General features: G+C 43.6%; 1 protein-coding gene across 3 annotated transcripts; it reads left to right on the top strand.

Moving 5' to 3' along the window:
* Nucleotides 1–15,061: 15,061 nt before the first annotated feature.
* On the top strand, nt 15,062–50,454 carry LONRF2 (LON peptidase N-terminal domain and ring finger 2). Of its 3 annotated transcripts, XM_042040519.1 has the most exons (13): nt 15,062–16,030; nt 30,760–30,878; nt 34,143–34,265; nt 35,202–35,363; nt 35,807–36,032; nt 38,003–38,099; nt 38,462–38,576; nt 39,807–39,928; nt 40,751–40,909; nt 43,860–44,022; nt 45,985–46,134; nt 46,580–46,784; nt 46,815–50,454. In XM_042040519.1, exons 1-12 carry the CDS (start codon nt 15,283–15,285, stop codon nt 46,736–46,738), a joined length of 2,343 nt encoding a protein of 780 aa, XP_041896453.1. In that variant the 5' UTR covers nt 15,062–15,282; the 3' UTR covers nt 46,739–46,784; nt 46,815–50,454. The 3 variants fall into 3 exon arrangements, 2 of the variants coding, with proteins under 2 accessions (XP_041896453.1, XP_041896443.1); XM_042040509.1 differs by having other exon boundaries at nt 46,580–50,454; XR_006018132.1 differs by lacking the exon at nt 43,860–44,022 and having other exon boundaries at nt 46,580–50,454.
* The last annotated feature ends 21,037 nt before the right edge of the window (nt 50,455–71,491 follow it).

A 71,491-nucleotide genomic window follows, 5' to 3' on the forward strand; every position in this document is an offset into this window, starting at 1 on the left:
GCACAGAGATGTCATTGCTCAGAAGGACCTCTGCAAGGCATCACTGCTGCAGGCTCTGCTGATCCCATTCAAACAGGTATCTCCTCTGGAAAATGAATCATGAATCTTCAGTCCACCTCCTCTTTCATGTCCCTGAAGAGGAGAATAAAGAGCACTTTTTTGCAGCAGGGAGCTGCCGTTGTCAGACATGAAGCTATTGCTGAGGGAATATCATACCAAATAAGCTTTATTGATGACTGAGCCCTACAAACAAAACTTTTGCTATGAGGCAAAGTACTGAAGGTATTTGTAACATGTTTAGAAAAGGTGAAAAGTTCCTGTAGGAGACAGAGCAGAACTAAAATATTTATGGTTTTATTATCAGCAGATACCTTTAAAAGAGAATTGTAACCTCTGGGTTCAATCATGCAGAGTGAACTTAGCATGTAGGCTGCCAGTGCTTAGAGCTAACACAGGGTACATGGAATACTGTCAAGAGCTTGTTTTGATGCATTATTTTAATTTTTCCCTGGCACACAAATCATATGGGGTGTGTTTGCAGTCCGGAGCAACCTAATGCTCCAGACTGCGAGCAGTACTTTGATTTGCCATATGAAACTTTAACATGTATTTGAGGCCTTTCCTTGTAAAGTATTATTCTGAAACACACTAAGGCTGCTAGGCATTTCACTTGAGCTAAAGGTACAGAAAGATCTAGTGGAGTCTCTGCTCCACCTGAGAGGGCAGAGTGTCAGGGAACCTGGACTTCCATGCAGTTACCTGAGTTTTGCTTTGTTTAGCATCTGTTACTTGAGGTGAGTTCTGCAAGGGCAGATCACCCCATCTTCAACTTGGAGGAGCTTACAAGCAGTTTAGGGTATTTGGCTGAGGTATTAACTTTACAGGCTGTAGTGCTGATACTGCCAGGTGCAATTAGGTTTCTGAAATGCTTTCTTTATAAACCTCTGATTACTTCTAATTTTGCTGACTGTATCTAAGAGCTAAAATGGTTATGTGATTTCTGAGAATACCCTTAAGTAAAGTTACTTAGGTTGTGTTGTGCCCTTGATGGAAAAAGAAATCTTGTTCTGCTACACTGGTCTCTAGCAAGGGATGAAGGATTTAAAACTCAGTGAGAAGGTAAAGTCACTTTGGTGTTTGAAATGTTCCCTTTGCTGTCCATGGGATAGAACCACTGGGAAAATGACAAACTTTTGAAGGATACAGGCCACACAACCTGGGTAAAGTCCTAGAGCTTGGTGGCTAAATTCTTTATAAAGGGTATGTCCTGTCCTGCACATGTTGAAGAGGGCTCTTCCATCAATCACTGCTCCTCACTGCAGTGAGCATACTGATGCCTCAGTCTAGCATACTGCTAGGCCCACTGGGGATTGGAGGGGCAAGGATAATTCAGGGGAATTCAGCATATAGGCTCGAATAAGGAGACTGAACACTTAGGGAAGCTTTTGGGAGGAAAGGATAATAGTAGTGAAATCCAACAAGGTGGGAGGTGGAGTAGAAGCAAGGGGCTGGCTGTGCAAGAAGACTTGCAATATAAGAACTTGTGAAGTATGCTGAGGCTGATGGGTCTTACTTTGCTTTTTCCTTTTTTTTTGGCTGATGTCTAGAAATTTACATTCAGGAATTGCTAAGTTTGCAACAGTTGGTACAAAAGGCTGGGAAATGCCAATACTAGGGACTTCCCCCATACCCTTCTTGCCCACACTTGTTAGTGTAGAAGTTATTCTCATGACATTGCCATATGCTATTTTTTCCACAGGATTCATGTCTCATTTGTTGTACTGGAGAAATGGGGCTCCTGGCTTGAGCAGATCTTGAAGATGAGTAAAATGCCTGTGGTTCTGCTTTCTTACCTCTTGCAGAAAATAGAAGGTGGGTACTGTGAGAGGGGAGAACTGCAGAAAGAAAAAAAATATAATCTTACAACCTGCAAGCAGTTGCCACAAAAGTTTTGCATAATGCCAATTATGTCACCAAACCATGGGTCTCACAAGTCCTGTCACTGGTTACAGGTTCCTCATTCTTTAGCTGCAAACCTTCAGCTATGACTTGATCAAGCCCTGTTTGTTCATAGCTGCAACTGAAGTCAGAAAGTCTGGAGCCTGAATAGGACATTTGGGTTTAAGTACCTCAGCTGACACTCCAAAATGGATTCGTATTTTTTCTTTAGGATTCTGCACAGTAGCTCTCCGCTTATAAACCCAGGTTGCTCCATCTCACAGGCATTTTGAGAAAGTAATTACTGGCTAGAAAAAGAAAAGACGGGGAGTTTCTCAGTCTTGCTCTGGGCAGTGTCATATAAACATGTCCTGAAGGACAAAACTAAGCAGAGAAAAGCTGCTCAGCCATGGAGGAGAACCAGGCACAACACACAGATGTGAGGTGACAGGGAGCCAGGACTATCAAGCCCATTTCCCCAGAGACCAGGGCTGCCAGTATTAATGCTGGCTATGAAATCAGAGACTGTTCAGAGCATGCCTTGGTAGAAATTATGAGTAGGGGTCAGCAGCATTTCTGTGAAATAAAGCTCTTACTGACCATTCCTTTGATGCTGTGGTTCCAATGTCTTGTTCATGGGCATGAGATCTGGGCTCCTCAGATGAATGTGAGCACCTAATGTGTTCTGCTGACTAGAAACACCTCAAGTGTGGACATAGCACCCCATTTAGTGATCCTATCTGCTGCTAGACTTTTTTTTTCCATCTGATTTACATTACTTTCTTCAACCCCTTGGCATGCAAGCAAGACCCCTTGTTGAATTCCTTGCATTCCAAATCCCCTCTCTGAGACACAAACGAAGTTAGCTTGGCTGTGTTCTTGACCTCCTTACCTTGTTTTGCACCAGCACCTTCGTACCCAGGCAATGTGATCTCCTGCTCACACGCTGTTTTCCAAGTAACATAGACTGGGTGTGACGTGCTGGGCAGAACACAAACAGCAATTTCACTTGTTAGGGAGTTCCTCTGGCTTGACAGCTCACGCTGTTGACTCACTGGAGGCTTTTAACCTGTAGCACTACTGCTATGGGACCCAGTTTTACCAGAGGACAGTCCCTCTGGCACACCTGAATGGCTCTGTGCATGTACTGTGCCTTTCAAAGATACACAGTAAGTGTTTGATGGCTGCTACGCATTGCCTTGATTGAAGCCTGACACCCACATAGCAACTGGGATGTTCAGTGTATGGTGGGAAGGGAAACCACTGTTAGCAATCCTTCTACAGTTGCAGAAGCCATAAGGTATTTGTGTGAAAGTAATGAAATGTGCATGGAGAAAATCCTTGTAAGTGGGTAATGATTAGCTTACATCATTATTGCTTATTTGGTCTGTCATGGGGGTTTTTAGTTGTTTTATGGCTTGAGAGGAGGCCAGGGTCAGACTTTAGAAACAAAGAGAGTATTTTTTGTTAATTAAGAAAAATTATGCTTGAGTTCTAAATTCAATCAGAATACCCTTAAGCTGCCCTGCTGAGAATGCTTCTACGCAGATCTTCTGGCACCAAGTCAAGCATTGTCACCACTCCTGTGCCTACTATTTGTTATTTAAGCATGTACATGGAGATTTCTGGTGAAGACAGGGCAATATTAATGCTGCTGTGCAAGCCCTGAGTGAAACTTCATCCAAACATGGGCAAACAACTCCAAGAGAGACTTTTGAACCAGAATGAGTGCAGAGAAGCTTGGAAAAAATTGTGTTAGGGATCTCTGGCCTAGACTGATTCATAGGTTGCAGAGAGAATTTGTAGTCATCTTTTCTGACTTTCTGTATTACATTTACACAGCCATTAAACTGTACTCCTCAATTGACTGTTTTGACTACAGGTGTGTGTTTAGGAAACGGGAAGAGGAAGGAATCTGACCTGAATTTACAAAGGTTCATTAATGTAGATATCAGCACAGCTCTTGGTAAAAAGTCTTAGTTTTAATTACCTTCACAGGTAATTACTGTTAATTTCTCTATTTTTCGTTTTGCCTCTGATTCGCGAGTTCTTTTACTCAGAGTTTGCATTAAAAGGCAGAAGACACAGAGTTGTTCTTCTAATTGGTGTTTATTATTTCTTATCTACAGCACAGCTGCACGGGATATGCCTCTAAGTTAACAAGGTGAAGATGGCCCCGAGTTCTAACTTCCAAGGCCATTTAAAGTCCACACTATCCAATTACGGAATGCCAACTAATCTATTTTTACTTATAATCCAATAACTAATTATTCATGATCCGCACTGTGGGCTTTTTGAACCAATACCAAAACACCGAGATTTGTGAAGAAGAAGGAGGAAGGAAGAAGAACTAATCCACACCCAAAATCCTCCATCTTGTTACTAAATCCCATAAACCTAATTCTTCTACATCTCTACATATTCCACCCAGTGATATAACTTAAATTACACAGCAGCAATCTCAGTGCTATCACATAAAAAGGGAAGCCTTTCCCAAGCCCTCAGGTCAAATGCAGTGTGCTTTTGAAGATCATTGCCTGTCAGCACTGAAAGACTGAAATTCTCTGAACCCAGGATTCCAACAATTACCTTCCATTATCATCACAGTTAAATATTTATTATTCATTTCTACTCTAAACTTTCTTCAAGCTTCATATGTTCAGACTTGGGATGCTTCAGTTCGCTACAGCCAGGAGATTCGATGTGATGTCTGTTCTGGCACAGATGTCAGTGGAGGATCCTGCACTTCACCAGAACAATCATTAGAGGTGGGAAGAACTGGGACTGACTTGTAGCAGTGGTATTCTCATAGTATTCTCATAGTATTCTCATACTATTCTCATGTATGTCACCACTCCCAAAACCCTCATGGAATAAGGCTCTGTTCCTGGCATGCACTGCAGAAGAACTGTTAGCTTTTCAACTTCTTTAACTTGTATGTCAGTCCCATGATATATGGGATCGAGAGAAATTTGCTTTAAGAATCAAATCAAGCTGACAGAGCCAGGAATTAACAAGAGAGGCATTTGGAGCTCGTTTATTTCCTCATGGTGTAAATCTAAACCCCTGGCATGGTATCCAGAAGACATTTAATTTTGTAGCTGCATAGCAGCAGTCTGTATCTTTCTGCAAATCACTGTCATCTATTCACACTTAACAGCGCTGTTGTTTGTTCTCTTTGACCTGACAAACCAGAGATTAGAGGATTAGGTTTCCAGATACTGTCTTTTCCTTAGTGACCAATTTGAATTTCAGGCTTAAGTGAGCCAGTTGACTGCCTAGTGAGATATGGCACACCTTGGAACTAATAAGCCTTGACTTAGTAATTCATCAGTGACACCTGCCTGTATTACTTTACCTGGTTAGCTGGCACTGCTTCTGTGGAATGTGAAATCTGCTGACTTTATTGAGGGATTGGGCAGGCTGCCCCACTTAGGAAACTAAAGACGTTGAAAGAGACCATCTAAATAAGGTTTACAGAGGACCTAAGCCAAACAGTCTGGAGAGAAGATACTGCTAGAAGAGATCAGAGTGGTGTGTAGTCTGCTGATTACTGGTTTAATAAAACCAGAAAACAGATGCGTGTATATATGCAGGGAGAATTAAGGTAGACTGTGCAGACTACGTACTGGGCACAGGTTGCTTGAGAATAAGATGGAAGAAGATCTATTCATGTAATAATCAGTAAATTAATGGTCAGCTTTAGCGGTCAGCTGTGGCCATCCCATAATAGTTCTTTATAAGGATGACCATTTAAAATAAACCTCCCTATAGCTCTTAAAAGTAAGTACCATATATTTCTGTGACTGAGAAACTACAAGTTTTTTATTTATGTTGTATGGATAGAAGAATGCGCTTTATGTGTAAGCTTCACACATTTGAAAGCCGTATCTGGCTCTGCATGATGCTGCTTGCTATTCAGAGTACATTTCACTGGAAACCTTAACAGCTTTCAGAGAGCTCATTCTAAATATCTTGATGGAAGACATTCTTAATGTCTCCTTACTCATTCTAATCATAGCTGCATTTATTAAAAAGTATTTTGAATGAAAATGGCTACAAACTCCTTACATGTATTTTTGTACTCTTTCCATGTACAAAAGATTTGCTTGTGTGCTAGCAAACACACTGCAATTGCAATTAATCACAGAACTATTCTTCCCTTCTTGTCTTATTTCTTTCCAAATAATTAGTTTTAACTGGGGAGATGGTGATTATTACACAGGCACTCACTTTCCAGTGTTCTTCTTTAGCTCCCAGACAGCGATTCACAAAATATCCGTTTGTTTGTGATGGAGCCAATACCTACATGGTGCTCGTGTGGTTCTTTTGATAGACAGGATTGTGTTCAGATATTTCATGAAAGGGGCTGATCTAATCCTTTGAAATTTTACTATTGGCTTCCTTCGATCTGGATCAGTCTTAAAACTAATCAGTTCTTAGCTGGATAACACCCAATGAATCTGGATGGTGAATAAAGCAGCATAAAGGATCTCTTTGTTACAACTGAGCCAACCTACATGCACATAACCTTATTTTCAGCTGCCAGCTCCCTTAAGTGATGTTGTTTTCTTCAGCAATTAATGATGAATCCTGTAGACATTGGTTAAAAAAAATCAAACAAAGCAAGCCTTTTATCTTTTCCTCCTCTACTTTTTCCATCTTTCTGGTCCTGTGGCTGAATCCAGTCCTTTTTGCTCAAAATGCTCTTCACTTTGAATCTTGCTCATTTCTTCAAGGCTAAAAGACATTTGAGAAGACATCCCAGTTTTTTGAAAGAGCCTCTTGTGTTTCATCATGTTTCATGGGTTTCATGGGTGTTTCATCCTTCCATGGCACTGCTGCTGTAGAAGTTCAAAACTTCTTGCCTTCTTCAGCCTCTCCTTCCCTAGAGACTGAAGCCTCTCACCTCCTGCCTTCTCTTACGCTTTCCTCATGCTTCCCCTTAGCTTCTTACCAGCCTGTGTGGAAAACATCACTTCTTGCAGCTGTCACACAACATAGCGCTGCCCTTACTGCGTGCCACCCCTCACCTCCAAATGCCATCATCAGTGTGCTACTCTAGGTCATTCCAGTATTTTTCTGTGTCCTACCCAATGTGTCTTGCAGTTATATCCTGTCCTGTGTGGAAGCCTTGTGACCACTGCCTCCTGATTCCCTTTCTTTCAGATCTTAAGGCAGAAGGGTGCTGTCCCTAAGAGCTTTCCTCTCTGATGTTTCGCTGAGCGATGTCAGCCCCAAACACAGCTTCAGCTATTAGCTTTGTTCTGCCCACAGCTGACTCCCCACAATCAGGATGCATGCTCCTTGGTGGGTACCTAGCCCTTGGCTAGCCCACTTGGTCACAATCATCATCCTTGTACTTTTTTTTAACCAGATCTGTAATCTTGGTTTCCTATGGTTAGACCCTAATGTTCTGGTTTTGTCTCAATATTTTTATTCCTGCCTGCCATGCGTTTTCCAAACAAGATCTCATGTCTCTTCACACTCCTGTGTTATTTTCCTGGTCTTGGCCACACTGTTCCTGTATGACTGAGTAGCCTGCTCTCCCTCTCTGGCCTCTTTTCTGGTGATGCTCATTTATTAGTCAATTGTTCAAATCTCCTTCCCTTCCTGTTTGTTACTCTCTTATTTCTCCCTCAGGTTATCTTACTGCCTCACTTCTTCCTGAGCAGGAAACCCCCTCAGACTCCTCCATAGCTTTGTTCAGCCCTGCTTGCCTAGCCTTTTGGCTTCTGAAACAGTCTGCTCTGCTATGGTGACCCAAAATCAGCTTTTAATCAAAATTCGAGAAACCACTATACTCTTCTTCCAATCCTTGCCTCTCCCCCCAAGAAAACAAACAAACACAGAAAAAGACAAACACTCACTGCTTAGGAGGTGGGAACTTGTAGGTACAAAATGCTGTTAGCGAGGATTTTCTTGTTATTTTCTAAGTCCGTGAGAGATTTTTATCTCTCACAGAAGAGGTAGCAGGGAATGTAAACAACCAAGCCACCTGCAACCTTGGAAAGTCTTGTTTATGGTATAGTAGAAAATATTTTGATAATGGATGTTTTAGGATTTTGGCCAATCACCCCCAAGGGGTGGCTGGTCCTTTGTCCAATTAGACTATGAAGAAAAAAGTCTATAAAAGAGTTTGTAAAATAATTAAATAGATCAATCTTGCTGCACAATTCCTGCCTGCTGGATCTTCTCCTCCTCCTCCTCCCTATGGCTGTGGGACACGGTGATATACCGTAGGAACCAAACCTGGCGGTAATAGGAACTTGCCTTGTCCTGTCTGCCCTTGGCTAGGAAAGAACAGACATATTATTGTTTTGCTCTCTCCAAATTTTATCATTCAACCTGCCTATGCATTTTGTAGACTGCCAGACTCCCAGTACCAGGGATGTCATTGGGAGGTTTCTAGCGCTTGAGCTGATGAGAGTAATGTGGCTCAAGGTGATGGGTCCTCTGTGAGGGATCCATGCTGAGCACTTCACCAGGAATCACTGATAGCTGCAGCAGGGACTTCCAGAGCATTCTCTGAGTGGGGACATGAAGACAGCAATTAGCAGTTTCATGGGGAAACAAGGCATGGTACTGCTCCCCACCTGTAAGAACGTGATACCTCCTCTGCCCTAACACTGTCAGCTCTTTGCAATGTTTTTTCTCACCTGACCCACATTTAATTTTGCTAGCGTAATGTCTGGGAGTTTTCATGAAAGCATGTCATAGGCTGACTCACAGTAAAGAAGCAATCAAAACAGGGCAAGAAAATTTCTTTCAGGCAAAACAGTATCTCATGCATGCACCTAACTGACGTTATTTGCCTTTTTCATAGTAGATTGCCACCCATCAAGAATTTCAAGGTTGGGAAAGAAATTCATGCTTGAGGTCCAGCTCTCCCTTCAGTGAATCCCAGGCAGCACTCCCTAAATGAAAGCCCCACACTGCTGTTAATAAGGGTAGTACCTGGGCCTCAGGACACAGAGCATGGGAAGCTGTGACCACAGGTAGGATGCTCAAACACACCACCAGGATGTCCTCCAGGATCCTAGAAAACTCATTCCAGAGCCCAGTCTCAGAGAAGACTTGCTGGCATGTGGTGTCACACCAACACTGTAAAACTATAGGGGAATTGCTTATGAAATGGATTATAAGTGCTTCATTTCAATGGATACTTTTCTCACTAGCAGTAGTAGACAAAGAACAAGAAGAAAAAATGCCATGTGAAAAGAGAGATGTAAGATTGTATGTACTCAAAAGTCAAGTGTGACATGGATGAGAGAAAACATCTGAGAACATAACGGTGTCCTAGCAGGACTGGGAGAGAAGCTTAAGAAAAGCTTCTCCCCAGCCACATTTTTCTCCCTTGAGAAAAGCTTCTCCCCAGCCACATTTCCAAGGCAGACCATCTCCTTGAAAAATGTTTGTGCAGGGCTGCAGAAATGGAAGAAGCCCCCAGATGCTAATAGATGTCTCTTCCTCCCATGGAGATGCCACCTGCAGTGCCTACCATCTGGCTGGATGACCCCCCCTTGTGGATAGCTGGCACCAGAAGGGATTTGGGATGCCATGAACTGCAACATGCTATCATGCTTTTTAAAATTAGCTCAGTGCCAGATGCCAGAAGAGTCCCTTGCCAGGGTGTGTATCATCCCACTGAACTTCAGGACGCCCTGGTGCGACATGAGGCGGGGCGACTGTGCTTTCCACCATGCACGGTACATGCACCTGGCTGTTGGCTTTCAGCCTGGGCCTGGTGCTGCTGCACTTCAGCATCTGCAGCAGCCCTGAGGAGTGCAAGGTGTGCTTTGCTAAGCCACAGCTCAAACAAGGATTGCAAACAAGTGTAACTTCACCCAATTTCACCATGGATTTTTTTTGCAGATTCCTCCCTGCCTTGGTGGCCAAACTGACCCCGGGTATCCAAATTCGGATGGAGATAGTCATCATGAGGACATCCTGCTTCAGCCCTGTGCCTGACAAAAGCCCTGGTGGTGCCAGCAACAGAGAGAAACACAGGTCTTGATATTTCTTCAGGTATGTGAACAGCACAATGGAAAATATTTATGTATTATTCTGAAAATCCAAGCTGATGCTTACTGAACAAGACCAAAAAATTGCCTGATTCTATGCTGGGAGGAAGCAAAGTAACTGGGACTGGGCTGTCTTTAGTTTGTTTTACTTAAGCATGAACAATTCCACCTCATTAGATTACAGTGTATAACGTGAACTAATACATAAATTGAAAAAGTTAATACACTTTCATTCTATAAAGACTGATTGTTATCATAGCTAGGGCAGGGGATTTTCTTAGCAGTGCTTATCTCAGAAGCTATTGGAAGGGAATCCGGTAGTACACTTTAATTGGCTACTTTTGCATCATAAGATGTGTTAATGATTTGTTGGACAATAATTAAGCTGTTTAATCTTCCCATCGGCCCATGCAGGATGTAGTTATGAATAACATCTTTTGTACACAACACATGTGTGACTCTGAAAAGATGAGATCCACCTCCTTCTTTGGGATGCTGCAAAGAAACATGAGAATCTTCAGAAACACTCCTAGCTCCTGCAATTCACAGCAGCTGGATTAATGTATTACACATCTTCTGGGGGAACAAAAGATCTTTGTTATGTTTAACATCAGTAGATTTTAGCTAGCACCTTTTTCATCACTGGCACTACCCTGCTACTTTCTTATAAAAATACTTCTGAAAAAAAGGCTTTCTTGCAAAACAAAATTTATACTATTGCTGTTTCAGTTGGGGCAAATTCATTAAGCCGGCAAAAACTTCAGTAGTAATAATTATACGGTGACCTTTTCTTTTGAAAGCTGGAAAACTTGTAATAAATGAGTCAGTGATTAGGGAAGGAGAAAAGCAGCTGAGTGCTGGCTGGAAGGACTGCATTCGACACTCAGCTGTGCCAAAGTGTAAGGCGTTTACATCATGCCTTGGGGGGTGGGGGTGGTGGTGCTAATTGTATAGCTGTTGTTTGCAGAGTGCTCTAGCCGAGGCCTAAACACAGACTGAAGTCTCAGCACTTCTGTCCAGTTGCAGCTCAACCAAAGGAAGATGTACTTCTGAAATAATCCACACTTACGAAAAACCATGTTCTGAAATTTCATCCACTAAATCCAGTGCCCCAAGTTAGTGGCCACTCTGGACTTACCTCAATTTCCCAGCTCTCAAAGGGTGAACTATTATTGCTTTTGACTCATGCTCTTGTTGAAAATATAAATGTGTCCATATTTGTGAGTATTCCACTGCTGTACCCTGAATTTTACAGAAAAACACACAAGGAAATTTATAATTCTGCTACCGCAGCAAAGTATGACTAATACAAATTAAAAGGTGCAAGGGGACTGCACAGTGACCAGGGAGAACATTACAGTTTGGATGCCCATTAATTTGGTATCTTCCTTCCTGTGACTAAACCAAGACAGGCATGCATCCTGTAGAGAAAATACTATGTCTTTAATTAAAATCATATCAGGTTAATGCATGAAGGAGATATTAAATTAGCATACACAGACTTAATTATACTGTACCCTAATTTTTGTGTCTTTGACTTTACAACTTCTGTAATGTTTTAGCATGGTACCTTTATGGGTGCCTGTGCACTGATTATATCCTAATTAACTTATTCTGAAACAAAAAAGACAGATTTCCTCCAATAAAAAAAATCATCAAAACAAACTGGAGTTTAATACTTCAAACTACCTTGGAACAGAAAAGTGTTAGAGGAATTAAAAATGCCCTCCAAATACGTAAGTGCTGTCACTTCAAAGTTACTTCATCTTCTCCTTTCCCCTTCAAGCTCCAAGTAAATTCTACCCCGGGGAAAACCCTGTGGAAGCTGGGCCTCAGGAAGAAGTTGAAAATTAGGCTATGAACTTAAAGGAAACCTCACAACGACTTTGAAGTGTGTAACCATGACTCATTGGAGTAAGCACCTGTAATTCTCCCCTTGGGAAGTGGATGGACTTCTAAACGTTGCTTGAGAGTGTGTGATGAGGCCACTCCTAAGGGGAAGCATAGTATTAACAGGAAAATAATACTGCTAACGGGGAGGGCCTCTAACAGCCTTCTGTGGAGTAGCCAATTTTGGGTGATGGGACATTTTTTAAAATGATGAAGCCAGAAGCACTTTTGCCATGGTTAGTGAGTACAAGAGGTGGTTCTTTATCTCCTGTGGTAGGCAACATTTCAATCCTGTGCAGTAGCTACAGCTTTTCTTCAAAGAAAAATTATAAATCAACTTTGTGTTTCTGTCAGCCTTCAGATCCTTTACAGAAAATCCATTCTGTTTTGTGGCTGTTGCAATCAGTTGCAATCAGTAGTTTGTCCAGCAAGAAGCCATAAACCACATGACCATGTCATGGGGCACCTGTTCCACTGGACTTTCTTGGCAGGAGTCTGCCATGTCACATTTGCTGTGGTAGGCATACTACTGATAATATCAGTAAGAAGCATGAGCTTCTTATGTATACATTTTTAATAACTTTACTTTTCTTTCTTTCCCCCGGTTCTTGCTGTTTCTTAGTCTACCACTCTTTCCTGAAAATTAATACTTGAGGGTGGCTCAAATGATAAGTCCACATTCTCATCGTCCCTCCAAGATCTGCAGCTCAGTGAACTCTTATCAATTTTGCAAAAGGCAGCTGTATTAAAGTGGCTTTGTTGCTCAGATAAGGAAACAGCAAATACAAGTGCAGCCAGATGTACAAATGAACCATGTTCTGGAGCAAGAAGACTTATGAAAGAACACAGGTCCCAGAATAGGCATCGGGGAGAAGAGTGATGCAGGTGTGCTCAGACACAGGTGGCAAGCAATTCTGCTGTTGGGAAGCAGGGAAAAGATGGCACACTGTGCCAGTTTGAACAGCAGTGAGGTAATTTTGTTCACTTGGAAATAGATGTCTTGGAAAAAAGTAGAGGCTGCGTGCCAAGAGGCTATTGATCACGTTGCTAAATAAAGTAGTAGCCCCACTTCATGGCAGGTTCTTCTAGAAGTGCCTGCTAAACATTGATGAGGAAAGGACTGGAGCCATCCCAGCACACCAGCCTGGCATGACACATGCACGGCAGCATGTGGAGGGGCTGACAGGCCATGTTCAATACCAGCCCCTGAGCCAGTGCCTCCCAAATCACCCATCAGAAGGGACAGATGGAGCTGAAGAGCCATCACACAGCAATTCAAAGACACGCAGCGAAAAGTGGTGTGACGGGAAGGACTTGCCTGCAGTCTTCTTCCACAGGAAAGCAAGGAGGGCAGCTGGAGAGTTCCCAGCCAAGGAGCCTAATTGCCAGATGAGTGGGATGGGGGCGGTCAGCAAAAATGCTGCTGCTCCTTGTTGGGGTCATAGGAACAAGAGAATAATGCTGTGGGGTGGCTCAAGCAGTGAGTCTGCATTTTCATCATCTGTCCAAGATTCTATGGCTTGCCCTTGATACCACAAAATAGAACTAGCCACAATGTTTCTGTCCCCTATGCTATGAATAATGTCCCTAAGTGACTTAGATAAAATGGCAACGGGATTCCATTCCAGCTTAATTCCAAGTGAACATGTCAAGAAAGGGAATGATGAAATACTAACAGGATGCCAAGGTCACCTTCTGGATAGAAACCTTGAGCCAAGGAGGATGGTACAATTGTTGGAGGAGTGAACATTGCTCAAAGAATCAACTGTTAGAAGCACAAACAGTGCAAAATGGGTAAGTCATGGAGGAACATACTGCAAACATCTTACAGTTCTGAAAACCAACAATACTTCTATAGCCATCATCCACCTGCTTCTTTATTGATCTAGACATCCTCGAGTCAGTCTTGCTACAGTTTCTAATCTATGATGCCAAGTAAGAGGAGGGTTTCACAGAGGTGTTGGAGGGGCTCGGATGGCTGGCGCTATCTTGGTAGTCAAGAGGTATCCTTTATCTGTCATGAATGGCTTTGGGGATCTGAGAAACAAAGGTCCTGCTCCTTGCTCTTAGCTGGTGTCCTTTGGTCATGCTTACTCCACCATGAATACTGATGCTTACTTAAGCCTGACTATGCAGTACATGACATAAACCATATACATTTAAAGAAAGTTAATACCATACTATTTAGAAAATCAATACACTTTCATAGTATAAAGATTATTTGGTACAATAGTTAATGAATGAGATTTTCCTGATGTGGGCTGAGGCTATTAGTTGGGAGCCAGAGGCCTAGCAGGAGAGAGGCAAAGCCAAAAATCCCCTCTGCTGTCCAGCTGCAGCCCAAAAAGCAGCTGGACATGGGTATCTCCCCATTGGATTGACAGGCTTTCCGCTTCTCAGAGAGGTTTGTTTACAGCTGTGTCTAAAATAAACGTTGCCTAATTTTTTTTTTCCGCTCCTGTTATTCCTGTGGAGCAAGTTGGATTCCTCTCTGACTCACGCATGATTAACTAACTTCCAGCTGCATTATCTTTATTGTTGCAGCCGATTCACAAGCCAGCGCTCAGCACGACTCGTGGATCCCAAGCTGTGCTGGCGAGGCTGCCACTTACAGAAAAGGATTTTTTTTCTAACAGTTGTGGGGTTTGGGAAATTTTATTATTTTTTATTTGTGTATGAATGTACTTACTTATTTATTTAAGAGACAGCAAGTACCTGCTTTCTCGGGGACCGGAGAAATAAAAAGAAACAACCGATAACACTCCCTGACCCACCCCGTGCGGTGCTGCTGGCGGAGACGCCGTGCCCGGTGGCCGGGCGGCGCCGAGGGGGGTCCCGGCGCACGGCGGGACGGGAGGCGATGGGACAGGAGGGTCCGGCAGTCCCGGCGAGGAAGCAGTTAAGGCCGGGCACCAGGAAACGGGAAGGAAGAGGCTGAGCGCAGCAGGAGCCGCACGGCGGAAGCCCCCCCAGCCCCGCTCCCGTTCCCGTTCCCGCTGGGAGCCGCCGCCGGACCGGGCGCACGTGCGGGAGCGGCGGCGCGGGGGCACGTGCGGGGGGGGGCACGTGCGGCACCGGCACCTGGCAGCGGCGGCCGGCCGGGCGCGGGGCGGGGGCAGGCAAGAGGAGCTCCCGCCGCGCCACCGCTGCTCCCGGGGAGGCGGGGTCGTATGCCGGCCTCGGGTGGTTTTACCCAACCGCTCGCCCCTTACATAAGCCGGGAGCCGGTCCGCCCCCCATTCCCACCGCCGTTCCCCCTTCCCCCTCCCCCCTCCCGGGAGCCGCCCCCCTGCTGCAGAGATGTGACACGCCCCCTCTCCATCCCTCCCTCCCTTCCGTCGCCGTCCCCTCCCAGGAAGAAGCCGGAGTCGGCAGCGCCGCGGGCCCAGCATGGAGTAGGGCGGCCCGGGGCCGGCGGCGCCGCGCGGGCATGGAGCTGGGCCCGGGGCCCTGCGCGCTGCCGGCCGGGGCCAGGCCGGCGGCGGCGGCGGGGGGGCCCTGCACCGAGATGCTGCAGGTGGCGGAGGAGGCCTTCCGCGGCGGCAACTTCGAGCTGGCGGCCGAGATCTACGGCTCGGAGCTGGCGGGGCTGCCGCAGCCCGAGCGGGGCCTGTGCCTCCGCCGCGCCGACGCGCTGGCCAGGGCCGGCCGCATGGCCGAGGCGCTGGACGCCTACGGCGCGGCGGCACGGCTGGCCCGGCTGCGGCCCGAGGAGCTGCGGGAGCTGGCGGAGAGCGTCGCCCTCAGCATCCGCGACAAGGAGCTGCGCCTCCCGCCCTGGGGGAGCGGCGCGGCCGGCGGCGGCGGGGCGGAGGGCGAGGGGCTGGGCGATCCGGCGTGCTGCCGCCCGCCCGAGCTCTTCGCCTGCCCGCTGTGCCGGCGGCTGCTGTGCGAGCCGGTGACCCTGCACTGCGGGCACACCCACTGCCGCCGCTGCGCCGAGCCTGGCGACTGCGGCCGCTGCCACCGCCCGCGCCGCCCCGCCGAGCCGACCCCTGCCGCCGCCGCCCCGCCGGCCGCCGGCCGCCCGCGGGTCAACGTGGTGCTGGGCAACCTGCTGCACAAGTGGTTCGGCGCCGAGAGCCGGGCGCGGCGGCTCCGCGCCGAGGGCGACGCGCTGCGGGAGCGCCAGGAGCTGCCGGCCGCCCTGGAGAAGTACAACCAGGCCCTAGAGATGGGTGAGTGGCGCCGGCGGGGAGAAAGAGGAGGAGGAGGGAGCGCGGCGCGGGCAGCGCTGCTCGCCAGCACAGGGCTGGCCCCCGCAGCCGGGCGGGGAGGGGGTTTGCGGTGAATGATGGTAGAGGGCACCTGGGGGAGGTTACGAGCGGGAATCCTGCCAGCGGGTCTCCTCTCGCCCGCCCCCCGCTCCAGTGAATGGCTATTTTTGTTCCACTGGTATTTCTGTCCTTGCTCTGAAGGTGCCTGGTGTTTAGCTGCTCGCTGCCGATGACTCATTATGCAGTATTTCTAGCAAACCCGCTTTCCTATTTATGGGGAAGCCATCATTTAGTGTAGGATACGCCGTAGTGGTCGTGTTGAGCCCCGCCGCGGCTTCGTGGAAGAAATGAGTATGTGAATCATTCAGCTACGTGCAGCTGCACCTTCAGCAAGAGAAAAGCTTTGAAAACACCTAATGAGATATCAGTAGGTGTAAAGGCTCAGAAAATTTCCTTTATCTTACAGTGTGCAAAATACTTCAGATTAATTTGCGTTTAGCCTTGGAGAGATGGTCCGCCCGTGTTTTCAGTGTAGCCTCTTTGTTGGTACGCAGTATTTCTGTGTGCAGGGTGTTCTCTGAAGAGCTTGGCTTTAAATAAAAATGCCTGCCTTCCTCCTCTGCCAAACCGATGGCAGCCTTAGTTTATCAAAACCAGCTTGTTTTCAGGCTCTGCTCCGAGTAGTAGGTGGATCCTGCTCGCTCGGTTGTAGCCTTGTAGTAGTGGATGTGTGCGTGCGTGCGCCCGGCTTGTTTGCCCTGCGAGCAGTGGGGGTGGTACAACACCGTGAATGTCGGAGAGGCGTGGAGCTGGGGAGAGCCGGGATCTCGGCAAATCCCCCGGGATCTGCCGCTCCTCCGGTCTCAGCGTGATGGATGTCCGGTTTAGTCGAGGAGGAAGCGGAGAGAAAGCCTCCGTCGTTTTAACACTGACGAAATCCTGCGGGTAAATGTCTTTGAAAGATAAGTGTAGGGAAAACCGTGCTGCTCCTCTCTGAATGAGCTCCTTCCCTGCATTGAGTAAAATTGCTTTCCTTAATCCTGATTGTTACACGCAGGCATAAATGGCTCTGATTTTTTTTTTTTTTTTTTTTTAGTTTCTTTTGCTGTGGAGAGAAACAGTTTCGCTGTTACGCTAGTCTTTAACTCACTTTCATTTTTTGCCACAGTTTCATGGTAGGCATTGGAGATAGAAGAGTTTGGGATGGGATAGTATAGCATACTATCTCCTCACAGCTGATGCTGGCTGCAGAAACTATTTCTTCTACTTTTCCAGCTAGATGTGACAAATTTTCAGTCCTAGCTGAGTGTCCCTATAAAACTATTACACGGTTTAGCTGAAGTAATCCCTATTTAAGTAGGGCAGGATGGAGCCCAAGAAGGAAGGTGAAGCAGAGGGAGGGGAGAGGCTTAATGTAGGTCACTGGTAGATACGGTGAGTTTTCAGTAGTGAAGCCTCCTAATATTTTGGGTTCAGGGTCCTACTGCTGGGGAAAATAGCATCTCGTTGATGAAATTATGTTTGAAGAGTTTTTTAGAGAACTGTTTCTCACTGTTGTCTCTGCTTCTTGCTGTGTCTGCATGGGGGTGAAAGGAGAGGGAAGACTGCAGTGTGCTGCTGGTGTTCTCACACAGCACATCTCCTTCCCCTTCCTGTCGCTGGAGTACAATCTCCAGCTATGGCTGCTGTGCATCAGGGTCTCAAGATAACTCTTTTGCAGTGTCCTTATTTCTGTCTTTAGTGATTTCCAAGCAGCCTGGGAATGTGTTCAGAAAGTCTTCACTCTGTCAGTGGCACTAAATTTTTTCTTTTCAATAAAATTGTAACTGGAAATAATAACAGGTGTCTTGCTAGCTTTTGAAAACCAAAAGCTATAGGCTTATGTGTTGTAACTTCCCTAGACATGTGGGGAAGGATCCTGTAGTGGATCTGAATTCCTGCTGATGAAGGGCAGCCCATGCCCCCAGCCCGTCATCTTTTTTGATGTTTTCTGCATGCCGGTGCTGTTTCTCACAAATTGAACTGCTGTGTAGGAGTCTCATGTTCTTAAATTCTCGCCACATGTTTATCAGGTACTGCTTTTCAGCATGCTGGAGTTGCCTTCTTGTTTTCCAGCCAAGTATCTTGGTAAATAAAGAAAAAAAAAGAAAACCCCATGGCTCTTTTCTGATTGTTCAGTACTTAAATGTTAGCAGATGGGTGACTTAAATGCACAGGGCAGCCCTAAGAGTCGCACCATGTGCCTGAGAGAATTGTCCAAATGTTTCCTGAGGTCTGTCAAGCTCGTGACTATGACCATTTCCCTGGGGAGCCTGTTCCAGTGCCCAGCCACCCTCTGGGTGAAAAATCTTTTCCTAAAATCCAACCTCCCCCCCCCCCCCCCCGACTCAGCTTCATGCTGTTTCCTCAGGTCCTATCCCTGGTCCTGAGAAAAGAGATCAGTACCTGGCCCTCTGCTTCCCCTTGTGAGGAAGCTGTAGACTGCGGTGAGGTGTCCCCTCCGTTTCCTCTGCTCCAGGCTGAACACACTTCTAATGTGTGAGAAAATAACTTTTTTTACAACCTGCAAATGCTTGTGTATTGCTATTGAGTGTAAAGGGCCTGGGTATCGTTAAAATTTCTTTTTAGCGACTGAAGGCACATGAACACATTGATTATACAATTGTGGTATAAAGTTAGGTAAAATTTCAGGTTTCTTGGCAGTACGTGCACTTCAGTGGGATATTTTTACTGGTGTTTTTTGTGGAATACTTTCCTACTCTATTTGTAACAACTAGCCTTGTGTGATGCAATATTAAAGCAAGTTTTCCTATCACTTTGCTCATTCTGATTGTGGCCTTCTCTCTTCTGATTCACACTTTAGTTCTCAAGGTGCTTCAATTCTTGAATTACGTTCCTGGTGCAATCTGAAATATCTGGTATGTATTTCAGGCCTAGGAGGAGGTCTACATGCCTTCAAGTTGTCAGCTTTTTCTAGTTGAACTAGTTAGGCTTACAAATGCATACTCTTAGCATGTATGTTCATCTTTTGTCCTTAACAATGACATCTACAACAGCACTGCTGCTCCCATGTTCACTCTCACAGTCTGCTATGGATTCAGGTGTGGTTGAGTAGGGGTTTTTGTTCTTAAGAAAATCAGCTTTGCTATTTGATCCTTCCAGTCTTCTTGAGATGTGATCTCTTCTGTTTTATACAAAGTCACTGCCTTTTTTTTTTGCTGCTATAGACATTGGAATAGATCCTACATTATTGTAAGGTATCTAATTACCACAGCTTCAAAGCAAGCACATGTCAAGCCGCTTGAAAGAAAGCATTTGTTTCCAGATGGATCACTTTTTGTGCCAAACTTTATGGTGTTCAGCCATCGTAATATCAAGTATTGTCCAAATGTTGCTCTCATGGCTATTACCCCAGCTTTCTGAATTTCATTTGTGTGGAAATCAGAGGTGGGCTTCCTCTCTGACATCCCTTATTTTTTAACTAGTCTTTTGATTGTATGAACTCCTAAGTTAATTAAACTGAAATATATGATATATGTGTGCAGGATTGCTTTGTTTGTGGGGTTGTTTTCTTTTGTTTGTTTGGGTCTTTTTGTGTGGTATGTGCTTTCTGCACCCTTTTTTCTTTCACCTGCTGCTCTCTCTGATGGAGATACTCTCTGGAGGGACTGTGCTTGGGAGGAGTACAGTCTTTTCCTTATATCCAGGCTCCTTAAGCTGTGTGCCTGAAGTTAATGTAAGCTCAATTTCAGTGACAAATTATTGTATTTTAAGGATGTGCTTTTGGGAGTGTGTTCTGGTTTTGGTTTTTTTTATTTCTCCAAAGCAGTTCTCAGTTACAGAGGCAACAGGTGTCTGTTACTTCATTGGGAAGATTGTGAATAGAGCTTTCCTCAAGTACATCTCTAAAAGAGATGAAGCTATCCTCTGAGTGAGGGTACATTCATAAGCCAACATGCGTGCAGAGTGTGAGAAGTTTGGGGTGGTCTTGGGTCATGCCTTAAGCCAGAATTTCTCTGTGCCCTTCTTTGTATCGAGACAGCCTGTTAGCATCCTGTGCCTTTCCTGTAAGTAAGTCTGAAGACATCTGCTCAGGGATACAAAGCCCAGGGGTGTAGTTCTGTGGCTCCTGTTGCTGCTGGTTTGTAGCAGTTCTGGTTCCTGGGCTGTGTCAGCAGTTGCAGGTCTTGGGTGGTCTCTCAAGCCTGCCCGCAGGGCTGTGGCTCTGCTGGGAAGGGCTGTGACCCTGTTGTGCCCACCTGACCCTAATCTTGAATGAGCTTCTTTGGGTGTGGAGGGGTGACCCTGCCCTGGCTCCTGTGGTGTGATGGAGCAGTTTCTTGTTTGCTTGCTGTGTGCTGTACAGTGGGATCCGAGCAGGGTGGCACACATCCTATTTGGACACTGGCGTTCCAGGACACCCTGTTTCTGTGTGAGACATGTTGGCTTCAGTGTGTAATTACCCGCTGCTGCAAAGTTTATCAGGCCTGAGAAGATCATTGATTCTGGAGAGCTGTAAGAGCTCAGCAAACACTCAAAGAGGTTTTGTTTACTTCTAGTGTGATGGGCTGTTTCTGAGCAGAAATATGATTGTCCTGGGGCAGGGGGGGATAGCTGATGCATGCAGCTGCTCACGTTGCCCAGGATTTTAGTACCACCCCTCCATTTCAGAATGAGCACGTTGGAGATAAAGCTCAACTCTATCACACAGTTTTGAAAACACAGTGAAAGATAGAGGACTTTGGAAGAAAAGGCTCCTTTGCATATACATCTATGTGGATCTTTGTTTCAAGTGGATAAAGGATGGTGTAGGAAAGGCCAAGGAGAGGAAGTGAGTTTGTACCAAGCCCAAAGCAGCATCAGAAGTAGCAGTGCTGCCAGGCAAGCAGGGGAGATGCTGCTGTGTAGGCACTGGGGATGCTCCATCTCCCAGGGTGAAGAGCTGCTCACTGACCTCTGGCCCACAGGGTGGTGGATGTGGTGTTGCTAGAAACAAAATGCAGGAGGTTTCCTGAGCTTTGGTGGAAAGAGGAAAATCTGCTTCTCTTGGACAGATGTTGGAGAACCCTCCCCCCTCATCCCAGTGCATGAGCACCATAAATTGGTCTGATCCAAAAGAAAGCTTATTGTGGCTGCTCAACACTACTTACTTTTGTGGTCAAGCAATTAATGGAGATTTATCTGATGCTTTCCACATTCTCTCGTTGTAAGAATTGAATTAAGGGGGTGGGGGCAGGCCAGGAGGCAGTAGAAAAGAGACACAAGGGAAGCTACAGACCTTCAATGCAAGTTGATTCAAGAACTATTGCTGTAGATTTTCCTGCCAGGTAAATGACAGGTTGTGGGGTTGCACTCCTTCTTGAAGAGCATGGCATAGGTAAAACTTCAAGCCAAGCATTCTTGGAGTTAGACTGAGTGCTTACAGCTATGAGATAAGTATGGGCAAGTATTCTGCCATGCCCCAGAAATAATTTGTGTAAGCGATTGGAAAAAACATGGACCCTGTTCTAAGTCAACAGAATCTCTATTGAGCACACAGGAGTATTTATAGGATTCTTGTTTACAAATTGTAGAATCAAAGCTATGCAGCCAGTAAGTAAGAGACTAACCAATCATACAAAGAAATGGCAGAACCCATGTTTCTTGCTACTTTATCTCGGACACTCTCACACATCCCACAGAGCCTCCACGGCCCAGTGTTCTGGGCCACTTAATTGAAACATTCTCACATAGGTATTTATGGCTGCAGATGATCTTTGGTACGCACTTTCTCATGGGAAAAAGGTTCTTGTCAAGGTTGACCAGGAGCAGCCACTTCTACAACTTGCTTGGGCATTTTCCTTCCATGCCTATGTCTGAGTTGTTTCAGATAAGGGAGAAAGGATGATCAGAATTTCTTGGTGGACTTGGTGGAACAGCCTTCAGGTGCTTTCCTACTGCAGCCCTGACTGGTGATGGATTCCTCTGTTAGTCCTGGGTCAGGGTCAGAAGAAGCAGAGTCCCGGTCTGTAAAGGGAAGCTACTGAACTCTCTTTAGAGAGCTGTGCTTAAATTTTTATGGAGGTGGCTGATGCCATCGTATGTGTTTTATTAATTCTGCTGCTTTGTAAAGTTGTGCCTTCGTTAATGGTGTGTTTGCCCCAAAGTCTCATTCGAAGAATACTGCTAGAGAGTGTCTACATGGACTTGTATGTGAATTATATGTATTAGAACACTTTAATGGGCTCTTCTTTTGTACACCATTTCTAGGAGGCTGCTATTAAAAGATAAGATCGTTTGTCTTTTCCTGATATGGTAAAAAGGATGTTGGCCAAATTTTCCTTCCTCACAGGGTCTTGAGTACACTTTCCTGTTTGAAGTAGTGAAGAAGTAAATCTTTGATGTTGTACCAGCCATTTAGCAAAAACAACAGAAAAGCCATGGTAGACAGCTGTCATGACTCCTCCTGCAACAGCAACTGGTTCAGTCATTTTAATAATTTATCAGAAGAATATTTAATTTTGTAACTCCTAAAGGAAGGTGACTTTAAAAGAAGAATGAGAGAGGTAGTGTTTCTGAAATTACCTGCTACAAAAAATAGTAGTTGCTTGCTGCTTAGAGGAGTTGTGCTAAAAAAGGAACTTTCCCATCCATCTTTAAAATCATATCTTGGAATCCTCTTAAAGCGTGTCTCCAAAACCTCTTTGTGCTGTTCTACGCAGACAGAATAATGTGTAAAAGTAGGAGTCAAGGTTACCTGGAGACTGTTGCAGTCATCCTAGCATTATTTTTAAACTTGAAATATTTTGCAGAGTTCTGCCCCTCAGTGCCTCCTTCACCCCACCTCGTTCCCCCGTTTTACTGTGAACTAGTGCTTGAAAAACAGTAGTAGATACTTCATATATGTCACCACTGGAAACATGTCAAGTTGTTTGGAGTGGAAGCTCATGTTACTCTTGGTTTGTACAGAGCTTGTGGTTGAGTGCTCAGGTCCTGTAGCTGGATCTCTGGAAGTTTTTTTCCTTCTTGCAGAGGGTCTGCTGAAGGAGGGTCTGCTTCTTGCCAAGCTGCAAGACCAGAGCCAAGGTGATCAGGAGGCTTATTCGTCACTGGTGAAGGGCAGAAGGCATCATGCTGTACAGTAGACAGTCTTGCTGTGGGTTTTTGGTTTTTTGTGTTGGTTTTTTTTTAAAGTAATTAATATTGCTCATGTAACTTACCCCATCTTAAATGGAACAGAATTGTATTTTCCCCTTCCCCTTCATGTATGTAACCCAGATGTAATTTCCTATAAATAATTGAACTACTTCAGCAATCCTCGAGAATGAACTATATGTACTTATCAAAGTTTGAAGAATTTTTGAAGTCTCTTCAAACAGCATACTCTTCTTTTTTTCTTTGATAAAGTATAACAGAATGTCTTTTGCTTTTGAGAGAAGACATTTATAGAACTGACTCGTGCTTCCTTATCTTAAAATTAGTAGGATATTGCAGTACTCTTTTCTTTTTGCAAATATAGTAAGTGATCACTCTATTTGAGGACAGAAGGGGTGAGTAGTAACTGAGAAGGAAGAGGGTCCTTTTTGCAAAAGAAATTCTGAAACAAGCTTTAACTGGAAAAAGAGCTTAAAAAGACCTGAAGGGTAACTTGTAGAAATGTAGCTTATGTACTAATCATGTCAAAGAAGGCTACTAGGTTGTCGCTGGTGACAGTAGTTTTATGATAGAATATCTGGCTGTAAATTTATCTTGTTAAACTGTGATCGTGGGAGACCTACTTGGCTGGCCCTGCCTGTCTGCGAATTACAGTGGTGTCTTTGGAGTCTCCTTGCAGTCACAGGTTCTTGTGCACCTAGCATAGGTCCCTGTTTCTTTGGGCGGGTCAGAACTTTTCCTTGAGTGCTTTGGACATCTGGCAGGGGGTTGACCCCTTGAGGTTCTTGGTTTTGATTTTGAATCTTGTTTGTTATATCATACTTCGATCTGTAGATATCTTGATTTGAGGCAGTCTCTGTACCTGCTGTGTGAGAGGATAATTCCATTCTGACTGAGGCTTGGTAGGAAACCTTTCCCAGCCTTGAACTAAGTCCTGGGTGAATTAGTAAGCATTGAAAAATGAGTCATATTTGTGTACTTACTGCTTTTATTATACTAGTGCCAAGAGGCCATAGATGGACTTGGGGTACATCACGTGAAGCAGCCCAAATGTCCAAAGGGTAGAATGGGAACTGAAAATACTGGGAGGGAGTGTTGCTTCATGCTATATTACCTGGAAAGAGTAGCAGACATCTAGCAGAGTGTTGAAAGATTGGGATTTGCATAGGAGGGAGCAATGGTCTAATATATTACACTTAGCTCTGTGCTGGGACATTCTTGAGTTTGGGACTTTGCTGCTGCAATTTATGACTTACGGGTTTGGGAAGAAGGTTATCATTGGCTTTGGAGTTGTGGGCATGCAGACTAAACCGTACGTTAATGTAATTGGTCTGGCATGCTTCTGCCTCATGAGGCCAAAGGTACAGCACAAAAGCGAGGGTGCAAAGTTAGCTGCATCATCTGTAGCAGCTCTTCTGGGTAGCATACAACTTGCCTCACAGTGTTTCTCCTGAGTAATGGTGGGTATAGTGATTAGCTGTGCTTAGCAGTGATGACAGTCCAGCTTTAAATAACATACGGAGCTTCCTAGCTGAGGACTTACTGAGCCTGAAATAAAACTGCTTAGAATCTAAAGCATTTTGTTCAGCACACTGCAAGATCTGTGTTCTTAAGCCTGGGCTTTTGGACAGCAAAAAATACAGAGGCCGGAAAGAAATGAGTTCAATCTTAAAATTACATCTTCCTAAAAATTGGTGGCACAGGCTCCAAGTGGAGGATGGTGGTGCCCTGAGCTCCTCATGCTCACCACAGCCTATTTCAAGAGTTCCTAAGGCCATACACTACTGTCTGCCAGTGTTGATCCCTTGGTCCCCCAGGGGAAATGGGTGTTACATTTGCCTGCAGAGTACTGTTCACAAGTGCCTGCCTTGTAAGTGCAGTGGAAGGGTGCTTGGTTGCACAAGTAGATTTCTGGAGGAAGAGCCATCTTTTATTGCATTCTCTGTGCGCTAAAAGCTCTTGCATGTTTTCTCTGGGGTCTTTGATCACTTCAGGAAGATGCCGGTGATGTAAATGCAAGGAGGAAAAGCCATAATATTCAGAAAGTATGTATACTTTTTAAAGTCCAGCTGTTAATCCAGTTAAGGTAGACTGATGATTTAGAAAACATGGGTTTGCTGATTGCAGGTATGTGGTCATGTTCATTGCCCTCCATAATCAGGTTTGGGAAGCTGACCCTGGTTTCCATCTTTGCTGTGAAATGAAGTTTTATTTTAATGTCTTGAATGTCTTTATTACTTCTGCTAATTATTTTATCTAAACTGCCCCTTTCTCTTTGCCACCCCCTTTTCCCCTACCAAACATTCTGTGCCTCCATTTTCTGTGTGTGGACTTGTCATGCTTACATGAAGTTTGGAGGAGAAAAGCTAATTTGCTATTCAGTTATTTACTAGAACTTGCTAATTTCTCACTGAAATGAAGATACATGCTTCATATTATTTTTCAAGCTTATTAAAAGGCTTTCGATACTGAATTGTTCAGAACTAAATGCATAATGTAGCAAAACAAGCCAAATTTCTTTTTCTTTCCAGGGCAGAAGTTTCTTTAAAATGTGAGAGAAGTTTCTGCTGAAATACTGTGCAGGCTGACTCTTAAAAGCAAGACTGAAAGGTGTTTGTGATGACACTGTTTCAGTTCTGCTCATGCCTTCAAGGAAATGTGCTTAGTATTGAGATATGTGCGAATAAGATGCGATTTTCTACAAAGAATTGTTAGGTAAGGAGAATTAGAGAGTTCTAGCAACTTTAAGCTTGTTCTTTCTGTTCTGAGTTCCTGGAAGAAATGGCAGTGTAGTTTATTACAGTAAAACTTCTATCATCATCTGCGCTCAGTTGGGCAAATTCTCATAATTGCTCTAACTGCCTTCCTGGCACAAGGAAATTTTGTGGAGCCCTGTTGTCCTACCAACCTTCCAAACTCAACAGAATAGCTTTTTTTAAAAGCTTGAATACTTGGGCATATCTGGAAAAGTTATTTTGGGTGTTATCTTCTGCATAAGTAAAAGCACAGTGTAACAAACATGCAGATGAGCACAAAGGTGGTGTGAGAGGAAAATTATTGATTTTGGAGAAATCCAAGTTGACAACCACACTCAGAATAGGCAATATTTGGTGGTCCAAAGGAGGGTCCAGGAGGCAAAGACCCAAACATATGTCTGTTCTGGGCCCTGTATGGGCCAGGGTTTGTCTGGTACAGTGAGATTATGGCTGGGGGGAAGGGAGATGCTTGGGAAGACTTCCAGGACTTGTGTCTTGGAGGAAGTCTCTGTGTCCCAGCTGCCTGGAGCTGCAGATCCTGGGAGCCTCAGTACTGCATCCCTGATGCTGACAAGGACATAAATTTTGCTGTGCAGCTGTGGATTCCCAGGAGGAGTTGGATTCACAAAATGCCATCTGCTGGTGTTGTGGAAACAGTAAAATTTTCTACACTTTTCTTTTTTAATTTGGCCTGAAATAATAAGTCATTTCATAAAAGAAATCTTTTTTTCTCCTGCTCTTTATCTCCAGAAGAGAGAATGAGTGCCTTATTTTAAAACAAACTTTTGACTACTATTGTGCAGCTTTTTCTTTTGGGATTGTTTCTTCGGGTATGTTTTTTGGGTTTTTTTTTTTTAATTGCAAATACTGTAGAGTCAAAATGTTACAGAGTTGAAAGGGACCTTTAAAGATCATCTAGTCCCAACCCACCTGCCATGGGCCAGGACACTTTCCGCTAGACCACTGGGTTGGGGGGCTCGAGGCATTGTCCAGCCTGGCCTTGAACACTGGCATCCTTGTATACTGGCATCTAGCAGTATTCACAAACTCTGTACACCCTCAAGGCCTCTCTTGCCACCTTCTGTGACTAATTATTTTCATCACAGCATTTACTGTGGCATGGAACAACTCGATATCATGGCACTTACAAGAAACACTATAGTTATTTAGGCTGCAGCTGGATATTCACTTTTTCATCCCACTTCCACGTGCACCCTGAGTTGGAGTCAGCCAGCTGATGCCTCAGTTCCACTGACAAAGAATGAGGTTTCAGTCCATCTAGCTTTGCCCTGATGAGACGTGGACCCTCCTGGGACAGTCCTGCTGATAGCAGGAGGCTGGGAATTAGGAATGCATTGGTTGGGTGTAGAGCCAGTAAGATTTCAGGCTGCACTGCTTGCTCTGTGACTGAGGTGAGCCTGAATGGAGGTGGCTGGGCACCACTCTAGCTATGGCATCTAGTCTAGATACTTCATCTCCCTGTACAAGACCTGTTACAGTGTGGCCTCATAAATGCTGTTCTCTTTAGCAAAGCTGTTTGGTTTGTTGGGGTTTTTTATCCTTTCTCTCAGTTAACTAAACATTCCTTGCCAGTTACTCATTAAGATGGGCTGGCCACACCTTATGCTTTCTGACTGAGTCTCAGTGAAGGAGAGGTATGAGCCCTGAGTACACGTAGCTTTTTCTGGCTTGCCTCCATGTTGGTTTATTTTCTTTTCATATTGTGAGACCCTTTGGACTGTGCTTCAGGAGGATCTGCAGCCTTTGCCACAGTGTTGTGCTCTGCGATGGCTTTTTTTTGCTTAAAACGTTTGCACTGAAGACAAGTTCCTGAAAAGGAGCTGGTGAAGCTGTTCTCTCTCTGGGTTTGTTGGATGTACGAACCATTCTGAAGAGTGCTGGAAAGCATCAGTGTGGTTAAAATGTTCAGTAGTGAACAGAAGCAGCAAGCTGACTTGCTTTGCCCCCTAATCTCATACTGCTTCCTTTCCCTATGGTGCCAGAAATACTTCCCCACCCCACACCCTGCTTTCTGTTGAGGTACCTAACTTCTTGCTGCTTCTACCTCCCTCTGCATACCCTGAACCTGGATACCCTAGAGCAGACAAAGATGGAAATACAAAGTATGCATTACTTACTGTTCAAATGCAGCTAAACTAAATAGTTTCATATTTGAGCATCTGCTAAAAGAAAAAAAACTTGCTTGGAGATCTTAGATTAATTGCTTTCGATTTTATTTAACTTGCCGTCTTTTAAAAAACTATTAGGTAGAAACGTGGGTCACTCCATGCAGCAGTCTGCACGTGTAGTAGTTAAAAAAACCCCTCAACAAACCATGACAAAACCACACAAGCAAAAAACAGCACAGAACCCCAGCACCTTATTAACATGTGAGCTTTTTTAGAGCTCTTTAAGTGTAGTCTCTAGCTGTCACTGTCTGAGACCAGTGGGGAAGCATCAGCCCAGATCTGTTGTTCTGCAGTTAGTATATCTGTCGTCAGTCCACACTACAGCCAAAAAAGGCAACACTCCTTGCTGCTTCTTTCCTTCTCATCCAGTGTCCTGGCACTCAAGTTTGCGTGGCTGTACAGTGAACTAGCCAAGGGGAAACCGATCCTCTTAAACCTTTCTATTTATTTGTTGCTATTTGATGAGATTGATAGCTGGACTGACATTCTCACAGAGTCAGAATTTACTTGTGAGAATATTACAGTGAAATTCTGCAGCTTTAGTAAAACTCACAGAGAAGGCTAAGAAGATACCAATAAGAGAAGATGTTCTGGACACAAGGGGAGGATGTTCTTCTTGTGGGACATTGAGAGTGTAGAAGAACTTGTGGATAATATGTAGCAACTATACTTTTACTTGTATAGCTGATTGTTTACTGCCTGAATGGTCACTGTTAGACAGCCTTGTCATTGTTTGCTAAGCAGCCAATCTTAAATTAGGCCACAGCCATTGTGAACAGGTATAAGAATAGCAGTAGAGAAAATAAAAAATCTTTCTACCTTTTTTGACTATGGATTACGACTAGTGTGGCTTTTATGTCCTCCTCAACAACAGCCACAGCTATTGAATTAACTTTCAGTCAATTGATTCTTTGCTCTGGTTCCCAGTGCAAGCACATGAGCCTGGTTTGCCGCACAAGCAGGAGCATCAGCCCAAGGGGGGGGAGGTGTGAGGGGGATGTGGTGTTGGGCCATCCCTCCTGGTAGGTGCTTGAATTTAATAAGTGGTGGCACCTGCAGCAGTTGTACTCACTCTGTGTCCATGCAGATGTGTTTGTACCTGGGCTGTGTATGGGCAATGTGTTCTTACCGAGGGCATGTTTAGGATGCTGGTGCTGAAGTGAGATCCAAACAGTGAAGCCAAATCAGGCTGAAGAGAGCAGGAGAGGTATGGAGACAGGAGCCCTGTGTGTGAACATGCATAAGGTGACACTTGGTGGAAAAGCCTTGGGAGAGCTAGTTTGGATGTGAAGTTAAAATTTGCAGAAATGTGATACTGTGTCTCAGCACACCTTAGAGCTTGTGTAAAGTTTATTACCAGTTCTGACAGTTTTAACCAGCTCACATTTGGGAAAGGATTACTGCACTTAGCTGCAAGCAGCCACCTTCCAGCCTTCCGGAGGCCTCTCCCAGTACGTGAAGGTCAACAGTGACCAAGAGTAAATCTCTCATAAATCTCATCACCTAAAATAACATAACTGTTCTAGTGAACAAAAGCAGAGCATTATTTGGGACTTAGTGTGTGTTTTGCAAGGATGCTGCCGCAGCCTGCTGCAGTGTCCTTGCTGAGCTGGGGAAGTTGTGGCAGGGAGGTGGAGAATTGACTGGACCATTAGGGGCATGAGGTGGTGCCTAATGGCTTGAGACGTGCTGGGCGGATGGCTGCCAGTGGTGTTGCCCAGGTGTTGGTAATGGGGTTGACACAGTTCAGCACCTTATTAACACTTTCCATCACAGGGAAGAGCATGCTGTCAGCAAGTTTGTCTGTGGCACAAGACTGGGAGAGGAAGAAGTGATTCATGTGCTGGGGGGCAGGGCTGCCCTTCAAACCAACAGCAAGGCTGACCAGCCTTGCCTACTTTTGCAAAGGCAGGTGCAGCTGGGACACAACAACCCTGTGCAACAGGATGGGCTGGACTAGACAGCAGATCTGCGAAGAGAGCTGGGGGTCCTGGTGGACAGGCTGAACATGGATCAGCCAGTTTTTCTGTGGTTCTGTGAAATTAAAATGTGTTCCAGAGACCTTAGGAAAGGACAGAATAATAATGTCTGGGAAGTTCATAATCTGTGTGAACTGAATGATTCATGAATTTGTGGAGGCAAGGTGTATGATCATGAGAGGTTTGCTTGCCTTTGGGAAGGCAAGCGGATATGAAGTGCAAAGGCTGCGTGCATTTTTGTTATTTAATGGCTTCCAGGAACACTTTAGCTGAAGTCCTGCATTGGTGATTTCTTCCTCCACGCTGAGGGTAGAAACACTTGCAGCTTTTTTCTTTTTGCTTTCTAAAGTGTCCTGTAAGCAAGATGAGGAGAAGAGCAGTGGCATCCTCTTTGTGAATATGAAATATGTCCTGCTAGATAAAACACAGAGATTGCTTCAGGGTGAGAAGAATATATTTTAAGCAGGAAAGAATGAAGGAATTGCCTCTTTTTCCGTTACAGGAGAGTATAAATGTAATGGGTGTGAAGTAGTGATTTTTTTGGTTATGGTGGCTGCATATGAGGTTACTATATTTAACATGTCCTGGTACTTCTTTTAATGAAGTTCCTTGCAACTGTTTTTGTTTTCCAGCTCCTTGCAAGTGTTCATTAATAGCACAGCGGGCAGAACTCTGTACGTTGATGAAAAACTACCAGCAAGCTCTTCACGACGCAGACATCCTCTGCCGAAACAAGCCCCACTGGCCTGCGGTACGGTGCTTGCCTCTTGTAAAGACCAAAATGAAAACTGCTTCTTCTCAGGGCTTCTCTCTGTGCTGGGGACGGCGCTGCTGGGGCTGTTGTTGGAAGAACATCGGGGCATTAACAGGGCCAAAAATGTCTAAGTTCTTCAAAGAACAAGTCTGGAAGGTCCTCAGAATCTCTCCAGCTGGTGGGATTTTGGTGGTGGGCTGCTGGTGATGTGGTTTTGTTCATGCTGGTGCCTTTTATCTGTTACAGTTTGTGCTGCAGCTTGGCAGCAGAATCCGTTCATAAGGCTCTGGCAGCCCAGGATGGCCCTGCAGGTCTCTCTGGGACGATGTGTCCCATGGAAATGGGTGGCTTTGACAGCCTGCTGGCCAGTGTGTTTTTTTGAGGAGCAACCCAGACTCTATTTCAGGATTATTTTCTTTCCCTCTTTAATCCTAAAATATCATATCTGTGATGTCTACCTGTGTCATGGTGTTTCATAGAGGGGTTGCAATTTTTTTCATAACCAAAGGAGGTGCTACAAGGAGCAGTGGGCAGTTTGAAGCAAGTGTCAGGAATGATGTTAGGAGAGAGAAATGGAAGAAACACATGGTGCCCATCATTACCACCGGTTGCCTGAAGCTGGACTGGGTGTCCAACAGTTCACCCCACTTAGGATTACACCTGCAGTCAGTCCTTCTCCTATCAGTAGCAAAACTGCAACACAGGTTTGAGCAGATAAAGCCTCTGCGTGCTTTCTGGGGAGAGCATAGCATGGGGAATTGTGGAAGGATTTTAGGCAGAGACTAAGGAGAGTAAGGAGGTGTTGCATAAATGCCTTGACCTTCTGCCTCAGCAAGCAGGGCTGTGCATCTAGTGCTCCATTCCCAGTTAGGGATGATGCAGGGCAAGCAGAGAGGTGCTGTCTGCAACACCGAGTCTCTGACAAGTTAGGGAATTGTCTCTGAAGGCTATCTGTCTTGTCACCCATTAAAACCTTTCATGTTGGAAGGCAGTTAATAATCTTCCCCTGCATCCAGTTTGCTTCTCTATCTCGGATAATTTCTCATGAAGTCAGGAATCCCACCTCGGGTGACGCTGGCTGGGTTTCTGTGCAGAGGGAGAAAAATGAATTACGCACGTTCAGATGTTTTCTTGAAATGTCTTCTGTTTGCCTGAATCCATGGAAATGTGATGTGTGTCAGTCGTAGGCGGACAAAGGTTTCATTAATCACATCTCTGAAGAATATTAATTGAAAATGAAATTTGTCATCATGGCGTAACCAGCAGTGTCTCAGACATACTTCACTTGTGCTTTCATGTTTGTGAGGACATCAACATAAGCTGTGCTGACCCAGAATCCATGTTCCCCAGGAGTTCTGGGCATCTGCTTTGTTTTGTGTATTGCAGCATCTCATCCAGTGGCAGAGATTAGCTCAAACATTTGCTGTGTAGTTAAAAAAAACAAACCCAACATAAAATTAGACTTAATTCTGGGAGTAGCTCCTAGGATGCAAGTGTTCACCTAACTGGTATCTTTTGGCATATTGATAACAGATGTAATAGCTTGCTGAGTTACTGGTGAAACTCCTTGATATGCTGTAGTTATTGGAGCTGTAGATAAGTTGGTTTCTTTTCAGTTGCTATGAAAACCAGGTCCTTAGACTCTGTAAGGCAGGGAGTGTTTTCCAGTTGTGTTTTTATATGGAGGGTAGACAGTGGTGCCCTCCTGCCTGCTGCACATGGTCCTGCTTGGATCTCCCTTTCAAGTTTCGGGTTTGATGCTTGGCAGGGGTATGTGAAAATAGGAAAGGGAAGGTGGCAGCAGTAGTCTCTGAAGTACAGGGTTCTCTAGTCCCTAGGCCTAAGTCCTGGTGTTGGATCTTTAGGTACTTTGTCTGTGGACAGCCCAGCTCAGTCCTCTCTTGCAGGTCGGATAAGGACATTGCTCTTACAGCTCTGAAGGACGAGTCCAAACAAGCTTGTAGGCTTCCCAGTGCAGTGAAGTAATGCTGACACTGATGGCATGTGTGTAAAAGGTTTTATGGAGGCTGTGCAAGCATCCAGGTAAGAAGGTCAGGGTCAGGCCTCATGCTATCTCTCTTCTTACCTTATTGAGGAAAAGAAAAATGTATCTCGCCTGGAAAGAATCGATGTGTACTGAGATTTCTTGTACAGGTCACCAAATGGTTATTTTGTTAATTAACCTGGCCTATGCAGTGCCTGCTACTTGCTTTTGGCATGAGCCTCCTTCTTCCAATTCCAGTGGAATGGTAAAGATCTTAACAGGTCTCAGCTTGGACAACAGTATTGAAAGAATGAGGGAGTTAGCTGCTCAGGAGGATTGTGTGATACCAGATCTTTCATCATTATTACGAAGGACGAAAAGTGGATCTGCTTATCTAGCCAGTCTCTTAGATGAATGAAGCTGTACTTTCAGTACAGGCTAGAGGTGTTCTCTTGGGTCAGAGGTGGTGCTTGTAGAGCACACTTCTGTCTAATAAGCAAGAGGGAAATGTTTAAATGCACTCTTAAGTTTCTTTTCATTGTGAAGGAGCTAATTTCCATAGTCAGATTAGAACTGTAGTTTGATATCTGCAGGAAAGTTCAGAGGCGAGGTGTTCCTCTCTTGCTACTAGTAACAAGTAAAATAGGATTTATTCCCAAGCTGGCTACCCGTACCTGTTGGCTGTGGATGTGTGAGTCCAGAACATGGGAGAGGTAGGGTGGGTTAAAATGCTTCAGGTTAAGCATTGGTAACTTGCCCTAAATTCATTATGGTTTTGGGCCAAATAAAACAGGTGAAAAATTGTCTCTGTAGATAATTTTACTATCCTAGTAAGACACCCAGGAGAAGTGACTATCCTGAACTCTCTGAGCTGCCACTTCCAGGCTGCCTTGTCCCACTGCCTTTTCTGTGCAGCTGCATTACTTTTTAAGTTTGTCCTGGTATGTGAAACTGTTCTCTGATGTATCCAAGCACAGTGGGATGTGTAGTAGACTTTGTCCCTGGGGAGACAAATACCCCTCTTCATTCCCAGCTCTTCTCTCAGGAAATGAGCAATGCCTTTGGCAAGGGATAATGCAGCAGAGGGCTCCTGGGTAATCTTTTTACACCAGAAGGGACTGAATTTCTTTCAGTCACATGTATCAAAGAGGTTGTTACCCAAAAAGCATCTTGTTCTTCACCTGCAGAATGCTGTGAACTTCCAGGTTTGTTTTCTGGTGTCTTGCTGCCACTTCAGAAATGATCTCTAGATTTGTACATTTCCTTTGTGTGAACAGGGCCATTATGTGAAAGCAAAAGCTCTTTCTGGATTGGAAAGGACTGAGGAAGCATTGAAGGAGTTTCTTTATTGTGTTGCCTTAAATCCTGAATGGAGCTCAATGAAGAAAGAAGCCCAAAAGGTATAAAATGTATTTACTGGCTACTTGGCCATTGTGCTGCTTTTAATCCCACAGCCAAGTAAAATTAATGGTATTTCAGGTGATAGTAAACACCCAAAGGATAGTTTTGATTCAGTAGATGCTCCAATAACCCTTTTTAGCATTATGCTATGTGAGGCACCTCTTGGGTTTAGTTGATGCCTCAACCAGAGGGATTATATATTTGTGAATTCCACTGTGTAGGCTTGAAGTTGCTAATTTTAGTACCCATCAGAAAGTTACTTTCATGTGGGAAGTGGCAGAGGACTGAGAAGAGGAGACTGTGTGCTGCCCTGTCCTGGAAAAATCCTGCAGTCTTCGTAGCATTTTGTCCCTTATGGGAAGTTAGACACATTAAGTGCTAACAGCCCATCATCAGGTTCTCTGTGACCATCCATATGGGCAGCTTTTTATAAAAATGAAACGAGGATTTGGCAAGATGCTTGGTGGGGACTGGTGAGAGGGGCAACAGACTCTACACAGCTTTAAGCTAGGGGTTAAATCTGCTTGAGGATGGAGGAGATGGGTGAAGAGCACAAGGAGTGTTTAAACACATCTCTGTTAACTGGTTTTGATGGAAGACCATGGTCTAAAGACTTCTGGAGGCAGGGTCTGAGTGTCAAAATGGAGATGGGTAGGTCAGGAGAACGATGCAACAGACTGCTGCCCTGGATGCTCTTGGGGAGCAGAAGCCTTTGGTAAGGGAGGAGGGCACCAGAAGAGCACCTTGGAATGTGACTGTGGTGGGGACTGCCATTCAGGTTTCCCATGGGCACTGGGGAATGCAGGATGTCCTGGATGTTGCAAGCTTCTTTGCATCTAGAAACTGTGAAGTTCGTGTATCTGTGGTCACACGAACATAAATATCTATGTTGTAATTATTACTTTTTCTTTTTTTTTTCTCTCCTAATTAACTAGATAATGTGTGAGATGTTTTTCCCAGCCTTTGAAAATGTGCATGATAGTCTAACAGCACCTTTCTCTAGTCGAACATCCCATACAAGATTGAAACCTGCGTTTCTGAGTAGCATAAACACACAGTCAGCTGTGGAAGATAACTCTGTTGCTGGGTCCTCAAAGGTAAAGCAAAAAGTGTTCAACATAAAAATACCAAAAGTAGCACATGGATCTTTCTGATCTGTGTGACATTGTCTGCACCCATGTAGGCACTTACTTTCATGGTAAGCCTGTTCTTTCCATTGCTGTTGGATCTCTTATTGGGATGTACTTCCTCAGAAGAATAAGAGAGCGAACCTTTTTGTTCAGAAAACAATGTGATGCCTTCATGTGGGGGTCAGTTGTAGTTGTGGGTTTTTTCCACTGAAGATCTGGTATGACAGGAACATAATTTCTAGACAGGCGCTGTAGGGAGAGCTTCATGCAACTGGGAAGTGACCTTTGATACAGACCTTTCTTCATTGCTAGGCTCATTGTGGGAACATTGATCTATTGCTGATAAAACTAATAGGTAAAAGCAGAACAAAATTGTCTCATGCTGTATGTAACTGTTCTTATTTTTTTAGGATACTATGTTCAGGTTAACAAAAACCCCGTCCCAAGAGTCCGATGTATTCAGAAGCACTGATTCTTCTGTTACCCATCATGTTCTGGATCTCTACTTTGAAGACAACAAGAAGTCTTTGGGAGCTATTCTCTCCAGTTTACCTGGGGTTGGCTTAAAAAGAAAGCTGTCCAGTGACATGAGGGATTTGCAGAGCTTGGATGTCCCCAATAAGATTCTTAAAAAAGGTTTGTGTTGTGGCTTAGAAAAGTGATTTCTCTTTCACATACTGAAAAACTGTAAACTTTTTTACTCCTCCCTTTTTATAGGTGTCAATAAAACATTCCGTACAGGAATTGGCATAATATTTTGTACTCTGGTGTGTCTGTTTCTGCTCTAACAACCTATTTACCTTATTCCAGAGCAGTTTAAGTTCATTGAATGAAAACTGTGTTTTTCTTTCTCAGACGGGCCATTTCCACTGTAACGTGTGTGTAATCCACTCACAGTTTAGTCTTCGAGTTGCTAGTGCCACAGTTTCCATTTTCTGGATCTCAGCTATAGTTGAACTTCATTGTCTTTCTATATGATTGAAAGATGAAGTAAGCCTGGAAACTAATCTTTAACTGGCATTAGAAACGGTCACATGCAACTTAACATGAAATTTTCCAAGCAAACAAAGAAGCCTTTTAAAGGGTAACAAGCCCCTGCCCCCAAGTTTTCTGTTACTTGATAGCTGTGCTTACAATTTGTATGCTTCTCAAGCTTCTAACAAAGACCTCCAGAGTGGCTTTACTACTCAGGGCTAAAAATGCTGAAGGCAATACTTCACTGAGTCGTGTAATTATTGGTTAACATAGACTTTGAAAATGCTGCTGTACTGGTGTGAATTTTTCCCCTTAAATTAAAAAAAAAACCCACATCTTGACGAGTTTGACTTCTGCCTCAAAATGTTACAGGTCTGCAAGTACAACTGTCTGCTCTGCAAAAGATCAATAGATGGCCAGTTTCTGATCACGTTGCTGTGGAGGAAAAAACCCTGTACTTGCCTGTGAACTGCAGACTCAGTAAATAGATTGTGAAATCTGACCCACCTGTATCTTCACAGGGAAGGCCAGAGATCGTGTTTTACCCATAAGCACTAATTTCTGGTCTGTGCTAGGTCCCAGTGCCATGTTACTATTTGCAGAATTAACACAGCCAGGTTCTTGCAATTACTAAATGCCAACATGTGAGATGTAGGTTAAAGATAGCATTGTTTTTCTTTGTAGGCCACACACCACCTATCCTGTCTGTGCTTCAGAGAAGCCAGATGCTGAGCATAAATTACTCTTTAACAAAGCATCCTAGTGTTTTAACTTAACATAAAAAGCTGAGCTTTTTAATGGTCAAGAATTTGGTTAATAAAAAACATGTGGAGGCAGCAGTCATGACTCTGTTGCAACTCATCACAAAGATGCAAATTGTAAAAGAAATTGCAGAATTTGCTTGTGTAAATGTCAACAGAAGCTGGAGCTGATAGCTTTTGAGCCTAAATAATGCTGCTGTGAATTTTGAAGTGCATACCCTTAAACTGAGTTTAATCCAGAGATAAAAACCACTCCCAAAAATCAATCTGGGCAGAATTTTAAGTGAAGTGTTTAGCCTCTGTTTGCAGATTGCTGAGCTAGTAAAAGCAGTGTTAGCTAATGCAACTCCAGTAGTCCTTTAAGCTGTCTGAAATTTGGGATTTCTACAACAGCCTAGTCTAGAAAAATGTAGGCTTTTTTATATTTGTAAGAAAAATTACCCCTGCTGAGAAATCTATAATAAACAGTGATGAAATATTTTGACTGTGTGTAAACAAATTAAATTCTGGACTTAATGTACTTGAAAACATCTGGTCTGGCTGATGTGGGGGTGGTGGTGGGAAAGCAATAGCAGAATCTTTTAAAAACTAGTCTAGAAAAACCCACAACACAATCATTTTTGGAGAAGCAAATAATGGGTATTTGGCTCTAAAGTGTATTCTCTGGCCACAGACATCATCCTCTGCTCTCCAAAAGATCTCCTGCCAAAAAATCTAAAACTTAGATGGGAAATATGTTTGTTTGAAACAAAACTTTAGAAAAGAAAATACATAAATCAGGTTTTTTGTGAAAAAATCAACAGTATAAAGAACATCGGAAAGTGCAGTAATGCTTACATATTTACTGTAATAATCTTCTTGACTACTTAGATGGAGATGTTTTACCTGAAAACACCACTGACACTTCAAGTGAAATACCAACAACTCTGGTGGATGCGTCAGACTTTGAGTGCTCCCTCTGCATGAGGTATGACTGTGTTGACCTGGCATTAACATAACAAAGCCTCTCTAGCTTCTGAAAAAAGTTTTCATGGTGTAAGAAGAGAAGCCTGCCAGAGAATGTCTAAATCATTACTCTGTTCCTTTTTGCTGAACCTTACATCTGGTGAATCTTTACAGATGTGGTTTTCTCCATTATGTATGCTGTTCTCCATTGTTTACCACTTCTAAAAATGAAAACCTTTTTTGTATCCTTAGATAACACTGTCACCTGTGCTTTATACAAAAGCAGGAAAGAAAGAAACAGCTAGGACTAGTCACTCCTCTCCACACATTGGGAATTGTTTTTGTTGGCAGCTTAGCTTTTCTGTTCCATGTTTTCATGTTAAGGTTGTTCTACGAACCTGTTACCACACCCTGTGGACACACCTTTTGCCTCAAATGCCTTGAGCGTTGCCTTGACCATAATCCACTTTGCCCGCTCTGCAAGGAAAAGCTGTCAGAAGTAAGTATGTCCTTGCCCCAGTGAAGAAAACTGCACAAAATTGTGTTCTTCTGAAAGCATCTATGTGGCGACTTTCTGCGCTCTACTTGTGAGCTGCATCCAAAGCAGTGAGGCCAGCAGGGTGAGGGAGGTGATTCTGCCCCTCTCTGGTGAGATGCCACCTGGAGTCCTGCATCCAGCTACAGGGCCCTCGGGAAAGGGGAGCAAGTCCAGAGAAGGGCTATGAAGATGGTTTGGGGCTGAAACACCTCTCCTATGAAGAAAGGCTGAGAGAGTTGTGTTGTTCAGCCTGGTGAGGAGAATGCTCTGGGGAGACCTGATCTCAGCCTTACAGTTCTTCAAGGGGTTTTATAAAAAAGATAGGGACAGACATTTTAGTAGAGGGGTAATGCTTTTAAAGTGAAAGAGTTGATTTAATCAGAAGAGATTAGATGTAAGTAAGAGTTTTTTTACCATAATGGTGATGAAACACTGGAAGAGGTTGCACAGGGAGCTGGTAGATGCTCCATCCCTGGAAACGTTAAAGGTCAGGTTGGATGGGGGGCTCTGGGCGACCTGATCCATTTGAAGATGTCCCTGCTCACTGAAGGGGTTGGACAAGATGACATTAAAAGGTGCCTTCTAACCAAAACCATTCTATGATTCTGTGAAACCAGAACAAGACAGTACCAACAGCATCAAGCTGTGCGCAGACCTCATTTACTCAAGGATATATTTGGCATTCAGTGGTAGACAAGTGGTTTGCTGGTTCTTGAAGAAATGGAGGCTTCCAGTATGCCATCAGGCTCATGCCTAGTGACCCCCAGCCATAGGTGTGTTCATACCATATTTCCAGTTTATGTGGAAGCTCTGGTGAATGAGGAATGGTTGCTCTTTGGTCAACACTTGTCAACAGCAGACATAAGGTATCCCATACTCGTGCTTGTTGCCAGTAAGCTGACAGCTGTAGATGAAAAAGATAAATATATCTTTTCAAAAGTGGGGATGGACTGCCTTTTCTTCCTGGTAGTACAACTTCTGCCCAGAAAGGGTATGGGGTTAGAGTTAAAAGACAGTGGGGTGAACCACATATGCTGAAGTGGAAGTTTTGGTGCCTGGAGGCTGAAAAGGGTGAGGTATTGGTACAGTCCTAACTAAGGAGCACTTTGGCCTCAGGGAAGAACGGGTTGGGAGGAAGAGATGTTACCTGTCTTCTTGTTATCAGACTTAAGAGTTGACTCTTCCTTGTAGTTTCTGGCAAGCAGAACTTACAAGAAGACCGTCCTTACAGAAGAGCTGATAGTCCATTACTTGCCAGAGGAATTATCTGAAAGGAAGAAAGTTTATGAGGAAGAAATGAAGGAATTGTCAAAGTAGGCTCTCTTTATACTACTGACAGCTGTTACAAAAATGTATTTTTCAATCTAAATTACTGAAGAAGAGTCATTTCCTAATGGAAATGCACCAAAGGAATGAACTTGTAAATGAACCTGCCAGATGGTTTGTATTTTTGACGTGTATGTCGCAGATAAACAAGTAACAATGTGCTTGGATGGTGGAGAGGCACAACAATATTATTAAAATAAAGATAATTGCTTTTTCCTCTGAAACAACATAATAGCTTTAGGAGTTACAGTGGGGGTTTTCTGGGAGTAGAATTCAAATTACAAATGAGTTATACTTCAGGTCAGGAGAAGTTCAAGGATCCAGTTTTGTCAGTGACTTGTGAATGTTGTGCTATAACTGTAACCTAAAAAGTAAAACAAAACATGCAGTTAATCCTGAAAAAAATTAAGTGGGTTAGTGGGCTACTTCAAAATCAATGGGTGAGTTTTGGGATTCTCTGCCATCTTGCTTTGAACATGGCTGGTCCTTAAGTACTTTGTTACTGTGAAAAGCTGTCACCAATATCTTGCCATGTGTATCCAAGATGTATCAGTATGCATGTCTTTGGGAAACTGGCTGTTTCTTGACAGTTTTCCTCTGTGGAAATAGGTTAGAGGGATTGTTTACTTAATGTATTAAATGAAAAGAGTTCTGAAACATTGTCTTGTGAAAATGGCAAACATTGAAGAGATATGCATTTACAAAGATTGAGTCTAAGGAAACAATTTGCCTTGTATTAAGGATATATGCTGACTATAGCAGCACTCAGAAAAAAAAAGTGATTTTTTTTTTTAACGATTTTCTTACAGTTTGAATAAAGATGTTCCCATCTTCGTATGTACCATGGCCTTTCCTACCATCCCTTGTCCACTCCATGTCTTTGAACCTCGTTATCGCCTAATGATAAGAAGATGCATGGAAACTGGTACCAAGCAGTTTGGCATGTGCTTAGCTGATGAATTAAAAGGGTAAGGAGATGAGCTGAGAATGTCCTGTTGTTGCAGAAGCTGCTGTGAGCTAATGGAATACTGCAGCACAGTGTACTTGTCTCCCCAAACCACTGTGGTTCCTTCCAGTCCTGTGTGAACCAATACCAAAGTTGCTTACTTCTTAGTTTTGAAGTTTAAACATTCCTTTTTACACAAAGATGTAATTTTATTACTCCCTGATGGATGATAGCAAGAATGTAACTCATCCTGCTACTACAGGCTCCAAAAATAGCATTTAATTGGCTGCGTGTTTGGAAAGCTTGCTGGCCTGTTTGTTCCAGTGAAAGCTGACTGTCTGGGTGAGGTTCCTCCTCTGTCTACTCAGTTTAAGAAAACAAAACCAAGGCAAAACATCCAGACCTCCCATAGCTTTTCTGAAAGAGTGGTATCATTTTAATGAGACAAAGTATACCCTTGGCTGAGAAGTCTGTTTTGCTGCTGAATGTTGAATTTGAATGTTTGTCTTTACTGCTGTGTTGCAATGTCTAAACTATCTGCAGTGAGTGGGTTTACATTGTCTTCCTATATCATCATACCTTTCATTCATTTTTGTGAATTCTGACACTGATGTGTTTCCAGCTCCCTATGCAGAGACTGACTAGATTAAAGGCCCCTTACAACACAAAGCTACTCTGTGATTCTATGAAAGCCTTCAAGTTTAAGTATTTCACAGATAATGGGGTTTTGACACCATGCTCATGGGAGAAACATGAGGTGGTCTTGAGAGGTCTGCCTTATGAGATGCAATAGTTGCTGACTTCAGAAGTTAGATGGGCCTGATGCAGGCTGTAGAATGGGTGACGAACATGGGAATTTTTAAGAACACATTAGACAGGCATCCTCAGGAGCAGCACTTTTGTATGTGATCATCACTGGAGCTGAGAGGGGGGAAGTCATTACTGAGGCTTGGCAGCCTTTCCTTGTCCACTTCATGTTTTTTTGGGGGGGGGATATTTTATTTTTCTCCCAGACTGGACAGTAAGGTAGCAGTAAGAATACAGGAGATGCTGCAGCTTCCTGTCAGCTGTGGCTGTGCAGCAATGCTATTTGGCACGCTGTCAGTACTGCACTCAGTGGAGTTCAGACTCCAGCAGTAGCTGATGCTCCACAGTCCCTTTCAGGCCTATCATCATTTTTCTGGAAGTGAATACTTGTGAGAGTGAGGACAGAATTACCCTAGGACTTACTTCAGTGATAACTCTCCTTATATCCCTGCAGGCTTGTGGAACAGCCAAACTTACTTGGAGTCAGGTATAGTAATACAGAGGGCCAAGGTGTTACAATCCCCAAAACACAGTAATTGGTTTGTTAGATAACATCATGAAGGGTATTTAAAAATGCAACAGTATGATTAGATTTCTATGTCCTGTGTGTTTTGAGTTACTAAAATAATTCAACTTTATGAGCATGATAACTTAAACACAGGAAGCCTTCATCTGCAGAAACCTGGCAGGCTGGTCCAGCTTCTTACACAAGTAGAGAAGTTCTTCTGTTTATTCAAAATTGCAAAATCAACTTGGGAATACAAGAAGTGGGGAAACTTGTTTTGCCTCATCTACTGAGACATTAATACATACCTCCCTTGAAAAACACAGTGACAAAGCATGTTTAGTTCATTACCTTCCTCTGTTTTATTTCTCCATTTTAACTTAAAATTGGTAAAAGAATATATGCTCTTAATGTTGTCAGCACATTTTATGCCTGTCTCCAGGTGCTTTCTTGTCTCTGATTGAGGTCACTGTCTACCCAAAAAAACTCCTCTAAGAACAACAAAAAAGAAAAAATCATCACTTCTATATTAATTTCTAAGTTCAGTATGAATGTCACTAAAATCATTAATTAAAAACAATTGTTATGTAGCTGTTTAAATAGTGTGTAGTGTAATATTGCTATAATAAACTAACAAACTTGCTTTTTTGAGTCAGTCCTATTGGTAGAGCACCAGGGCTTACCTGTGTGCAGCTCTGCTCCTCCTGCTCTGCCTGATTTTTTTCCTGTGCACTGGCTGGGAGAGAACAGTTGTTCACAGTGGTGAGCTTCCCCCCGCCCCTCCCAAACCCATGGTAAGAGCAGAGACAGGAGTCATTTCTTCATCACTCCATTGTGAGAAATGGCCAAGCCCTAGTAAGACAAGCATTTCCCTGATAAAGAATTTATCAAACCCTGCAGGGTTTTGGTATCTTGAGATGAGACTAGATACAGTGCTTTCTCCTGCTTAGCAGTAGGCTGAGGTGTAGACCTGCAAATGTATTGTGGTGACGAGTCATTGTGCAATCAGCCTCTCTAGTGAAATCACTGCATCACAAAGGTAGAGTTAAGGAAGCTTGATAAAGTAAAAGTTTATTTCATGCCTGTTTCCAGGGTGTGATTAAAACCTGTGCCTACTTTAAATACAATGGATACAAACGTGCTTTTGTGAAGAGGGTATTTTGGGTTTGGTTTGACTTTTTTTTTTTAAAGGAAACAAATGCAAGAAATGACTTGCTATATAGAAAGCCTTTTTCTTCTAAAGCCTGCAGTCTTCTGCTTACACCTTGGAGTAGGGGGATAGCCCTCACAGCCATGCATTTGTTCCTCAGTTTCTGTACTTCCTTACAGTATCTTTACCCATCTAGTTTTCTTTGCAAACCAGATGAATTCGCCACCAGCAGCTGGCAACTCTCAGCATGAAACATGTTTCATTTAGTTTCCTGTCCCTTTCCAACCCTCCCACTCCACAAACCTGCCCTGAAAATGCTGCTGCCCAGGTCCTCTGAGGGAAGGCAGAAAGGGTGGGGGTTGTGTGGCTTATGTGAATAAGCAGAAATGTATTGTCACCAAAGCAGAATCCTCTTTCAAGTAAGAAATGGTGAATTAGGCCCAGTATTTGTCCTGATGTCTATAAACGCTTGTTGATGACTTCCACTTTTATGCCCTTCTGTCATTTCAGATTTGCAGATCATGGCTGTATATTAGAGATCAGGGACGTAAAGTTTTTTCCTGATGGACGCTCAGTTGTTGATACAGTTGGTGTCCGTCGTTTTAGGGTCTTAAGCCATGGCCAGCGAGATGGATATAACACAGCAAACATCGAGTATCTTGAAGATAAAAAGGTGATCTATGGTGCAAAGTTATTCATACCCATGTATTGCTGGATTCACTTAAATAGCCTTTCCTTGTTGCATTTCAAGCTAGCTGTGCATTATTTTTAAGCCAATATCATTACAAATACACTAAAGCTCTGTTTTAAAAACCATGGAACAAACTTTGTATCTTCTTTCCCTTTCTTCCTTTCTTCCCTTATAATTATCTCTGCTTAAAGTGTTACACTCCTTTCATGGATCTCAAAGTAGCTTTCAGGATGCTGAGGTCATGGTGTATAGGTGAGGTCAGAGTAACATTTTAAAACTGGTACAGAATTTAAAGCCTTCTAAAAGCACATGCTCCTATTGGTAGAGAACTGACTGTTCTCTTGCACTGAACGGACAGTTGGCACACTTCATATGTCCTCCAAGCTCTCATTTACAGAACAGGTCCTCAAATAAATGTGGGAGTCTGCTCTTAAAATGAGTTCTTACTGACATGTAGTTAACTATGCCCTGTACAAGGATCCATTAGAGCTGGCTGAGAGCAGAGAAATGCAGAGAGGGGAGTAGCTTTTAAAAACAAGTCCTCTTAGCAAACCTGCATCAAGTGAGATGTTTGTGATGGATGTTGGCTGAAGGCTGAATTTTTGGCCATGCTCTCTGGATCATCTTCAGACCGTGTCTTGGTAGCTATTGGTAGCTATTAACATTGAGCTTAGCAGTAATCTCCTGCCAGGTGATGAAGTCAGTTTGGTCATGCAGCTCTAGCACATTCTCGCAGTTGAAGTGAAAGTCTGTGAAGCCTTGGCAGTGCTTTGCTAACCTGTGCAGGATGATGCAGTTGTTTCCCAGGGCATGAAAGGTTGAGCTTGTGGGGGTGTCTCTGCCTGTGAAAGGCTGGAATAGGCAGTCTGCTCAGAGTGAGGGCTCTGCTCTAATTCTCCAGTGAAGAGTGGTGCAACTCAGGTATACAGGCATTGTTTATAGATTGTGCTAGAGACCCACCTCTTCATAATTAGAGTGAGATTTACCTTGTCTCACATTGGAGGCTGGTGTCTGTTCAGTGCCCTACATTCATGATCTGTCTGATGGTGAAAAATCTCAGTCCAAAGATACCTGTTTTATATGCTCTTAGATGCTTAATTTAAGATGAGATTAACTGTTCTCTAGAACTGCTTCTCCTCGATTGTGAAGGGCATCCAGAGCAGCTAGATCAGATGTGTATATGAGTGAGTAGCATAGGTGAAATCACCTATGTAATGTGCACATGTTAAAGGGGAAAAAAAACAAACATCCCCAAACAAAATCCAGAATCAAAACCCCCCAAAAACCCCCACAAATCACCAGTTTGTAGTGGTTTTTGCTTATGCTTTTTTCCCCCCTAATAGCTAATAGTAGGCCTGTGCAACTAAAACACTCTGCTTCAATGAGGGTGTTTCTTCTGAGGCTGTTTCTGGTATTGGGAAAGCATCACTTTCCCTGCTTCCTGCCTGCTTGGGTGTCTACCCTCCTCCTTCTCCTTGGCTGTCCTACCATGGCCTTAACACTTCTGTAAAACAGTGCTGGTCTCTTAAGTGCTGTAGCCCCCCCATCTCTGTGCTCGGTGGCAGTAGTGTTTGTTTTGTTTTGCCAGATGATGTACCACTGTCCAGAGGTCATTCTGTGACAGGGACTTGAGGTTGTGGGTTTGAGATGATAAATATGTCCCAGGATTAGAGAGCATATTCTTCTGTTATGCCAGCATTTAGGAATGGGTACTAGTGAGGCAGTTACTGCTCCAAGAAATGTCACTTCAGAACACCTAGCCGAGGGTAAAAAGACTCCAGCATCACAGGTTTGAAATCTGAGACTTAGGCACAGTTGGTTTAGATAAGGACATTTGAACAGCTGTAGTCACTGCATTATTTTGCTTCGTTTGCTTCTGGGGAAGCATATGGACTCCGTGGTATCAAACCTGTTTTGTTCCATCTCCCTTCTTTTAACAATAAGGTTGAAGGACCAGAATATGAAGAACTTGTCCGCCTTCATGATTCAGTTTATGATCAAGCTGTTGCCTGGTTTACTTCTCTTAAAGACAATATGAAAGTGCAAATTCTCAATCATTTTGGATCTATGCCAGGAAAAGAATCAGAGCCACAGGTAATAAAACCTGCTTATTTATGCAGCCTTATTCTACACAGAATTTTAACACTAGACTGTTTTCTGATAGATTTTTGCTGTGGTTTTGTGCATTCTAGACTCTTATTTACCCAGTTTTGGTCTGTCAGCATGAAGCAGGGTAAACAATATACCTGTGTAATTTGGTAGCTGAAGAGATAAGTCTTCAGTGAAGTCTTAAGTGAATTGGAAGGCAGTCTGTCATACACCCACATCTCCCTCCCTCTTTCTCTTCAGCAAATAACAATCTGAGGAAAAAACAGAGATAATAGTGTATACAGATAAAAGACAACACCTGCAATTAAGTGTTCAGTTGTTGCTTGTTTTGTGGTGACTTTCTTAGCAAATAGAAGGTGAGAAGGAAGGTGATGTTCTTCATGGGGCTGTGCTGGTGAATACATAACTGTGTTTTTCCATCCTTTTGCAGAGCAACCCCAGTGGTCCTGCCTGGTACTGGTGGCTCTTGGCAGTGTTGCCTCTGGAAAATAGAGCTCAGCTGGCTATATTGGCTATGACCTCCCTGAAGGATCGTCTGATCGCCATCAGACGCGTATTGATATTTGTGACTCGCAAAAGACCCAGATAACGTGGACTTATGTTGTGAGTGGGCACCAAAAAACATCTCATGACAGGTTGTTCTGGGGGAGGGCAAAGGGGGAGGGGTTGTTTTTTGTATTTTTTAAAGATTCCTTCAAGAAGGAACAGCCCTTTCTGACTGCGTCCTGCATCCATTTATTACATCGGTTTGTTACCTGGGTATTCACCAAACCTTGCAAACTCTCCTGTTGTCCTGGTGAAAACTGAGCCTCTACAGAGCTGTGCTACATTTAGAATGTAGCTGCTGGATGTGGATAATTGCTTCAAAGTACTTTGATAGAGTTGATGTTTCTAGCCAAGAGAGTTAAGTACTAGAGTAGTGCCATTGGCCTGCATGTGATCTGGATTTTCACTCAGTAAGAAGAGGAAACTGGACAGTGGATTGAAGAGGTGTTTCCTAGACTTTCTTGAAGGTAGTGAACAGAAGAGGAGTTACGCTGCCTAGCAGAAGTATGCACGAGGACTATAAGCAGCAGTACTCTCTGTTAGTGAATTGGAAGGCAGTCTGTCATACACCCACATCTCCCTCCCTCTTTCTCTTCAGCAAATAACAATCTGAGGAAAAAACAGGTTAAGCCATTTGTAGTCAAGGCATCTGAGGATGTTTATCTGAAAGAATAATAGCTACTGAATAAGCACACGATTTGGTAGCCTTAGGTAATCCCTCCTTTGTGATTTATGTGTTGTAGCAGAATGAGTATATACAAAATGTTTGGAAAGATGTACTTTGGTTTCTTTGAAGAGAAAACCCAAAGTAATCCTAGCTGGTCTTACTGCTAAATTCAAACCAAGCCGCTCCCTAAAGTATGCTAAACACTGCTGTGAAATAATGATTTCACCCCAAGTATGAGGGAGGCATGCTGCAGTTTGTTCTGAACACCTGCTCTGCGAGTGGAACCAGTGAGGATGAAAGGTGGAGAGGTTTTCATCTCCCTCCTTCCTGCAGTGTCATGCCAACCTCCCATTACGTTGGGGTGGTCTCTACTGAACATGTTTCAAACCCAAAAGTATTGTAGTTTAGTACCAGTTACTGTAGGTGATGGAAATGAGTCCGCAGTAACACCGTGAAAGGAGTCACAAACCGAACCTATAAAGGCAAGTCTCAATGCAAGCTTCAGTCAGGTGTTAACCTTCATTTGTCTCTTTGATTATTTTTTTATGTATTGTTTTGTTAATATCTAACTTTGATAGCTATTAAATTGATCACTTGTCAGTCAAATGATCAACATTTGCTCAACTGCCAATGAAATAACTCAGTGTTACCAATTCAATTGGCATAGTTTCCTATAACTAGAACTGATACTACCAACAGGGAAAAAAAGTTGACTTGAATCTCCATGTGCTGCAAGCATAGCAAGACCAATGTAAAGACTTGTTCATGTGCAGAAGTCTGGTAAGAAGTGGCTGCTTACCTAAACGGTCAAAGTGCCTGGTTTCTTTTTTAGTTCTTTTCTCCTTATTTGTCAATGAAGAGGTATTTAAACTTTTTTTTCCACTTTGTACATGAATTCTGGAAGAAGACTGCATGAAAATGAGGTGATTGGGATATATTACCTGCTCTCTTTGGGTATTGTCGTTATAACCTCTGTGGTCTGGGAAACAAAAATGCAGTTTTTTTTCCTTTCAACAAATGGCTACCACAAATGGTTTCTGTAACATACCCTGAATGTACTGTAACTGCCTCTACCTTGAACACGCCTTTTCTATTTAAGTAGTTTGTAAGTATATTCTCTGAAGTGTGACGTGCATAATGTACAACCAATGATGTCATAACCTCTACAGTAGCCTTCTGCAAGTTCTGCTACCACCACCAAAATACTCAAAATTCAAGTTGAATGCATTTCCTCCAGGATTTGAAGATGATAAAGAGAAATTTGCTGAAGTATAAAGGAATTGTTGTATTCATGGGGAGGAAATGTCAAAGTCAGTAGGTCTTCAGCCCACTGTCAGCTGAGCTACTGAAGGGTGATTTCACAAACTAATTCTCAGACCAGAAAATGGACTGTATTTGATCTTGCAATCCTTTCTGTTCAGCTTCCTGTTCTTCCCATTCCTTTCCATGCTGTGTATTTCTTCAAGACTCACTCATCTTGCTTGTTTGTGTGTCTGGCCTAGTTTTGAGTATTACTAGTTTAGCTGGAAGAGGATGCTGATGGTATTTGTATATTGCTGGTCCCTGATCTTATATGTGCTTAATTTTACTGGTAGTGCATTTAAGAAAAAAAATATCAAGGTGCTAGTTAGTGTCTTCTTGGCTTTGCCTCAGTAAATGTTAATGTTAATATTCTTCTCTGCAAAAGTGATTTTTTCAAGGTATCTACTTTTGAGGTACTTCTCACAGAAAACCCTATGAAATGAGAGGTTGTTTACTGCTATTTTGTAGTGTGTAAAGACATTCTACATGGGAAGTGACATTACTGTGTTCATGAAGGCCCGCATAGTTAATGGAGTGATTGTTATTGAAAAGAAAGCTGAACTGTAGAGGGATTTTTTTTTAGTCAAGGTTTAAAGCAGTTTGTGAATATTTCAGTGACTGATGTTTTGGATAAATGATAACAACAAAGGAATTGTCTGTGTATGGATGCAAATAATCATATTAGCAGCCCAAAGCTGACATTTCTTCCAAAACGTTGAATGCTGATCAAATAGCAAAGCTTTAATAAATAAATAAAATCACCACTGCCCTGTGGTACTTGCTTTCTAAGGGAAAGTACCAGTTTTCATTTTTACCAAATCACCTCTGCCATATAATATCTGCAGCATCCAGTAGTACCTCACAGGAAAAGCTGTCTCATTGTTCTCTAGAGGAAATGTCCACATTACAGCCAGTCTGCGCTTAGGTGTAACTTGTTGCCAAGGTACATGTTGGAAGCATTGGAGCTGAGCTCCTGGAAGGGATAGACAGGATTTGTTGCCTTTCTAGCTCATTACACTTTTCTTGCTTGCTGTCCAAGCAAGGATGCTGGGATATATGATGCGTCTTTTCACTGTGGTGAATGTGGCCCTTCTTTATACATCGTAAAGAGGCCAAAAAGAAAAAAAAATCCCTCTACCTCTACACCTGTTGTTCACCTGTAAAATTTCAAGCTACAAAATGATATATATATTTTAACCTTTTTTGTCTTTCAGAAGCATACTAATTGTTTGCCACTGAGGCCTTTTATCTACTGTATTTTAATATGTTCATTTGATAGTCATCGAGATCTCTTTGTACTTCTAACCTGTAGAACTTGTCATGTTTCTTACTGCTCCTTTTTCCTTGTTCTCCAGTCCACTTTTAAATTGATAAATAGAAAGCTGTACACTCTATTCCTGTTACATTTTACACTAGTGGAACTGGTATTTTGGTAGCGCCTTAATTTTGCAGTTGTGAAATGATTGTATCAACTCTTATCTGGGGCTTCTGACCAGATGTAAATGAGTATGTTTAATGTAGATAAACTTGAAACCATTTTTTACTGTTTTAAAGCTAGAAATGAAATGGAGTGTGTACATATGTATAAATATAAATTATTAATCTGCACCTTTTTGTATCTAGTAAATACAGGAGAAGTTCATGTTCTAACCACATTTGGCACTTCTTGTTGCATAAAAAAAGCCAAAACTTTTTTTAAAAATTGCAGTGTTCATTTCATGTGTATTTGCAATATTCATGGGAAATGTGTTTAATTTATGTGATATTTGGAATAAACCAGGTTGAATTTATAAGAGTGTGAGTTCATGGGGAAAGCTTTATCACTCTGTGAGGACTAAGAGCTAGAGCTGTGACATCTGAACAGAAACAAGCCACAGATGTGCTGCTGTCAGAAGGGGGGTGATAGTCTGATTTTCCTGACAGGAGCCCAAGGGCTGAGAATTGGCCTCAGGAGGCTTTAAGAAGCAAATGGCATCCCAGAAGCAGTGGTTAGATGTTGGGGTTCATAATTGCATGGCAATTGTTTTAGCCCCGGTGCGAGGAAGGGGAAGGCTGCAGAGGTTGTGGCACAGTGGGGTTTGCTGGGCACCCAGGGCAGATTGTGGCACTGGGTGTGAATGTGAGGGGTGGGTTTGAAGGAGGGCTGGAGGGCCTCAAAATAAGGGGGAGTTGAGGGGCCCTCAGCAGGGTGGGATGGGGGAGATAAGCTTTTAGCTTCCTCAGGAGTGAGTTGTGACAAAAATGGGGTATGATGATGATGTGGGCTCTTCCTTTTTTAGTTTACTGGATTATTTTGTAGCCCTAAGTGTGACCTGACTGGCCCAATAGACTAAGCTCTGAAAAATACAAGGTTACAGTGAAGAACAACAATTGCTTTATTGTCTAAGCCCAGTGAAATAAAATACCTTCAGGATGGTGTGAGGGAGGCAATGTTCCAGAGCAAGGCAACTGGACATGGCTAGCACGAGTGTATGGGGGCTGGGACACTGGTCAGCAGTAAAACTTTGGTGATCCTCGTGGGTTCCTTCCAACTCAGGATATTCTCTTCTAAAATAGAGTTGTGTGAAGGCAACACAAGTTGTGTGAAACCAAGCCAGATTGTGGAGAGCATATCACATTCCTCAGTTATGTCTTCCTGCCAGCTAATCTGTGGAGCAAAACTGCTGTGAAGGCATTTACAAGTAGTAAATACTAGCAGTTTTTTTCTCCTTTTGGTGTTGGATTGGCTGACCTTTGTATCTGTATTCACTGAATGCCTGAGCACACAAACATCAGTTACAGGACTGCTCTTTGAGATTGCAAGTGTGTGGGGGAGTATCTGTAAATGCTGTTTGAGCTGCTTCAATACCCTGGACAACAACATTCTTGAAACATCATTCTTTTCACTAAAGAAAGGAGGTTATCAAGGTTTCCTTTCTGTTATCCAGATCCTCGTGCACCTCCAGACTTGAGAACAATAGAGCATGAAGTTAGTAAGTAGCTTTTTTCCTTATTCTGCATGTCCTTTGCTAGTAGATAGATACCAAGCCCTGGAAAGGCAGCATCTCAGACTGTCTGCTTCCCTGAGTAATGCCACTGTTAGAGTGTGGAAACCTTAATGGTCTGTTGTCTTACTTGCATCACTCTAATCAAACCAGGAACTAAAAATAATGCTGCTTAACTCTGTTCGACAGCACTTGCTTGAAGCTGTTAGCTATTGAATTGTAGAATAAGAAAGATCAAGAGAAAATCTGATACTATCAGTCAGGTGCAAAGAAGAATAAAAAGAAAGTGAATCCATGCCAGCACTTTGCCTAGTTCCTCTAACGACTGTGCATACTACACTTGCAGCTAAAAGACAAGCATGTTTTCCACTGCATTTATGTTTCAGGGTAGGAACAAGTTGTTTCTAAATCGAGATGAATATCACTTGCTGACAACTTTCATAGCTCTGTTCCACAATATGTGGGATTCTGCCTTGTCTGCTAAATTTGGGACTTCATGCATCCATGGAAGAAATGTCTTCACTTGTAAATGTTGCTTACGTTTTTTCTTGTAAACATCTGCTGCTCTTTTTGTGTGACAGCCGTATTGGAGCCCTGCTCCGGGGAGGACCTGAATTTTGAACACAGAAGTTGCTCTTGGGGTCAGGCTAGTTAACCTCACCGCAGACAAAGTTAGAGAAACAGCTCTGGTCCCCTTTTTCCTACCTAGTATACTCTGGAGGGAGAGCTGAGCTTTCAAAGTTGCAGTCCTGTGTCCATGCAAACCTGAGGATGGCACACTGAGAATGGTATACAGCAAGTGACCAAGAGCATAATTTGTCTTTAACCATAGCAAAAGCCGAAGGGAGGCACCTCTCTGTAGCCCCTTCAGCCCAACAACCTATTCCTCCTCCTCTCAGTTCAGCTCATGAAGCCCTCAGGAGACCTACTGCCCATCATCCTGGATCTTGTCCTTGGGATTCCCTACCCCTTCTCATCACAACATCTTGTTCTTCCCTTGCTGACCCACTGGCTTTCTTTTCAAGGGAGAAAAGAGATAAAAGGTAAGTAAACCAAAACCCCAGGAAGGTTTTGCTGACTGTTGGCCTCAGTTGCCAGTTCTTTGGGCAAAGCTATAGTAAGAGAGCAGGTTCAGGCAGCAGGACTTGTTAAATCAGAGTAGATCTAGCAGGGAAAGAAGGAAACTTTTAAAGCAGAAAGAGAGAGGAATGAATATGTAATACAGTGTCCATCATCGTAAGTGGAGAGATATCCAACTTCAAGCTCAGCCCTGCCCTGGAGCAAGTACCTCGTTTTCTGCTGGTGGCTGAGGCACCTCACAGTGCTGGCTGGTTGCCCTTGTTGGCTAAGAGAACACAGACTTGCTGTGGCTAAGTAGTCATGGTATCAGAAAATGCCTAAGTGCTCCATGCCAGCTTTATTTGCTTTTATGTGAAATGATTTGGCTTGGGCAGAAGGAGGAAGATCATCGGTTGCCTGAAGTCCATCTACCAAGGGCCCAGCCCCAGTGTGATTTCCCCATTCCCTCTGTGTTCAGGGAAGATCTATCACCATGAGGCTGCATGGAGATCTTAACCTGCCACCAATATGTCTTTCTTCAGTTCCATTTAGACCACGAGTGATGATGTGTGTTACAGAGAACAGGCCTTGTATCAAGAGGTGTAACAAAACTGTCAAGATAAATTTGGTTTCTGCCACTTAAGTACATGTCGCCAGAGCCTAAGCTGCATCAGGGGCTTTGCTAAAGGGTGACTTCATTTCTGATACACTCATGCAGCTGCCTGGAGCCCTGCCCATACTTAGAGAAACACTGTGGAAAGGACGCTGTTCTCTACAGGCATGTCAAGAGGTGCTTCTTCATGTGGAGCACTCTCAGATCAGCTTCTTTTTAAGTAAATTTGTGAAGCCTTGTGTTGTAGACCCAAAGCTCATTTGCCAGTGGAGACCAAGATTCAAATAGGGGTATTCAAAGAAAACAGAAGTTACTTACCCAGAACCAGAAATCACTGAATATGTAATTTCCCCTTTCTTCTGGTTCTTTCTTTCCTTGGTCTCTACTGGAAGTGGAGGGCAGGAAGGCACATGAGGGAACACCCGAACCTCAGGCACCGAGCTCTGTGGTGGGACCACAGTAATTCCAGAGGAAAGGCTAATACTGAAGTATCCACGCTGGTTTGCTTAAGATGCAGCACTCCCAAAGCTTATGTATAATTGTGGCAAAACTGTTCAGGAGATAGGAAGTTACTTCAGAGTAAGTTTTTATTCTCCCTTGCTCACTGTTGTTATGAATCAACTCTCTGCCCCCACACCAGGTTTACCTATGAAACTCAGTATTAAGGTCATTTGTAAATCCTCCATAAGAATTGGATCGTTTTCCAAGTAGTCTATTGTCCTTTCTCAATATTGAATGCTACCAGACACTTGAAAAGTACAAGAAGTGCTTGAATGGGAAAAATGAGAAGAATCTGGCAAGATGTTTCTCCCAAATCCCTCAACTTGAGTCTTCTATATATCCTGGAAAACTTTTTCTTTTCCTCTTCCAAAATTATATATAGAATTTGATGGAGGGTCTGAGTTTGAACGAGGAATGTGGCATAATCAAGGCAGTCATAAAAAACAATTGATTCCTTCTGTAATCCTGCATTATTGTGACCTCAGTACCACAGTGTATCAACACATTCCTCAAATTAATTGTGCATAAAGATCTTCATTTTTCCTCATTTTTGTATTGTTTTGTCTATACTCAGAACTTCTGTTATTTCTGGTATGTTTTCTGTTGCTTAGAGAGGCCCAAATCGATCACACTTTCCTAAATAAAGGAACTGTAAAAGGAATATATGCCTCCCACTCTTCACACACTCTAATGTTTTGTTTGCTGTGTAGACAGCTACAAGGTTGTGTTCAGAACTCTTTATCTGAATCACAGGCTTCTCATTTCACAGAGGTGCCTCCTTACCAGATGGTGCTTTCAAGAAAGTAATTTTCTTGTTTACTTTGCAGCAATTGACTCTGCCTAAGTGCCAGCTTTGGCCAGACCTTTTCAGATATATTCAGTATGTGCTAATTCTACAGTGCAGGGGCTTCTTCATTTTATCTTTGAGAACAGTAAGAGGTAATTCCTCTTGGAGAATGTGTACTATAGCATCGGTAAGAGTTGATGTTCTTCCAGTTGTAAGACAGCCTGGGTTTACATCCTTTTTTTAGCAGCGATATCTGTTCCCCTTTAGACAGATAGCTGCCGATTGCAGTTTGCCTTTTGCTCAGCACTCTGTTCCTTCTGCGCCTGGTGCTGGAAAATCTCTTGGCACAGAGGAATTAAATATTTCTGAGCTCTTGCTTGAGTCATCTGTCCCCGAGTGGGGAGTGGGTTTGCTTGCAAGCACGTATTGGTTTGGAGCTGGTCCTGGAGCAGGAGCGCACGGCTCACGTCCGACATGCACGGCCTGGGCAGGAACCAAGGAACACAGGCACTGCAAGTCAAAACACACCAGCAAGGAGGGGCAGCACGGGGCTCGGCAGGATTAGCCAATGGCACTGTCGCTTTGCCTCCACTCATTCTGGTTGGAAGAAGGAATACAGGGAAAGCAAGGACATTTTTGCCTCTGCCTCTGTTCATAAGCTGCGTGTGAGATTGTTCTCTGGCACAGGCACTGCTTGGCACAGAACAGATGTGTGTGTCCCCAGTGTAAAATCCTGCTTCCCACCCAAAATATGCAGCTTCACACAAACTACCTGTTGGGAATGGTTCCTGAATTGTACAAATTTGAAGAGCTGGGAGAAGGAGGGTGTAACATTATCTGGAGTACAAGGCAGTAGTAATACTTCATCTCTCAGCCTCTAGCACCGAAGAGACTTCCTAAGCCAGATGTGATGTCTGTGTGTTTCAGAGCCCTCAGTACATCTCACACCTTTATTTTTTATGGTGATGTTTTGAACCCACAGACTTGTTTGGCAAGGATATCCACAGGCTGACTAGATAGTGTGTGCTTTTCATTCTGGACTAGGATCTTACTAGCCTCCCTTTGCACTCCCTAGCTCTTGCATGGGAAGGTTGAAGGTAAACAATAGGGACTTGGTCTTTTGGGGGCTCAGGTGGGGGAGGATGGGCTAGTGAAGGCAGATTTTTGGAAGAAGCCGTGGGCAGGTGGACTTAATATCTCGTAATTTCTTCTAATAGTGGAAATACGGGACACCAACAGGAGACACCAGAAGCTGAACAAGGAAAGGGATTGTTCCTCCAAGCCAGTGATCTCTCTGGTTTTTTTCCACTTCTGCTCCACTGCCAGAGCTTTATCCAACCAGAGAGTCCAGGCTTAGTCTCTCACTTAGATCCCTTCTGTAATTTCTCAAAATCAGCCTTCGCTGGTATGAGCCTGAATGACTTAGCATTATCGAAAGAATACTCCTATGAAGGGTGGCTGAGGGAGCTGGTGTTTAGCCTGGAGAAAGGCTCCTCAGAGGAGCCTCTACAGCTCTCTACTCTCCCTCTACTCTCTCTCTACAACTACCTGAAAGGAACTTGTGGTGAGGTTGGGGTTGGCATCTTCTCACAAGTAATAAGCAATAGGACAAGATAAAACAGCCTCAGTTTGCATCAAGGAAGCTTTATATTAGGAAAAATTTCTTCACCAATAGGGCTGTCAAAGGCTGCCCAGGGAAGCGGTAGGGTTGCCATCCCTGGGGGTATTTCAAAGCAGATGTGGTACTTGGGGACATGGTTTAGTGGTGAACTTCACAATGCTGGGGTAAGAGTTAGACTTGTTCACCTTAAGAGTAATCTCCAACCTAAAAGATTCTATTATTTTATCGTCCATCAAAATGCTTTCCTTCTGAAATCTTCTGTGTCTAGCAGTCTTTTGCCAAGTTTTCCTGTTCCGCTTTGCCTACACCTTTTCTGTCTATCTTTCTCTTTCCTGTACTGGGATACAAAGGAGCTCGAGGGTATAGAGGGGAGCAGAGGGAGCCTGAAAAGAAGCCAGAACTTGGGTGTTTTTCTCAGCAACCTCATTGACATTGCAGCCTGACTCACTGCACTCCATCACTCACTCCAGCCCCTCCTGGACAACGCAGGAGGTCATGGAGTTGTGTGTAGCTGTTGTTACGGTATCCTGGTTTTGTCTGGGATAGAGTTGGTTTTTTTTGCAGTAGCTCATTTGTGGCTGAGCTTGGAATTTGTGCTGGAAACAGTGTTGATAACACAGGGATGTTTTAGCTGTTGCTGAGATGTGCTCACACAGAGTCAAGGCCTTTTCTGCTCCTCATCCACCCCACCAATGAACAGGCTGGCGGTGCACAAGGGGCTGGAAGGGAACACAGCCAGGACAGCTGACCCCAACTGACCGAAGGGATAGCCTACTCCCTATGGACTCAGGATATAAAGCTGGGGGAAGAAGGAGAAAGGGGGGAAGTTCAGAGTAATGGCGTTTGCCTTCCCAAGACACCATTATGTGTGACGGGGCCCTGCTTTCCTAGAGCTGACTGAATCCTTGCTTGTCTGTGGGAAGGGGTGAATGAATTCCTTGCTTCACTTTGCTGATGTGTGTGGCTTTTGCTTTACCTATTAAGCTGTCTTTATCTGAACCCACAAGTTTTCCCACTTCTACCCTGCCGACCCCCATCCCATCAGGGAGAGGGCAGTGAGTGGCTGTGTGGTGCTTAGCTGCTGTCTGGGGTTGAGCCGTGAGATGCAGCAAGCACACAAAACCTTTATTTTGGTTACCACTGGCTACCCAGCTCCCCTCATTGCATAACATCTGACAGGAACACCAGGTGACTTGTCACCCTATCTTCTCTCACCTCCACTTACCTCTGGGCTCTTGCTCAGGCAAAAAGGCAGTGCCTGTGCTGCACTGACCCTGCCCAAGGGTTGCACCCTGATCCTAACCTGGAGCCACTTCCAGGCACTATGGGGAAGGGTCATACAGTAATCCCTGCCATGCCATGCCATGCCATGCCATGCCATGCCATGCCCCACCAACTCTGTTCATGACAGAAACTTTATGCCTTCAAGGACTGTACAGATGCAAGTATTTTTCCTAGGCACATTTGTGCAGGCAGTTATTGCTTGTATGTTCTGCACCCCTCTGGGAGTTTTAGTTTAGTATTTGTACTCTGGGAAAATTAGTGTCTTTACTCCTGGGAGCCAGGAGTTCCCTGCAGGTTCCCAGATGAAGCTTAGAAAGAGCCCCTGCCTGCATCCACACATCCAGCTCAGAGAAACTTGGCTCCTGATTGCTCCTGGAAAGAGGCACTGAGACTCCTTTTAATGCTTCATTTCTCTTGCTAAATTTTCAGATAGAAAACCCTGCCTGGGTGCAAGGCTGTGCCTCTGATGTCAGCCACACCAGTGCAAGATGACTGAAACCAGCCACCTCTCCCTTGGGAGAGCTACTGGGAGGTAAATACACTATCCTGCCCCAGCAGGCTGCTGGGACTGAACCATGACAACCACTGACAGAGAGAGTGTTATGTTGCAACCACTACTTATTATTGTGGTTAAAATATACCCAGAGCACATAAAACATGAAGTAATCCTTCCCGTCTTTCTAGAGGGCTCCAAGTGCTGCTGCCAGCTGGGACAACAACAGTGGGAATCTGTAAGGTCTAGAGCAACAGTCCTTCCCTCCACAAAATTTTAAGCTGCTTGGTGATTCCAACAAGATTTGTCAGTGAGAGAGAAGCCTCAGTTCTTGTAACTGTAGTGAAAATGGTGGCCAAGCAGAGGACAGAGGCACTAATTCCAGTTTCTGTTCCTGCTAAGGAAAAATCTGCATTTTTAGAGATTATTGATCAAGCAGAAGAAACAAATATTGAGAAAATAAGACGGATGGTTCTGAGAGCCCTGGGAATGACTTGTTTTAGTATTAATCTGCTGTGTTGTCTTGTTCCCTCAGAGCATGACTAATCCTACAGTACACTGCAGGGGTCTGGCTGTTGCTCTGCCCAAGTGTGACCAGAGCAGTATTTGGCCTCTGGACTTGTGACTAATTCAGGATTGCTTTTATTTTTGTAGGCTTCCAGGCAGGAACCTGGTAATCCTGCCATTGTACCCCTCCTGCCCCGTTATCCAGACTACCATGGATTTCCCTTTATCCTTTTGCTGCGCTGTGGGACACAGTGGTGCTTCACTGACAAATGTGTGCTGCCTGGGGTGCAGTGCCCTGGTGCTGGCCCCATGCTGGTGGAGCAGTTTAGCCCAGGAATCACAGGGATCTGTGCCTCAGCTTCAAGCAGAACCCCATGTGTCAGACACTGGCCAGGAGGACAATTACATTACTGTAAATGACCATGCATCACTTCAAAGAAAGGTAGTTAAACATCCGAAGGCCAGAGACCTGGATTAACAACAAGAGAGCTCAGTCAAAAGCTGTGGGGATAGTGCCACTGCCTAGGTGAAATGCTGACCTCTGGCTGTGCTGCTGCCAGTCTGCTGTTTCTGAAACTCAAGAAAGAGGTTTTGAGACCTATGGAAATTTTGAAATCATATAAAGTGATGAATCTTAAGAAGTATTTACAGAAAAACAAAAACAAGCAAAATGAACAGTGTTTTTTTCCCTTCCTCCCCCATGTGAAATGGTAATGGAATATGGTTTCCTGGTGTAATGCTTAAAGTACTGTGTGTCCCAGTTTCACAGTGCTCAGTACAATGTGTAAAAAAAATAATATGAGCATGTTGTGGTTAGGCTGTTTATCAGCGATCTGCTTTACTGAATATATATTTCTATATAGGTGGTGTTTTCACTATGAATTAACTGTATAAGTAAAGAAAATGAAAGATTTGTTACCAGTCAATTAAATCTCATAGGATCCTGAAAAGAAGATACAGGAGTCAGTCAATGTCAGGAAGCTAATCTTCTGGGTTTTTTTCCCTGCCCTTTTAAAATTATGACATATTTTGGGGGTTTTATTGGGAGGGAGGGAGGGAGGGAGGGAGGGATGGATGATGTTATTTGTGTTAATAAATGTTTCCTGGATAAAGAAAGCAACTACAGTGTCACTTTGCAAAACTTGCTGTGTCTCCTATCCTCTGCTGTAAGTCCTCTGAATATGAGATTATTGTGTAAAGTTGCCATCACTCAGCCATCATTCTGTGCTAATGCCTACAACTGACAGCATGTTTCCAAAGTCCATTAACAAACCTTGGTTCACATTTCTAATGGCTGCTCGTTTCAGCCACATGTGTGCTCCTTTTTATTTGCCCTTCATGGAACAGATTGTTTTCTTACATAAATGTAAGTTGTTGCTTGCGTCTATCCCATGATGGATATGGAAGGGGTGTTTATTCTTCCTTTTGCTACACATCATTCTGTTTGTGGTCCCTTCAGGCTCCTCACATGGTGGTGGGACTTTGATCCTTCCCCTACTGCAGACACCTACTGGTGAAAGCAAAGACTGCAAAAGCTTCTTGGCTCAGCTGTTGGTGTATACTCTGCAGATTTCCCCTTCCACGTCCACCAGCCCAACTGCAACTGTGCAGAGTAATCATAACTTTCTTCTCCTTTTGCTGGCAGGAGCAGGATAGCTTCCTCCTCTTCTCTGATGCTCAAAGTAGCCCACCTCTGCATTAGATAATTTTTCAAGTTCCTGTGTCTTTAATATACATGCCTAGAAATGCACACTGTATTATATTCCAGTATTTCCCCACTTGGATGGGATATACCCCTCTCAAGACTGAATCTTCCCCTTAATGGATCCCAGTGCCATTGATGGATCATCACAAGCTCACTCTTTCTTTCTCTCTTTTCAGCATTTTCAGGTTTCTGTTCCTATCTTCCAGATAATTTTTGTTGCTACTTCCAAAATGTATTTTGCATTATTGAGTTTAATTTCCAGTCAGTTCAGTCCTGTGGGTGTTCAGGCACATTAACCTTTTCTTCCTGTGTGCCAATGTCTTTCAGCTTTGTAAAACACTTCCATGGTTATGTGAACCTCAGGAGTTATTGAACAGGAAAGACTTCTCCCCAGACTAGTCCTTGGGAAAAAAACACTAGGTATTCTTTCCCCATCTCCAGCCACATAATTCCTTTTCAGCTTGAGGCATGGATCACCTCTGCTATGAGAAAAGGCTGAGAGAGTTGGGTTTGTTCAGCCTGGAAAAGAAAAGGCTTTGGGGTGAACAAATTGCATCTTTCCAGTACCTGAAGGAGCCTACAGGAGAGCTGAAGAGGGACTTTCTACAAGGGTGTGTAGTGACAGGACAAGGGGGAATGGCTTCAAACTGACAGAGAGTGCATTTAGATTAGATGTCAGAAAGAAATTCTTTCCTGTGAGGATGGTGAGACTCTGGAACAGGTTGCCCAGAGGGGCTGTGGATCCCCATCCCTGAAGTGTTCAAGGCCAGGTTGGATGGGGCTCTGAGCAACCTGGTCTAGTGGAAGGTGTCCCTGCCCACAGCAGGGGGGGTGGGACTAGATGATCTTTAAGGTCCCTCCCAACCCAAACCATTCTGTGTTTCAATGAAAGAGATACTCATGTCCTGTGTTTATTCATCAGGTCTTTCTGCACAAACCTACCAGCCCCTTTAGCAGAGTGTAGATGAGACTCTGCTGCTTTGACATAAAGCTCAGGCTACTGGGTTCAAACACTGATGAATGCTGAGACCAGGCGTCTGTCTGTGACTTCAAGAAGCCAAAAAATGAGGGCTAAGCCCAAGTATAAAGTGGCACAAAATGCAGCTGGAAATCAAAAAGAGAGGTAGGGTCATCCTGTGACACTAGTCCGAAGCCACTTTTTGTGTCTGAAGACAAATTTGTTAGCCCAGTTGCAGTTACTACTGACTGGTTTTGCTCAAACAGATGTACCGTCTTTAACTGGAAATACAAACATCATTTCGTTACTTCTGGACACAGTAGCACACTTAATTAGTAAACCTGAAGCCCATGCACTTATTTTTTAAAACAACTCTCTTCCTGTTCAATATATGTACTATTTTCCTTTCTAATTTAAAGATCCGGTACACTGAAATCAGGGGTCTAGTAATAAACTTGGTCAAGGGAGAAATTGTTTCTTCTTTTATTAAGTTACAAATGTATTAGAAATCCCAAGAAACAAATTCAAAACTATCACCACGTTAAAATAGCTTGAATTAGAAAAGATTTTAGAAATATCCACAAGAGGTCACTGTTACCATTAGCAATAGCTAAAACAAAACGACACTCGGGAGCCGAGCATCCTTTCTCCCTTAGAGGAAAAGAGATCGTTCAGAATAAATATTCCCCCAATAATATCTCTCTCATCTACCTTACAAAACAAAACCACTGAGATAACAGTTTTTCATTCCTAAGTTAGTCCTAAGAATCCTAGATTTTAAAGAAACCAAAACTATTCAACATTTTCCTTGTCAATGAATGACCTTTGCAAATCAAGGTATTTCAATTGGAAGGATTTACAGGAATGTGCCCACGGTTTGGTTTATGGTTTCCCAGGGTACTACAGAACAAATATAAATAAATAAGCCTCAAAATTTTGTCTTTCTTAGGTTGGTAGAGGATGGCAATCTCCTACAGCTGGGGCCTATTCTTATCTTAAAAGACATGCAGACTGGGGAAAATATGTGAAATTGCCAGCAGAAGTAAAAGCATCCATCTTTTAATCTTACAAAATCAGATCCATAAATTTCTTTGGGTTATATGAAATAGCAACCTGATACCCTGACAGTAAAATTTGGTGGTAAAAAAAGGGACAATTTTGAACTGGGACCTCCACAATACCAAATTTTCAATCCCATAGAAATACAGGGGCTGCCTGTAAATTCCACCTTGCCAAACACAAGGGGAGAGTAGAATCCATGTTATTTGAGCATTCTTCTTTTTCAACAAAATTGCTTTCTGTTACCATGAAAGAATCTCTGAAAAGCATCATATTTGAATGATTACAACACAGACAAAGGTGTCTTTCCTTTCTAAATCCTCATCTGAAATAGAAAAAGAAAGTAGCGATGTCACCATAATGTGCTATAGACAGTAATTCATAGCAGTAGTGCTGCCTACTTAGCGTGATTGCTCCCAAGTATTCTACTGTCCAATGGAGGCAGTCATTCCTCAAAAAACCAGCAGTCTGTTTCCTCAGAGGGAAACAGGATGGAAAGGGCAGAGGGATATTACTTTAGGACAGATGCAGATCAAATGAAGCAGTGCTTTGACTTGGGCCTTCTGCCCAAATGACAGTGTAACTGCTGTGTTAATGGAAACCCTGGAGGTGGAATGAATATGGGCCTTTCTCTGGGCAGGCAGTCACTGGACCAGAGTAATTCTATACTGTGATTGAGGCACAGATGACAAGAGACAAAAATAGACTTTGGTTTTTTTTTTCAGCATCAATTTTGAGCCTGCTTAAGTAAAACCTTCCATTCTGCTCCTTATTTGTCCTTAACCTCTGGCCAAGTTGGTCCGAGAGCCCTTCTAGTCAACACCTCTCCTGACCTTCTCGAGCAAATTTTCTATAATAACTGTTACAGAATACATCATCTCTAAATAGTTGCTTGGGAGTAGTTCTCATTAGGTTATGTTAGTTGAAGAAAAGCTACCATATTTCCAGAGGGCAGTGATTATTCATGAGAAATAATCTTTTTTCAGGAAAGCAAAGCCACCTGATGAGCCATTCTAGAGCAGCTATTGCAGCGTGTTTGTTTTGGAGCAGCTATTCTGGTCTAAAAAGGCCAGAGGATTATCAGATAACCTGGTATTGTCAGGTGGCTGGGAGTGTGCAGTTGTGCACCTATCTGCACAATTATGTGGGTATATTACATGGCCAGGCACTGAGAAGTCTTAGTGGCGTGTGGCCCTTCTTGATCACAAAAGATGTGTTCTGTATGCAGTGGGAAATATTGGACAAATGTTGCAGTTTATCATGTCATAGAATCATAGAATTTGTAAGATTGGAAAACACCTTTAAGTTCATCAAGTCAAACCATTACCCTTGTACCACCATGTTCACTATTAAGCCATGTCCCTGACTACCATATCCATATGTTTTCTGAGTGCTTCCAGAGATGGTGATTCCACCACTTCCCTAGGCAGCCCATTCCAATGCCTGGCAAACCTTTTGGTGAAGAATTTTTTCCAAATATCCAATATTGCTTGACTGGCACAACCTGAGGTTGTTTCCTCTTGTCCTGTCACTTTTTACTTGGGAGAAGAGGTCAATCCCCACCTCAACACAACTTCCTTTCAGGTGGTTGTAGAGAGTGATAAGGTCTCCCCTGAGCCTCATTTTCTCCAGGCAAAAGATCCCCAACTCCCTCAGCCACTCCTCACAGGGCTTGTGCTCCAGACCTTTCACCAGCTCCATTGACCTTCTCTAGATGTGCTCCAGCCCCTCAGTGTTCCTCCTGAATTGAAGGGCCCAGAACTGAACACAGGACTCAAGGTGAGGCCTCACCAGTGCTGAGTACAGGGGGACAATCCCTGCCCTGGTCCTGCTGGCCACACTATTGCTGACACAGGCCAGGATGCCATTGGCCTTCTTGGCCACCTGGGCACACCCTGGCTCATGTTCAGCTGCTGCTGACCAGCACTCCCAGGTCCTTTTCCACTGGGCAGCTTTCCAGCCACTCTTGCCCCCAGCCTGTAGTGCTGCCTGGGGTTGTTGTGACCCAAATGCAAGACCTGGCAATATATGGTTTAGACTATCTCATGACTAGAACTGAATCCTCTCAACCTGGGATACAACACAGTCATGAAAGAGGGGAAAAAGGAAATACGTTGTTAGCAGGCAATGCATTAAATAGACCAAAATAAGTCTCAGACAAGCCCTTTTCACATGACTGTGTAAAATAATTCAGGCAAAATCATTTGCATTATTGTCATGTCTTAACTTATGATGCTTTGGCCCTTGGCCAGAAAATATAAGGCTGCCTTTGTGATTGAGGTGGACAACTTCAATTTCTCCTCAAATATCATAAAATCTTTAAACCTCCCTTTTGACAAAGATCATTGGTATATCTGACTTTTTCCTTTCCATAAAGCATTATTACAAACTGTGTCTACCACTATAATTACTTAACAGTGGCATGAAATACAGCTTGTTTGTGAGCTTGCTCGCAAACAATTTTTACAGTTGATGGAAAGCACAGCAGCATCTGAGCACAGGCATTGGAGAGGTAAATCCTATGAGTGAGAAAGAAGCAGGGATGGCAGCACAGAACAGAGCTGGAAATCCTGTTGTGGTGGTTTTCCTGTGGGAAGTGAAAAAAAATGCTCTCTTGAAACACAATTAAGTGAAAGGTGAATGCTAAAATTGGTGCTTTGAAAAATGAATGTAGACCTTTCTAGGCCGTCTGTTTCCTAAATCTGGGAGGCAATCCAGTCTGGAAGTGTGTTCCCAAACACCTTTCATGGTCAGCAAGGGGTTTCTCCCACCCGAAGCTGAATTTTTTTCCAGGGCTAGATACCCTGTAATGGTCCTGAGCTAATAATATTTCCTTAGATGATAACTAAAGAGCAGGAACTTGAGTGACTTTAATTTTCTGATTCAGCTATAGTTACTATAAGGAAGGGTAATCTGTGGGGTGCACTCAGATATACTTTGTGATTGAAATCCACATCTGTGACACAGTTTGATTCACACTCGCTGGATATTAGAAAGGCAACATTCATGATAGTGATCAATACATGTGCTGCATATAACAATGGCAGTTCAGGTAATTAGGAAGGATGCCTAGAATGAAGCTGGCATCTGAAACCTGCAGGTTTCTCTTCAGAGAAAGGCATAAAGGCGTAAAGCAGGAGGAATTAGCACATTTGGCTTTCAAGCCCAGTGGAAAAATCCTCTTTGCCAGTGGCAGAGGCTCTATCAATCAGAGGAGGAAAAGGATGCGGTCTTTGAACCTCTTTGCTTTCTTACCACATAGAGCTTTGGATCATATCAAACGAGGGACGTTGGCAAAGATGTGTGCGCACACACAACAACAGCAGGTAAGGGCATTGTAGCCACCAGAAAGAAAGGTTTCTTCATTCAGCCCTTGTAATCCTTGGGCAGGGCTTTATTTAGATGTTTCTAATTACCATAGTATGTTTAAATAGATACCCAGAGAAATCAGCAGGGAGCAACAGCTCTCCTCACTGCCTGGCAGGGCTGATGATGACAAGGGTCATGTAATGGCTTAATATGATGCCACTTAATATCCTACTTAAGCAATGTAATTATGGGGTTTATTTGATAGAGCAAGAAGGTTTATCTCCTGCAGAAGGCATGAATGAGATTGCCAGATGCAGGTGCTGCTGCATTACAAGATTCATTTTTTATATTATATAGTTTTTACAGCTTGTCCACTTGGGTGATTTTCATTTCTAAATCCAACACAGTCTGTCTCTTCAGTCTGTCTCAGTGGTGCCCCTGTATAAATAAGCCACTTTCCTCTAGTAGTTGGCAGCTCTCATTACAAATATTTTCTGCCAGCTGCTCTTGGAAGATTTCTTTATTTTAGCTTTTCACCACAAAATGGAGATCTCAGACACTCATCCCATGTTTTAACATAGTATGCCTCAAAGGAAGTGATTCAGTCTTTGTATACAGTCTTGGTTGACAGCAAAGTTTTCATGCAGAAACATAAAAAAGAGATTTATGTAACTAATATAACACTGAAAACAAACAAGCCCTCCAACCAAGTTCAAAGCACCAGGTTAACGCGTACTTTCTAAATAAATATGGTGCTTTCAAGTTCGTCTAGACCTCATGATCTAAATCTTGAGATGCTGAAAAGAGCTGAGGTTGGGGGCCGCCCGCGCCCCCTGTGCTAAAACTCCAGACCCATTGGGGGTTTTCTGTAAGAATTCACAAATGTTGAGCTCTTGCCACCTCTTCTGAAGGACTGTAACAGGAGAGGAGGGTGCCTGTCATTGAGGGCAAGGCCCTCTGGGGAAGTGTACCCCCATCAGTGCAACACTGGTTCCTGCAAAAAATACTGAAACAAATAATCTGACACCTGGAAGGGAGCAGGGAAGGAGTAGCTGCCAATGTAGACGTGTCAAGCCAGCCTTATTTCCTTATGTGACAGGGTGACAGATCTCACTGACAGAAGCAAATGCGTGTCTGGTCACGACGTCTCCCGCAGAGCGCTCACAGGCAAGTGCAGCAAGTGTGTGGTCTAGACAGATCTACGGCGTGGTGAGCACAAAACAGGCTGGAAAACATTACTCAGAGAGTAACAGTGATTAACTCATTATCAAAATGGAAGTTTTGATCAAGAAGGGCTCAGTGGGAGGCTGCTGTGGCCCTGTGATTGCTCAGAGTCTTGGGCAGTGCAGCCAACGGGTGCTGATGATGGACTTGAGAATGAGACTGGAGCATTTACAGACAGCAACAAGGAGTGAGCACCTCAGTGCTGCTGGGGGTAGGCTTCAAAAGGCTTGATGTATTTAAGGTATATCCTTCTAAAAAAAGAAAAAGAAAAAAAATACGCAATTTTACAGGAAAATATCCAAAGTGCTAACAGCATATGCCAGAGAGGGACCAGCTCTGTAAATAAACAAATCCATAAGAAAAATTAAAAACTCTAGTGGATTGGTTGTTGAAGGTGGGTCTACTGTGTCACGCTATAATAAAAAAGATAAATCTCATATTCTTACACGTACGGAAGAACATGTAAAGTAATGGTTTAGCTCTGTTCAGCCCTGTCGTGGTCTCAGCTGAAAGGCTGGGTACTGCACTTGAAGAAAGGTGTGACCCAAGAGGAAACAACTTGGAAAAGACCACTGGAAAAGGCAGAGCCAAGAAAGCAGGATCTGTTTTCCAGGTCTGAAAGACATGGGTTCAGTTTAGGTTGAGGAGAGACAGCTGATCATCCCTTCATGCCTCTCCTGGAGGAGACAACAACTGAACCAATGTTACAGCAAAGATGGTGAGGTTAGACACAATACAAGCCTCCCTTGCTGAAGCAGGGGCTATCAGGAGACATTGTCAGGCCTCATTACCAGTGGCTGAAGGAGAGCTGAGACAGGCATCTCTGTGGAGCAGCCCCCATGCAGCAGGCACGAAGTGGCTGAGGGTGGTGGTAGATGACCCTTCAAGGAGGGCAGCCAGCTCTTCTGGAATGACCCAGCTGCTGCCAGCACCCATGCATGGGCTTAGACATCCATAATTTTGCTGAGACAGGTGGTTACCCGTCTTCCAGCTCTTAAACTCCACTTGCTCCCTCTGCTAAATGATGGGAAAAAGAATTGAAAATGCTACTGAAAGGCATGAAGTTGTTCTTGGAACCTAGGAAATATATGCAAGTGGCCTTGATGTGCTGCCAGCCTGGCATGTGCCTGTGCATGCATGCTTTTACCTTGAGGTCAGTGTGACAATAACCTGTGTTTGGGTCAGCACCTCTCTTCAAATTCTGTGAGATTTATCTGTATGTTACTCAAACAGCACAGTTACAACAAGGCGGTATTTTACAAGTGCTATTTAAAGTATTGAGTCTTCTGGAGAAACCAGCAGGTTGTGGGCTGTATGGAGTCCCATGGTTTGAAATTCTCAAAGATATGTTGGTATCTTGTGGTGAGCTGAAGTGCAGGGCACTAACATCTAACCTTCCTTTAAATAGGCAGTATCTTGCTTTGCTTCCTGTCCTCCATCTAGTCAAAGGGCATGGCACATTCACCAGACATCTTAGGCTTTAAAAGAAAATGAAATTAAATGGGAATGAAAATCAATGAAAAGGACCCACTACCATTCTTACCTCAAGAAGAAACAGCTTTTTCTTTCTGGGGAGAACACAAGTTTGTGACAATCTAAGGGGAAGGACATCCCGCTCTGCCTGCCAGCTTTTGAAAGCCGTATCATACCCTCTCAGCTGGCACGACCAAGGAAATGGCTCTCTTCATGTCCACGGGGAATTAAGGCTGGCTCAAGGAACGTAGGAGATCTGAAGTGATTCAGACAAGCATGACTCAGCCACCCTGTCACAGTAAGTTTATAATGCTGAGGAAGAAATTTACTCTTGAACATATTTTAATTGACACACCAGATAATATACACTGAAAGAATATCTTTCAAAATAAAAGATGACAGACTTTCAACATCTGGTCTAAGTCCCTGCAACTATACTAGCAGATGTAAACTGCTATGTTATGTATTCCATTAGCAAATATCTTTCCTTTATTTCCTTTTTCTAAGTATATGAATGCAGATGTATATATTTTTATTACAGCTATAATAATCTATCTTAATTTTATATATTCATGCTTGAATTCTGGATTTAAGCAAAAACTGCTCATGGTGCACAAAATTCTGCTCGTCGACATGGCAAGGAGTTTTGCTAATTACTTATGTGAGGCTAGGATTTTGCTCAAAGAGATTATTCATGTCTCAGGAATTTCCAGAAGCAGTATAAACTGTGAGTCTGAAGCTGAAGTTGTGCTTATAGGCACCATAATTGCACCAGAAAAAATCTGGGGGTTTTGTTGTTGTTGTTGAGCTTATTTGCATTTTTTTTCTGGAGCTGATTGAATAAGGACTGCTTATGAGCCCTTATTTTGGCTGTCTCACAGTGATCAGAGAATGACAGAGTGGAAGAGCTGTGCCAGCTTCACTCACTGCGCCCTGTCCCATGAGCCCTCAGGCAGGTTTTGCAGGGATCCAAGAGGGTCCCCCAAGGTGGGGCACTCAGGCCAGAGGAGTAAAAACTGCCAAGCTGCAGGTTCAGCTGAGTTTTAATTTAATTTTAATTTTTGCTTATATTTTTTCCTGCCTGCAAGAGTTCTTCACAAAGAAGATTCCCAGCTTTGGCCACCCTTAGACCTGCCAGCTTTCTGCTCCGGTGCACACCCCCTAACCTCTGTCAGTCCCAAAAGCTGACTTAGCACAGACCTACCATTTCTGGTTCCTTTTCACATGGGTAGCTCAGCTGGTAAATTCGGGGGGTAGTAACTTCCAGCAAAGCTGTAGTGACAAGTAATTGGGGCTGGTCACCTTAGCCACTGGAGCAGAACCAGCTGGGACAGGATGTGTCACATCCTGTGCCCCACTGCCCACTACAGCCAGTGTTAAAATCCCTGCTTTTAATGACCACACAGAATTGGTTTGGTAGGGCATTGCTCAAAGTGTCTAGCACAGCATCTTCCCAGACAGAGTGTGTTAATGGAATGGGAGGGGGAAGCCAGCCTCCAAAACAGCAGTAGGCTGTCAACAGACACATCGTAGTACTCATTCATCCAACATCAGCCTCTCCAAATATCTGAGTTACAAAGTAAGCTTTGAAGCCAGCCTGGGAGGTAAAAATTGAAGGAGATGAGAAATTTGCATCTTTTTGTGCATTCAGTCAAAACTGCTCCTGCAAAAACACATAAAAGCCCCTAACCATTATGGATTTGTATATGTAGATTTAGTTCTTCAGCAGCTTTACAGTAAGACAGAGAAACCTGTCAACAGAAGCACTATGTTCCATTACCATGTATTTATTTACATGACTATCAGAGACCAGCCACTTAAATAAATCATTTTTAGGGAAGTGGTCTACTTAAAGAATGTGTGGCCCATTCACCCATAAAACACTAATTATCACAGCAGCACCTCTCCAATGAATCACTGGTAATGAGACACCATTATGGAAAGTATCAATTTTCAGTGCAACTCAGCCACACTGTACATGGTCAAATAATTGTACTGAAGTGCCTAACAAATAAAACTTTTCCATGAAAATACATTGCTCTCTGAGCAAAATCATTTCCCAAGAGGCCTTAGCAGGTTTTTTTGTCATTTTATATTAAGAGCAAATAACACCTTGGTCTGTGTGTTGCTTGTTGCTCTTTGGAAGCCTGGATAGGTCATTACTTACAACAAGAGGAAATCTTCCAAAACATGTCATTCTCAGGCATGAGGTCACATTTGTACATCTATGCTTCCTGCCAGGAGGGAAGAAGATTTACAAGGCCCTTAAACAGAATCATGGAACAACAGAATCACAGAATGGGAAAGGTTGGAAGGGACCGCAGTGGGTCACCTGATCCAACCTCCCTGCTCAAAACAGGGTCATCCCAGAGCACACGGCACAGGATTGCCCCAAATGGTTCTTGAATATCTTCAGTGAGGGGAAACTCCACAAGCTCTCTGGGCAATCTGTGGCAGTGCTCGGTCACCCACACAGTGAAGAAGTTCTTCCTCATGTGATGTGATTTCATGATATGAATATGCAATTGAAAATATTCTGTTTGATATTGCTGTCCACTTCTTGTTAGCATCTAGAGGCAGCGTATCTTTGTCATGAAGCAGACAAACCATTTTTTCAGATTGCCTGAATGTCTTCATAAGATTCCCACGGGAGCATATTTCCATACACCGTGGGGCAGAAGAGGCAATTTCAGTGAGGCGTAAAGTAGGGCAGAACTTCGGTTCATGGAAAAAATCTGCTTTCACTGAAAAGTAGATATCTATCTTGGATGTTCTGTGAGTCAAGAGTCCCTTCTCTGCAGCAGATGCTCTACATCTCTGCCCTGACAGCCCACAACATTACAGAGAATCAGGTCATTGCCAGAGCTCATTGAGACCTTCAGGTTCATTTTAATGGAAGGAGATGGTGCCTCTTGCTGCAAAGTGTCTAGAACAGCTAGAAGGAAATCTGCACAGCAACGTGCCTCCCTATCCTCCTTTGGAAGGAAAGCAAGTGAAAGGGCAAGTCATGTCTGTGCAGGGCTCAGGAGGTGGCAGCCTCAGGCAGTGACAAGTTCTCTAAGCAGGTGCCTTGGCAGCATGTCAGGTAACCTCCACTGCGGCTGGCAGAGCTTTCCAGGCCATGGAAGCAGGCAGGAAGGGGAAAGGCAGTACTTGTGCTAAGCCAGGGAGCTTTATGTGAGACCTCGGTGTCAGGATGCACAAAGCTGGGCAAAGATACTGTTCTGCCAACAAATTCCAGAGACTGGCT

Source organism: Corvus kubaryi, unplaced genomic scaffold (assembly GCF_017639235.1).
Source record: "Corvus kubaryi isolate FWS band 111438036 unplaced genomic scaffold, C.kubaryi_AGA036_p1.0 133, whole genome shotgun sequence".
In the NCBI taxonomy this organism is placed as follows: Eukaryota; Metazoa; Chordata; class Aves; order Passeriformes; family Corvidae; genus Corvus; species Corvus kubaryi.

Coding starts and splice junctions, on each gene's coding strand:
- LONRF2 (XM_042040509.1), top strand. CDS start 15,283: ATGGAGCTGGGCCCGGGGCCCTGCGCGCTGCCGGCCGGGGCCAGGCCG. Junction 39,929..40,750: donor GAAATGAAGGAATTGTCAAA/GTAGGCTCTCTT, acceptor ATTTTCTTACAG/TTTGAATAAAGATGTTCCCA. Junction 44,023..45,984: donor AGTATCTTGAAGATAAAAAG/GTGATCTATGGT, acceptor TTTAACAATAAG/GTTGAAGGACCAGAATATGA.